This window comes from Triturus cristatus, chromosome 2_1 (genome assembly GCF_964204655.1).
Source record: "Triturus cristatus chromosome 2_1, aTriCri1.1, whole genome shotgun sequence".
Classification (NCBI taxonomy): Eukaryota; Metazoa; Chordata; class Amphibia; order Caudata; family Salamandridae; genus Triturus; species Triturus cristatus.
Genome location: NC_140581.1, coordinates 973,001,236 through 973,073,324, shown reverse-complemented (window position 1 = coordinate 973,073,324; position 72,089 = coordinate 973,001,236). Strand labels below are relative to the sequence as shown.

Genomic DNA, 72,089 nt, shown 5'->3' with positions numbered 1-72,089 from the left:
TACAACAGATTCAAAACCTGAAGATTAATTGATGAAATGTTATTAAATGTGGTTCAAAACTATTTTGATTGATAAAAATAATTGATAGAATATCATGACATGGAACTCGTGTCCAGGCCTCATAGTGCAAAGTAACGGTTTACTCAGACCCACAGGCTCTGGCCTTAGCCAGCATTATTACTTCCTAAGACATATAGAAATAAAAGGCTCAGACACTACAGAGGAGACTTATTCCTTGGGTGACAGAGAACTTACAAACTCGGACCTCATAAGCCAGAGCTATCTCTTGGATTACAATCAATCAATCAATCAAAGACACTTGTAGAGCGCGCTACATACCCGTAGGGTCTCAAGGCGCTGGGGGGGGGGGGGGGGTACCGCTACTGCTCGAACAGCCAGGTCTTCAGCTTCTTCCTGAAGGAGAGGTGGTCTTGGGTCAGGCGCAGGTCGGTCGGGAGGGAGTTCCAGGTCTTGGCGGCCAGGTAGGAGAAGGACCTTCCTCCTGTGGTCGCTCTTCGGATGCGGGGGACGGCGGCGAGGGCGTGGTTGGCTGATCGGAGGTGGCGTTTGGGAGCGTAGAAGTTGATCCGGCTGTTGAGGTAGCTCGGGCCTTGGTCGTGTAGGGCTTTGTGTGCGTGGGTGAGGAGGCGGAAGGTGATTCTTTTGTTGACGGGGAGCCAGTGAAGGTCTCTCAGATGTCCGGAGATGTGGCTGGTTCGTGGGATGTCGAGGATGAGTCTGGCTGAGGCGTTCTGGATCCGCTGGAGTCTCTTCTGGAGCTTGGCGGTGGTACCGGCGTAGAGGGCGTTGCCGTAGTCCAGTCGGCTGGTGACGAGGGCCTGGGTGACGGTCTTCCTGGTCTCGGTGGGGATCCACCAGAAGATCTTCCGTAGCATGCGTAGGATGTTGAAGCACGCCGAGGAGACGTTGTTGACTTGCCTGGTCATGGAGAGGGAGGAGTCCAGGATGAAGCCCAGGTTGCGTGCATGGTCTGTCGGTTTGGGTGCGGTGCCCAGGGCGGGAGGCCACCAGGAGTCGTCCCAGGCGGAGGGTGAAGAGCCGAGGATGAGGACCTCCGTCTTGTCAGAGTTCAGTTTCAGGCGGCTGGTCGTCATCCACTCGGCTACCTCTTTCATCCCTTCGTGCAGGTTGGCTCTGGCGGAGGCGGGGTCGTTGGTCAGGGAGAGGATCAGCTGGGTGTCGTCGGCGTAGGAGATTATGCTGAGGTTGTATTTGCGTGCGATGGCCGCGAGGGGGCTCATGTAGACGTTGAAGAGGGTGGGGCTCAGAGATGATCCTTGAGGGACGCCGCAGATGACTTCGGAGGCCTCTGACTTGTACGGTGGTAGGCGGACTCTCTGTGTTCTTCCGTCGAGGAAGGAGATGATCCATTCCAGCGCCTTGTCCTGGATTCCGATGTTGCTGAGGCGCTGTACTAGGGTGCGGTGGCAGACAGTGTTGAGTGCCGCGGAGAGGTCTAGGAGGATGAGGGCCGCTGTTTCTCCATTGTCCATCAGGGCTCGGATGTCATCGGTGGCGGCGATGAGGGCGGTCTCGGTGCTGTGATTGGCTCGGAAGCCGGACTGTGAGGGGTCGAGGGATCCATTTGTCTCGAGGAAGGCGGCCATCTGCTTGTTGACGGTCTTCTCGATGACTTTGGCTGGAAACGGGAGGAGCGAGATGGGGCGGTAGTTCTTGAGTTCGGTGGGGTCCGCTGTTGGTTTCTTGAGTAGAGCGCTGAGTTCGGCGTGCTTCCAGCTCTCAGGGAAGGTGGCGGTGTCGAAGGATGTGTTGATGATGTCTCGCAGGTGGGGTGCGATGACCGCGTCGGCCTTATTGAAGACGTGGTGAGGGCAGGGGTCGGTCGGTGATCCGGAGTGGATGGAGTTCATCGTGCGGAGGGTGTCTTCGGTGCTGATCGGGGTCCAGGCGTGGAGGGTGGTGGTGGGGGGTGGTTGTTCGGTCATGGTGTGCGTTGGTTGGTTGTTGAAGCTGTTGTGTATGTCCGCGATCTTGTTGTGGAAGTATGAAGCGAGGGAGTTGCAGAGGTCTTGCGATGGGGTGATGTCGTTGTTTCCTGCGCTGGGGTTGGAGAGCTCTTTCACGATGTTGAAGAGTTCCTTGCAGTTGTGTGCGTTGTTGTCCAACCTGTCCTTGAATGCTGTTTTCTTGGCGGCGCGGATCAGCTGGTGGTGCTTCCGGGTGGCAAGCTTGAGGGAGGTCCTGTTGTCCGGTGTAGGTTCCCTTCTCCAGACTTTCTCGAGGGCTCGGCAGTTCTTCTTGGAGCTCTTGAATTCGTCGGTGAACCACGGGGCTTTCTTGCTGCCGGGTCTGTTGGGCGGGGTCCTCAGCGGGGCGAGCTCGTCCGCGCAGATGCTGATCCACTTCGTGAGGTTGTCGGCGGCCTGGCTGGGGTTCGCTGAGCTGGCAGGAGGGTGCTGGCTCAGGGAGGTTGCGAGCTGGTCTGCTGTGATCTTGTTCCAGCTTCTGCGGGCGGCTTGTTGCTGGTGGTGGTGGGTCGTCGTTCTCTTGAAGGTGAAGTGGACGCAGCTGTGGTCCGTCCATTGAAGCTCTGTGGCGTGGCTGAAGTCGATGTCTGTGCTGGAAGAGAAGACTGCGTCGAGTGTGTGTCCGGCGAGGTGGGTGGGGGTGGACACCAGTTGCTTGAGTCCAAGATTGGCGAGGTTGTCGAGCAGGGTGCTGGTGTTGCGGTCGTTATTGTTCTCCAGATGGAAGTTGAGGTCCCCCAGGAGGATGTAGTCAGCGGAGGGGAGGGCATGCGGGCTGACGAAGTCGGCGATGTCCTCGCTGAATTGTGTGCGTGGTCCCGGAGGTCGGTAGATCAGGGTGCCTCTGAGGGTGGTGTTCGGGTTGGTGTGGATCTGGAAATGCAGGTGTTCGGCGCTGGTCAGGGTGTTGTCGGTGCTGGTCGTGAGACGGATGGTGTTCCTGTGGATGATGGCGATGCCTCCTCCCATCTGGTTGGCGTTGCGGTCCCTCCGGACGATCTTGTAGCCCTCTGGGATAGCGATGGCGATGTCGGGAGCTGAAGAGACGTTCATCCAGGTCTCCGTGAGGAAGGCAACGTCAGGGGCTGTGGCGTCTAGAAGGTTTCAGAGTTCGATGGCGTGTCTGTGGACGGAGCGGGTGTTGAGCAGGATGCACTTGAGGTGGGTGCTGCTGGTGTTCGGCTTGGCGGGTGCTGGTGCGAGGCAGGTCCGGATGCAGGTGAATTTGCAGGCGTGGCAGCTGAAGGGTCCGTGGGTGCGTCGTGGAGTGGCTTGGTGGCATTCTGGGAGTCGGCCGGTGTTGAGTGCGATGAGGGTGGCGGAGGAGTACGACAGGCGGGTCGCTCGGGGTCTTCGTGGGCCAGGGGTCCTGGCGCTGGTCGCGATCCGGTCGCGGACGGGCGCAGACGGGCTTACCTTTGGCGCGCCTTCGGCGCACAATCGGCGCGCCCGCTGCGCGTGACCGCTGCGCGTTCGCACGGTCGCCATTTAAGGCGAAGTGCGCGGGTGGGCGGAGCAGCTGGGAGGCGGGAGCGGGGAGGGTACAGAAGAGAAAAAGGGGCGGGGAAAGCGGCGCCGGCGGGAAGGGAGAGCGGAGGGCGGCGAGGTAGGCGGACAAACAGGAAGGAAACGTAAACACTGGCACAACGGACTAATAAAAATACAGGCAAAAACAGGGCAAAAACAACAGCTAAGCAGCAGAATCAGGAAGCCGGCAGTCGATCACGGACCACGCCGGGGGGGCGTGGTCAGCGGCAGCGAGGAGAAGCGGCAGGGCAGAGGGGCACACGCAGCAGCTGGTGGCCGTGCGGCGCGGGGGTGTCCCACAAGTGGGTCACACTCACCTGCGTCGCACGGTCGCCATTTAAGGCCAAGTGCGCGGGTGGGCGGAGCAGCTGGGAGGTGGGAGCGGGGAGGGTACAGAAGAGAAAAAGTGGCGGGGAAAGCGGCGGTGGCGGGAAGGGAGAGCGGAGGGCGGCGAGGTAGGCGGACAAACAGGAAGGAACGTAAACACTGGCACAACGGACTAATAAAAATACAGGCACAAATGGGGGCAAAAACAGGGCAAAAACAACAGCTAAGCAGCGGAATCAGGAAGCCGGCAGTCGATCACGGACCACGCCGGGGGGGCGTGGTCAGCGGCAGCGAGGAGAAGCGGCAGGGCAGAGGGCACACGCAGCAGCTGGTGGCCGTGCGGCGCGGGGGTGTCCCACAAGTGGGTCACACTTACCTGCGTCGCACGGTCGCCATTTAAGGCCAAGTGCGCGGGTGGGCGGAGCAGCTGGGAGGCGGGAGCGGGGAGGGTACAGAAGAGAAAAAGGGGCGGGGAAAGCGGCGGTGGCGGGAAGGGAGAGCGGAGGGCGGCGAGGTAGGCGGACAAACAGGAAGGAAACGTAAACACTGGCACAACGGACTTAATAAAACTTACACAGATCATACTGGCATTATACTTCAGTGACTTACAATCTTTTACTTTGGACAGCAGATCTTCTCCTTAGAACTGCATGTTCTGCTTTCAGGTAGAGTTCTCTTGCTGGTGGCACGCAGCCTCCAGGCTTAGGTCTCAGACAACAGACTGTCTCACAGTCTTGGACATCAGATATCAGGCCAATCTTGTTACAGAAATCTGAAAAATTCTAATGAATAATTTGCATGTGGCCAGGTTGCATCTAACTGTTTATTGATTATCAGTCTTGTACAGTCTTGTAAATATATGCCCTTTACTTTTCTACACACTTTCAGCTCTCTTGACTCCTATCCACACTTGAGCACTCCTTCTTACACGTTCCCTAGAACATTTTCCTACCTTCTTGACCCTCTAATTATTGTTTCTTTAAATGACTAAATAAATATATTGTAATATTACTTAGTGTTTTTTCTGCACATTTATTTTCACGACTTACAGACGTTTGGGAGCTGATTAATGTAAGCTCAAATAAGTTGTTAATTCTGTTAATCTAACTCTTCCTTGAATAATTGGTCCAGGACCATTGTTTCTTTATAATAAATGATACCCAGGTCCATGGATCTTTTGGGAATACCCCATTGTTTATAATGGTTCACCGCTATGTACAGCGCTCTGATACCTGTAGGGGTCACGTTCATGCTTTATAAAACTCTTCAAATAAATAAATAAAACTCACATAGAACCTTTGGTGGTTAAAACTTTCTGCCTGAAGGAAAAGTTTTTTATTCTGATTCTAAAGGGAATGAAAACATTAGACAGGCTAATCTCAGGAAGAATCATACACAAAAACACAAAGTTCAATATTGTAACTTTGGCAAGGCTTAAAAATGCAGAGAAGAAATACACTTCAAGCACGGAAGCTTTCTTTAATGACTAAATGTACAAAAAGCTTGATTTAATGTTTGCCATTGACAGAGATGCAGATGCATTTATATGCTTTTGCATCTAGGTCCAGCTTCAACCAGTAAAAGAGTCCTAAAATCTTTTCCAGAGATTCAGTTCTTTGCTCTGCCAGATCCTCAGACTACTTACATCTTGAAAACAAGCATGCCTGCCACCTATTACCCATAGCAGAATCCAGTACTAGAATGTTTGTGCATGTATGACGTTGTGCAGTACTCTAAATAGAGGAAAACTATTGAAGAAAATAAATAAGCTGGTCATTTTGGGAAGAGAGACTGCAGTGGTTGTCTAGTGAGACTTGGGAAATCAAGGCCCTGATGTACTAATCCCATTTGCAAACCAGGCATATGCAATTTGTAGACCGATACGTTTGTGAATGGAAATGTAATTTGCAATGTGACCTATGGACTAATAGGCTGCTTTGCATATTGTACATTTACAGGGGGGGGGGGGGCGTCACAAAATGGCCTGCCTAGTGATTATTAAGTAAGCTGATCATAATTTGTGATTGAGGTCATTGCCTGTAGGTGCAGTGATGGTGGCCTGCAAAGAACATCAGACTTCTGTCTCTGCATTTGCAGGAAACCTTTTTTTAGAGCAACCAATGACCATTGAAGGAACCAATGCTGCTTTAAAAAAAGAAATCCCATTTAGGATGACATCCCAAGCAGCAGTCAGTGATCCCCTGGACCACTACCTTCTCTCCCTCAGGCCACCAACATGATTCCCAAGGGGTAATATGTAGCCCAGGACAGCTTCCCCCTTGTGAATGAGATACTATCCCCAAATAGGTGTATGTGTCTGATCAATGGTTTGCAACTGCACTTGCAGTCATAAATCATTGATACATTTCTCTCAGAATCGCAAATTGGAGGGCAACACTCCATTCACTTCCCCTCCGATTTGCAATTTGGATGTGTCACAAAGGACCTTTTCCGCATCCAAAGGACTTTTCCAACTGGTAAAAGGACTATTTGTAAATAGGAAACAGGTATTTTCAGTCACATGCCAAGTGATTCGTGAATCACAAGCTTGGCAACTGAACAATATCTTTGAACATCACACTTCAAGTCTCATAAACAACTATGTATATTAGAGTCAGACTGCTGAGAAAAATGAGTTTTTCTCCATCGCTGTGCTTCACCTCTTCAAACCCTGGTGTTTTGAAGAAGATGCCTTCAATGAAGCGAAAGACAAAAGTAAATACCATGTCTTTCCCATGTCTGTGAGGATTTTGAAAATATGAGATTCAGCAGGAATAAATAGGTGCAACAAAATTGTAAAATAAACTCCTGAAGATAATTAAAGTTTAAAGTGTGAAGATTTTCTTGGAAACACTCTCATTACAAATGAGGCAGCCATAGCAATGAATGTGATGAAAAATGCTTTGGAAGAAATCACTAAAGAAAGAGTCGATTTATTAGCTCTTCTAGCTCAACTTAATGAAGACCAATTTGTGGTCATCAGAAACATTAGCAGTGGATCACGGTATTCTGCATGACACATGTGATTGCAAATATACAGCTTTCAAAGCTGCATTGTAATTTGTAAGTAGGCTGTTGCAAAAGCTTTCTATTTATGATGCTCACAGCCTACGTTCACAAGAAAACACCCTGCTATGTCTCTTGCCTTTTCACTTCACCAGTTGGGCCAGCTGAACACAACATCAAAGGCATAACTTTAGATCATCTTGTGATGTCAGTCAAACATTACTAATTAGGGTACTATAATGTCTGATGATGCTTCTCATGAAGTCCTCAGAGTACTTAGACAAATAAGACTCGTGTTCATTCATGTCATTAGCATGGCCTCAAACATGATGCTATCTTTCAATCATCTGGGAACACATGAGGCTGCCTAAACAGAATATATTGTATTGCTTGGACGCAAATGTTTTTGGTAACCTTCTATAGGTGACACCAGTAAAAAGGATGTAGCTTTTCAACAAGTTACAGCATGGAAAGCCTAGTAACTCTTTAGGCAGCATTGGCAATCTGAAAATTTAGTTAAATTTCCAATTTCAAAATTAACTAAAAACATGAGGCAAACAACAGATGCACAATCGCATTGGCCTTCTCTCAGAAGATCACAGAAGAGATTTCGAAAGCTGGACTCTTTCTAATTTGTTTAGCAGTTCAAGTTCAGGCTTAGTATAATGAAGCAGCTTTGGAAAGGCAAAAAAGAAACTTTGTTGATACTGGCTGATTGTTCAAAAATGTATTTCAGCAATACTGTAGCAAGACAAATGAGGAAAATATTGAAATTTAGATATGTGTGAGAATGGCACAACAAGGATTGAATTTGCCTCTCTGCCATGAGGTTAGTAAGAAACTGGATGAATTTGGAAAGCCAGTTTCATAGATGGTGTTGAAAATAAATGTGAGTCTGTGTAGAAATTGCTGAGAAATTTTATGACGGAATGTACATGATTGTCTGGTAAATTATGAAGTGGGGAATGAGGTGCATTTTCACTCGTTCCCAGGGATGACTTGGAAACATGTTTAGGTACATTTAAAAAATATCTTTATGTGGCTATGGTAAATAATGGTTGCAACGTATTCAAATAAGGAATGTTATTCATTCCACTGTCACTTGTTAGGTGATTGTCAGGATTGTGTGTTTCTTAATTTAACGAGAGCAAATGCAGATGGCTATGAGAGAATCTAATAGATTAGTAAGTCCATATGCTTCTCATCCTGGTCAATACCCTTAGCCAGAGAAGTGGGCAGTGTTAGAGGGTGGTTCTGACCATCTGAGCCACCCGATTTTTCGCTTTTTGAACACTGTAAAAAATGCCCCAGTGGGGTGCCAGGAGCCCCCCCTGGCCCCCTACGAAAATGGAGACCGGGTAGTGCCGTCGCCCCCCCCCGGGAATGGTGAGCGAGACCTGGGATCCCATCTCTGATCCCCGTATAATGGAAGATAAGGCGGGGAGCGCCATCGCGCTCCCCGTGAACATGCCCCGGTGGGGGAGGGGAGCCGCTGCTACGATATTCACGGGGCTAGAGGAAGCGCCCCATTATGCTTTGCAGGACCGAGCCGGCCTGCAGGAAAATGCCTGTTTTTCTGCAAGTGGTGGCCCCAGGAGGATGGGGTCACCACAAGAGGTGTGCCAAGGTGCAGGGGGAGCTGCAGGAGCAACGCAGTCTCCCATAGCATGGCGGAAGAAAGTCCCTCCCTAAGTCTCTGGGGACTTGTAAAGAATAACCCCTCAAGGGCTAAGCACAGGCGTCAACAGCATCCTGTGGCTGGAACTTTTGTTCTGCAGCTGGGGGTGCGTTAAGGATTGCGCCAAGAAGTGAAATGTGAAGGGCTGAGTTTGGGGATGTCTGGAAGTGGGCACCCCCTATAGGTGAAGAGGTGTAATTGCACCATAAATGCATTTTTTTAGAGGAAGTGAAAGACACATGTGTAATGTGAAGTACCTGGGTAAGGTGGAGTCATAAGCGAAGCATGGTTATGTTGCCAGACACTCCTGCTAGGGTGTCTGGCTGTATCTGCTTAATCCTGTGATTTTAACTGTGATGTCTTTTAGGGGCTTTAATCGCAATGCATTACAAATGTTGTCAGCTATGATAAGTACCTCATTTAAAGTGATGCCCAAACATGTATTCTTACTACTGCGTTAGGGGAAGAACAACCCATACTGTTAGCCACTAAGATGTAGAGGTGTATACTGTATGGTCAGTATAAAATGCTCAGTCAGGGTTATGTGTCCCCAGGGCAGGATTACCTATTTTTAATGCTTGTTGAGATGATGGGGTGGGTCACCACTGGGATGGTGCCAGTTGACAAGGCCCTCGCTCCAGGTTGTGTCAGCCCACTGCATTAGGGGGCAAGATGGTGTGCATATATGGGAGTGGTGGTACTAGACCCCCCCCGCGGGAGGGGTGGAGATATTATGCAATGTCACAAAGTAATTCCAACAGCTTATGTATATTTGCAAATTGGTGCATAGTATTGAGTAGTGTGTGTGTCTAATAAATGTACTTTTATAAAGCAAAGTACAGACTGGACAATCAATTATTGAGTGTTATTTCAGTGTACTTGTAATGGCGATTACTAGCCTACTAAAATCATAAACAGGTCCCCTTTGGGTGACTACATACACACTCCATTCACGCTCAAAAGAGAATTTTCTATCACCAAAGCATAAACAACGCATAGCCTACAAATTATCAAAGAAACTAAAAAAATGGGTCAGTTGGGCATTGCAAATTTATTATTCATAGATTAAAAAACACATAAATGTTATATAAAATAATTATTTCAGCCGTTACTAAAAACTGTTTATCAATATGGCTGTCCTGCCCAAAAAAAATTGATGTTTCACCAGCCTCAACAATTCTTAAAGACAATTCTTAAAAACATTTATTGCACAAAGACCTAAAAACATATACTATGGGAGAACAAGCAAGAATGTTATTTCTAATCATGAAAGCACCACACCAGTCTAGCACAGAGCACTTTTTACATATAGAAACAACAAATTCTCTTATCCTTTGTTTTAGTGTAACAGTTGTCCTCAAGGATCTAGGGTGGGCTTTATCATCAGTGCATCAGCGCGTTTCGGTGGGTGCTATAATTTGACCACCACCTTCATTAGGACAAAACAATATCTCCCCAAGTGCAAATCCTGGTCTGTACTACATTAAAAAACAGAAAACATCACAATTAAAAGAACGATAGACCCACAGTTTGTATGGCTATATACATTATTAATGCCCTGGTGATAAAATAGTTGATCATTTTTTTTCCATTTGAAAAACTGTATTCGATTCTTATGAATCATAAAACTACATAGTTACAGTAATAAAACATTGCTTAAAATCTTCCATATTACATTTTGCACATACTAAATATAACCAAAACAACATAGAACATTTCTTAGCTGGGTTTTCTATAAGCTACCATTTTCTTTATATCAATCCAAGGGTGTAAAAATAAATAAGTAAAAAAATTGCGTAAGGCCCTGTTTCCCAATTTCCCCATCACATTTCATATCTTTTTCTGATTCGCAAGACAGTTCTAATAAAATTTAACACAGCACAACATGTGACGGCATTGGACAAAGACCGTAAATAATTAAAACCATCCTGATATGAACAAGGGACAATTTCCCTCAGGATGGGTCTAATAAAACGAGCCCTTATATCTTTATACATAGTGCAAAACAGCATAAGGTGCATTGTGCTCTGTTCGGCTAGGTTATCACAAGGACAGGAAGTCAGTCTCTCACACCAACTCACCTGATTGGGAAAAGCCACAAGAAAGTGCAATGTGCAGAGACGAAACCTCGTCAAAAGGAAGCGGGAATGTGTATGAGTACTAAAAGATAAATAGAATTGATGAAGATTTGGCGACCCATGGGATGGAGTCTCATCGTCCAGGTTAGATGCAACTAGCTCATTATAATAAGCATTTTTAATCATTGTTTTAATGTTAGTTGGTATGCCATCAGGATTTTCAAAATAATTGCCTAAGCCAATCTTACTTAAGGCATTTTTGACATAACAGAGCCAGGGAATAGACGATGCATTTTCTAAACTTAGACAGTCCCTTATATTTGCTCTAGTAAATAGTAGTTCTTTCGATGACCACACTTTCCCCCACATAATCATGGGCGCAATTTTAATTCTATCTTCAACATAATCGAATCCCAGCTCAGAATGACGAAATTTGGTAGGAGAGCTAATGGGAACCATCAACAATCTTTTTATAAATTTGTTTTCCAAAATTTGCAATTGGCTGGTTTTTTGACTTCCCCATATTCCCGCCCCATAAGTTGTGACTGACCGGCATTTTAATTTATATAAAACAAGTATTTCTGCCACTGGCTTATGTCCTAATTTGCACGCAAAACGAAACAAGCCCTCTATTGTTCTACTGGTCTGTTGGGCCCTAGTCACAATTGTGTTGTCCCAATTTAATTTATTATTAAAAACATTCCCTAAATATTTAAAAGAAGGGACCTTTTCAATTGTTCTACCATTTACCACAAATGTTCTTGTTTTTGTATTTTTAGGACCACAGACCATAATAAAATACTCATTAAAATTAACCTTAAGATCCAAATCCGTCATAAAATCAGTAAAAGCCATCAAGGCTTTTTGAAGGCTATCAGCCGTTAAAGTCAGCAGTACGGTGTCATCCACGTATGATAACAAGGGTACCGCATTACCTCCTACAGTCGGATAATCCAAGTGCTGCTCTATTAGGAATTTCTCCACCCCGTTTGTATATAAAAGAAATAAAAAGGGGGCCAAAATGCATCCCTGTCGTATGCACTCTGTGGATGCAATGGATCTAGATTTTTCTCCTCCCCATCCATAACATATAGAAACGGAGGTAGATGAATGCATCCTACATAGAAGGGTAATGAGTGACTCCTCAAAGCCCATCTTTTCCATAAGTAGCCACAGCTTCCCCGTATTAACTGTGTCAAATGCACTGGATAAGTCCATGAAGGCCAGGTGGATCGATCCTTTCTTGGCCTTCATGTACTTACCCATAACTAAGGACAGATTGAGGCATTGTTCGTTCGTACCCATGCCCTTTCTAAAGCCGTATTGTGAATTGGATATCAGGCCAGACTCATTAGCCCAGAGCTCAAGACGGGCAAGAATCACCCTCCCCATAACTTTGCATGTTGCCTCAATTAGGGAGATAGGCCTATAGCAAATTGGATCATTCCTATTGCCCTTCTTGTATATTGGGACCACCACGGCTTCTTTCCATGAATCAGGTATGCGGCCCACTATTACAGATTTACAAACATTCACCAACAATGGTGCCCATATTGGGGGATTACCTTTAAACATATCTAACGGGACACCATCGGGCCCTGGGGCTTTTGCAGAAATACCCTTCAGCAATGCATCTTCAACTTCACCAATCGTAATGGACAGACTCAGTTGGTTCGCGGTTGCGAGATTAACGGCTATATCTTCTTTTTGGTCTTGCAATGATACACCCTTAGGATTAAATATTTTCGTAAAATGAACTACCCATACGTCTTCAGTTAATAATGATTCCATGTTCCTAACCTCATTTGTGAAAAGGGGGCGATTTATGACTTCCCAGAAGTCTCTAGAGTTCTTAAGGGCACTAGCTCTCTCCAGTTCATCCCATGCAAGGCTTCTTAACTCATCTTTTCTCTTCCCAATTGCTAATTTATATGATTGTCTTTCTTTCTTAATTAAATCCCCTGAACGGGGGACCATATGGAGGGCTTTTTTAAATCATACGGCAATTAACCCAATCATTCTTGCATCCACTCGCATTTGTAGTGCCCAGTAACCACTGTGGCATCATACTAGAAGTCCTTTAGAGACCTTCCCCAAAAAATTCAAAAAGGGTTTATACCTTAATTAAAGGCCGGGCATATATCTTTTCTTCCTCCCTCCAACCTAAAATATAGGGCTAAACAGCCCAATGTGCCAGTATCATCCCTGGCATGAACTTATATCAATATACACACCCACACAACGTAGAAGAGCGGATTACCTTCTACGACCTCACAAATAGACCTGTCACAATTGGAGTAGAGAAAATGGTCCAATATCTGTGTATAGAAAGAAGGAGAAAGAACAACCCTTACTATTTTTCTATGATGCGAAAGTATTGCTCAATATTCTTCCTATATACAAAACCCCATTGTGACGGCCTTTCATTACCTTAAGGCCCCCACTGGAGAATGAAGGGCAATATCACTCTCAGCTCCTTCCTCCAGTACTGATCTTCACTCACCTTCAAGTGGTGATCCTTGGTTGTTCCCCAAGTTTAGGGAAAGTTTCTAAGGGTCCAATTTCTATGTATATATTTAAAAAATGGAGAGAGCAATTCCTTAATCCCATTTTTTGTAAACCGATACTAGTCACTGTTAACTGTACACAGATTTACCTTTCCATTACCTTCAGGCCTCAACTGAATAGTACAGAGCAATGTTGATCACTATTCCTTCCTCCAGCACAGGTATAAATAATTTGTTTTTATCTAAACAGAGAAGGAAGGTTGCAAAAATGTAATACTTGTTTTTTTTGTCCCAGATTTTGCATCCCACTATCTAAAATACAGGGTTGTTCTTTCTCCTTTCTATACACAGATTTTGGACCATTTTCTATACTCCAATTGTGAGGGGTCTATTTGTGAGGTCATAGAAGGTAATCCGCTCTTCTACATTACAAGCTATCTCCTCCTGAGGCACAGCCGGGAGTGTTGTCTAAGTAACTGTTGATTGTTTTAAACCTGTATTTTTGCTAATTTTAACACTCACTCACCCCTTACCTGTCACACGACTGCTGTGTGCAGGCACTTGTTCTCACGCTGAAACGAGCGTTGGGAAGGGCGAAAATCGCTGCTGTTGACAAACGCCATTCTCCTCACACGGAGTAGGACACGCCCACTACGAGGCCACGCCCCCCCTGTACAAACTCTATTTAAAGCGCGCTGAATCGCGAGGGCGCTGATGAAGCTATCTCCTCCTGAGGCACAGCCGGGAGTGTTGTCTAAATAACTGTTGATTGTTTTAAACCTGTATTTTTGCTAATTTTAATACTCACTCACCCCTTACCTGTCACACGACTGCTGTGTGCAGGCACTTGTTCTCACGCTGAAATGAGCGTTGGGAAGGGCGAAAATCGCCGCTGTTGACAAACGCCATTCTCCTCACACGGAGTAGGACACGCCCACAACGAGGCCACGCCCCCTCTGCACTCCCTATCTATAAAGATGTGCATGTTTAGGAAGCGCAGCGGACGAGCGCAGCGGGCGCGACGATTGCGCGCCGAGGGGCGCGCATAAGGCAAGCTCGTCTGCGCTCGTCCGCGCCGAGTCCGGGCCCAGGGCCTCCCCCCCTACACTGCAAGCGTCAGAGCACAGATATTATAGTGCCGAATTCCTCTACAGCCTTAGGCCCGTTGCCAATATCTGTCCTCGGCATATCTATCACGCCGACGCCCTGCCACTTGTATGTCCTACATGCCATATCCCCCTTAACATTAAACCTAGCCGGAAACTTACCCATGACTACCGCATGTTCCTTCTGAACTGCCGCTCCCTGCCGAAACACAGCGCCGAAATGGCACTGTTAATAGAGGAACACAATCCAGATATTCTGTTTTTGACGGAAACTTGGCTAACTTCTGAGTCCGACCCTGCGGTTGTAGACGCTCTCCCGCCAGGCTTCCAACTCAGTCGGCTAGACCGACCCAAAGGGAGAGGAGGAGGTCTGGCAATTATCTACAAAGAACAATATCACTGTAGAGTTATGCCGGAAAATATCCCGGACTGTGAGAGTCTTGCTTTTAATATCGAACTCTCATCCAACAGTTGCTTCTCAGGCACCCTTGTCTACTGCCCCCCAGGCCCCTCAAAGCAGTTCCACGCTAATCTACCATTAAATATGGCCGAACGAATCAACACCACGTCCAACCTCACTCTGCTTGGAGATCTCAATTTGCATTTTGACTCTTCACTGGACCACATAGCCGCTACCTTAGCAGATGATCTAGCAGCCCTGCAACTTACTCAGCGTGTTACCACCCCCACCCACGTAAAGGGTCACCTGCTGGACCCCATCTTCAGCAACTGCTCTGATCTCCAAGCCGGCCCATCTATCCCTTTGCCATGGACTGACCACTTCCTGGTTCCATTTAGCTGGACCACGGTCAAACCTCCATTGACCATACCCACTATCAAGGTCATGCGATCTTGGTCCCGCCTTGCAGTGGATAACTGGGCTACCGAACTTGCTAGTACCCTACCCTGTGATCACGAGGATCCTGGCCTAGCCAACCAGGCTTATGTCAACTGGATCACGCAAACCCTAGAGGAAGACCACACTGAAACGTTCACAAAAAAATGGCCCCTTGGTATACGAACTCTCTTAGGGACAAGAAACGTCTATGTAGAAGACTGGAAAGACGTTGGCGCTTGGACTATGCGGCGGACAATAAATCCCACTACCGCAAATCCCTCAGTGAATACAAAATGCAAGTAAAAACAGCCCAAGCCACATATTTCTCCAATAATATAGTGATGGCCAAATCGAAACCAAAGGAGATTTTTCACATTATAAAACAACTAACGAAGCCTCCCCCCGCCGTGCAGGTCGATAAGTCCACCACCCACTGCAACAACGTTGCTGAATTTTTTTACCAAAAAGTAAATACCATCTACTCAGCCTTCCCCCCTATCAAAAACAGTACCTTTCCGACCTATCTCGATAAAGCCATAGCATCTTACCCCCCCCCACTTCCCCAATCCACTTTGACTCACTTCCCCCTACTGGACCTCACAACTCTTGAATCCTTAGCAAAGAGAGTCAAATCCGGGTCCCCGGATGACCCAGCCCCCCCTGATATAATTTTGGCCGCCTCCCAGGTGACCCTACCTATAATTAGGGAGGTACTAAATGCTTCAATCATCTCTGGCATGGTCCCGGCCGTCTGGAAGCAGGCCATGGTCAGAGCTCTACTAAAAAAAACCACTTTAGACCCTTCTGACCTGGCCAATTATCGTCCCATCTCCCTATTACCCTGGGTGAGTAAAATCTTAGAGACTCATGTAAACCATCACCTAGTAAATTTTTTGGAGAGTTTTCACCTGCTAGACCCCACACAGACGGGCTTCAGACCAAAACATGGGACTGAGACCGCTCTCCTCATGGTCACCGAGGAAGCAAGAACAATCCTGGATCAAGGAGGATCAGTGGCAGTGATCCTCCTTGACCTAAGCGCAGCGTTCGATACGGTCAGCCATGACACTCTGCTGTACCGTATGTCCTGTGCTGGGATTAAGGACAAAGCCTGGTCATGGTTTAAGTCCTTTCTAGAGGACAGATCCTTTAGAGTCTTCGAGGGTGAGTCCATGTCTTCTAGTAGACCTCTGAAGTGTGGAGTCCCACAGGGTTCCTCTCTGAGCCCCGCACTTTTCAATCTATACATGAGGCCACTGGCTGAGGTCGTCCGCCCTTTCGGGATTAAGATCATCTCGTATGCGGACGACACGCAGCTGGTGGTCTCACTGACGCAGGATGATAACCTTCCTGCATCAGGCGGGCTCAGAGAGTGCCTTGAAGAGGTGAAGACTTGGATGTCCTCCTCATCCCTCAAGTTGAACGGGGACAAGTCGGAGCTGATGCTCCTAGGTCCCACGGATCTTCGTCTCCCCGATGCCCTATGGCCCTCGTGTCTGGGTCCTCTACCATCTCCCAAAGAAAACATCAAGAGCCTCGGAGTTTGGCTGGACAGATCCCTATCATTCAATACACAGGCCACGAAGCTGTCAGCTACCTGTTTTGGCATCATGAGGATGTTAAAGAAAATCTTCCCCCTCCTCCCCATGGAAGCCAAACAGGTGGCTATACAAGGGCTTATACAATCACGTCTTGATTTTAATAATGTGCTCTATCTCGGCGCCCCAGACTACGTTTTGCGCAGGCTGCAGACAGTGCAGAATTGCGCAGCCCGTTTATTGCTGGAGATTCCTCGTAGACACTCTGTAAGGGCCGGACTGGCTAGCCTTCACTGGCTACCAGTTCGCCAAAGAGTTCTTTTTAAGGCAATGTGCATTGCCCATCAAGCCTTCTGGGACACTGGTCCAATTATTACTCGTAACCTAGTCACTCACTACACGCCCAATAGAAGTCTCCGCTCCAGCCAGACCTTTCTAGTTGTGACCCCTAGAATAAAACTATCCAGGTGTGGCGGCAGGACCTTTGCCCACAATGCCTCCAGGACATGGAATGCCCTTCCACTTCACCTCAGAGCTGATTCTAACCTTACCTCATTCCGTAAACAGCTTAAAACCTTCCTTTTTAATTCACCCCTCTAACCTCGTTCCCCCCCCCTGTGTTTTCCGGCTGGTTCTGGCTATCATCAGCGCTTGGACGCCTCAGGGCAGCAATTTGCGCTCTACAAATATAAATACAATACAATACAATACATTGTGTGGGTGTGGAACAAGAGTATATTGAGAGTATATTGATATAAGTTCACGCCAGGGATGATACCGGCACATTGGGCTGTTTAGCCATATATTTTAGGTTGGAGGGAGGAAGAAAAGATATATGCCCAGCCTTTAATTAAGGTATAACCCCTTTTTGATTTTTTTTTGGAATGTCTCTAAAGGACTTCTAGTATGATGCCACAGTGGTTACTGGGCACTACAAATGCAAGTGGATGCAAGAATTATTGGGTTCATTGCCGTATGATTAACTATTTTATCACCAGGGCATTAATAATGTTTATAGCCATACGAACTGTGGGTCTATTGTTTTTTAATTGTAATGTTTTCTGTTTTTTAATGTAGTACAGACCAGGATTTGCACTTGGGGAGATATTGTTTAGTCCTGATGAAGGTGGTGGTCAAATTATAGCACCCACCAAAACGCGTTGATGCACTGATGATAAAGCCCACCCTAGATCCTTGCGGACAACTGTTACACTAAAACAAAGGATAAGAGAATTCGTTATTTCTATATGTAAAAAGTGATTTGTGCTAGACTGGTGTGGTGCTTTCATGATTAGAAATAACGTTCTTGATTGTTCTCCCATAGTATATGTTTTTAGGTCTTTGTGCAATAAATGTTTTTAAGAATTGTCTTCATGAATTGTTGAGTCTGGTGAAACAGCAAAATATTTTGGGGGGACAGCCATATTGATAACTGTGTTTAGTAACTGTTGAATTAATTATTTTATATAACATTTATGTGTTTTTTAATCTATGAATAATACATGTGTTATGTCCAATTCTCCCATTCTTTTAGTTTCTTTGGTAATTTGTAGGCTATACATTGTTTATGCTTTGGTGATAGAAAATTCTCTTTTGAGCATGTATGGAGTGTGTATGTAGTTAGCCAAAGCGCTACAATAGGGTGTTTGGTTCCCAGTGAAGGACAAATGTGACATGTTATTTGTGCAGGCCTGACAGATACTGGCTCGTTTTTCTACAAAAGAATTGACAGTGAACAAAGCTACACGAAAGAAGCCTTTAGTAATAATAAACGGTAAAAGCTTTCACTAAGAAAAAAAAAATCTTATACTGAAGAAGGCAGTGTAGCATCTCAATTTACAAAGTTAGCTAGATCGAGCTGCTACTCTGATGTAAAAGTGAATCTTCTTTTCTAGTTAATTCATGTGATTCAGCTGAACACTGACAAGTTGTTAGGTAACTCTCTCTTTACCTAACATGCAAATGTCCAGAAAAACAGAAATGTGGAACAATCTGCAACATCCATTAGGGATGCTGTAAATGTTTGCACTGGGAGAGTTTAATTTATCACAAATTCTTCAGAATTTCTAGTGGGACAATTGGAGCTTTTAGAAAATGAATCTATTGTTATTGAAAACGTCTTTGGAATAAGTTACATCTGGGAAAATGTATCTGTCAACTGTAATCGTTATTCAGTACAGTGATTCCTTCTGCACAATTTATGTATTGGAAAATACCGGATTGTAATACTGTTCTATTGGAGAGATTAACCAACAAAGATGGAAATGAACACATGTCCAGACTCGACAGTGTACATGCTTTCCACTTTAGTAGTTAAAAAAAGAAAAAGGAATATTGCATCATACTGCTACAGAGATGTACATCATCAAAAGCAGTGCAGATATCACATATTTCAAATATGGCCAGGTTTGTCTTCTGTTCTTCTTCTTCTTCAGAAGCCATCCTGAGTGAAGGAAAAGTTTTGTTTACTCCAAAAATAAGAAAACCACAGTTGCAAGGTATGATTTATGGAGAACTGCTGAATGGCATTGTTCCAGGAGCCCAAGAACTCCTTGAACGTGGGTGAATACATACTTAGAAACCAATCAAAGTTCTGCAGTGATCCATGAAAGTTAATGAAACTTATTCAAATCTGCGAAAAGGAGGGATTGGTGGGACCAGCACTTCTTGATTTGGCAATGTCAATCAATATTCAGGGCTTCAAAAATTTTGATATGAAAATCTACCTCGACATGTATGGCTCTTTAGTTGCGCTCACATTATGCTTCAAACTACAAACTGCAATAAGATTCATATAAAACACAGCTTTTTGAAAAAATTCAGAGGTTTCACAGTACTCATTCTTTGTATCACGGTACTTGGCAGCGATGTATCACCAATGAGATTGCGCAAGAGCCACTGTAACAACGAGTATGGCAACCATTAAACTGGAAGTGCTATCTCTATGTATTAAAGTAATCTTTGATTTAAAAAAATCAGGTGCCTGCAGAGCACATCCAGTACGGTTACTGAGTACTTCAAACCTTCTGCCAATCCATAAATAAGAAAATACATAATTGATTAAAGCTATACAATCCTTCCACATATCAGAAAAAATGCCGCAATATTCCAAAAATTGGGTGTCCTCTTATTTTCTCAGGCAACATTTCGTTGCATGCATTGCACAAAAAAGACCTTTACAGAAACCCCATCTGGTGCACAACATGTCACAGAGCAAAGCATCCCCAAACTAAAAATCTACACCATCTCCCGAACAACCGAGCCCAGAAACTGGCACCCAAGTGGTAAGAAAAAAATGAAATACTTGAACAATTACACACTCTATGAGCAAGCACTCTAACATTGTCACAGTGACATATATTATTTTCAAATAACACTTATGTGCTTTGCAGACAAACAAATTCTAGTGTACCGAAATAATGAGAGAAAGAAGTGAAGAGCATGAGGACGCAATTATGCCACTCAGGGTACTTGAAGCTTCTGAATCAGATGATGACCCACAACTACAACTGCTCAGGACATTCTGCATTCAGTGCAAAAAGTTATCTGCAGTAATAAGAAAAGGAATGAAATGTAATAAGAAAATAATTTCTAGCACAATGAATCAACATCCACAAAAGTACCCCTGCACCTTCTACTCGAGTCTGCACAAAAAATGTATATAATGTTTAAAAAGTTACCCAAATACAAAAGTTGATTATAATACAAAAAAGGTCTCAACTAGGACAAAAGAAAACATTATTTTTAAAAAAGCTCACTATCAAAAAATTCATAACTTGTAAAAGGTACGTTAGAACACCTACAAAAATGTTTCAGTATAAGATCCCCAAAAAGTATATGAACACATTACTGTTGCCAGCTTGCCCACAAGACCGTGCGCAGCAGGGTCGGACTGGCCATGGCAGGCACCGGGCAATAAAAAACAAAAAACATCACAATTAAAAGAACGATAGACCCACAGTTTGTATGGCTATATACATTATTAATGCCCTGGTGATAAAATAGTTGATCAATTTTTTTCCATTTGAAAAACTGTATTCGATTCTTATGAATCATAAAACTACATAGTTACAGTAATAAAACATTGCTTAAAATCTTCCATATTACATTTTGCACATACTAAATATAACCAAAACAACATAGAACATTTCTTAGCAGGGTTTTCTATAAGCTACCATTTTCTTTATATCAATCCAAGGGTGTAAAAATAAATAAGTAAAAAAATTGCGTAAGGCCCTGTTTCCCAATTTCCCCATCACATTTCATATCTTTTTCTGATTCGCAAGACAGTTCTAATAAAATTTAACACAGCACAACATGTGACGGCATTGGACAAAGACCGTAAATAATTAAAACCATCCTGATATGAACAAGGGACAATTTCCCTCAGGATGGGTCTAATAAAACGAGCCCTTATATCTTTATACATAGTGCAAAACAGCATAAGGTGCATTGTGCTCTGTTCGGCTAGGTTATCACAAGGACAGGAAGTCAGTCTCTCACACCAACTCACCTGATTGGGAAAAGCCACAAGAAAGTGCAATGTGCAGAGACGAAACCTCGTCAAAAGGAAGCGGGAATGTGTATGAGTACTAAAAGATAAATAGAATTGATGAAGATTTGGCGACCCATGGGATGGAGTCTCATCGTCCAGGTTAGATGCAACTAGCTCATTATATAACATTGATGTGTTTTTTAATCTATGAATAATACATGTGTTATGTCCAACTCTCCCATTCTTTTAGTTTCTTTGGTAATTTGTAGGCTATACATTGTTTATGCTTTGGTGATAGAAAATTCTCTTTTGAGCATGTATGGAGTGTGTATGTAGTTAGCCAAAGGGGATCTGTTTATGACATTAGTCTACTTGGTGCCCTACTCCTTTGGTTTTAAAGGACCCTTCTCTCTTTCTTGAGATTACTAGCCTGCATCACCTCCCTTGAGTAAGCCTTAGACTGCTCTGCAACGCTACCCTCTGAGAGTCAAGCGCTACAATAGGGTGTTTGGTTCCCAGTGAAGGACAAATGTGACATGTTATTTGTGCAGGCCTGACAGATACTGGCTCGTTTTTCTACAAAAGAATTGACAGTGAACAAAGCTACACGAAAGAAGCCTTTAGTAATAATAAACGGTAAAAGCTTTCACTAAGAAAAAAAGAATCTTATACTGAAGAAGGCAGTGTAGCATCTCAATTTACAAAGTTAGCTAGATCGAGCTGCTACTCTGATGTAAAAGTGAATCTTCTTTTCTAGTTAATTCATGTGATTCAGCTGAACACTGACAAGTTGTTAGGTAACTCTCTCTTTACCTAACATGCAAATGTCCAGAAAAACAGAAATGTGGAACAATCTGCAACATCCATTAGGGATGCTGTAAATGTTTGCACTGGGAGAGTTTAATTTATCACAAATTCTTCAGAATTTCTAGTGGGACAATTGGAGCTTTTAGAAAATGAATCTATTGTTATTGAAAACGTCTTTGGAATAAGTTACATCTGGGAAAATGTATCTGTCAACTGTAATCGTTATTCAGTACAGTGATTCCTTCTGCACAATTTATGTATTGGAAAATACCGGATTGTAATACTGTTCTATTGGAGAGATTAACCAACAAAGATGCAAATGAACACATGTCCAGACTCGACAGTGTACATGCTTTCCACTTTAGTAGTTAAAAAAAGAAAAAGGAATATTGCATCATACTGCTACAGAGATGTACATCATCAAAAGCAGTGCAGATATCACATATTTCAAATATGGCCAGGTTTGTCTTCTGTTCTTCTTCTTCTTCAGAAGCCATCCTGAGTGAAGGAAAAGTTTTGTTTACTCCAAAAATAAGAAAACCACAGTTGAAAGGTATGATTTATGGAGAACTGCTGAATGGCATTGTTCCAGGAGCCCAAGAACTCCTTGAACGTGGGTGAATACATACTTAGAAACCAATCAAAGTTCTGCAGTGATCCATGAAAGTTAATGAAACTTATTCAAATCTGCGAAAAGGAGGGATTGGTGGGACCAGCACTTCTTGATTTGGCAATGTCAATCAATATTCAGGGCTTCAAAAATTTTGATATGAAAATCTACCTCGACATGTATGGCTCTTTAGTTGCGCTCACATTATGCTTCAAACTACAAACTGCAATAAGATTCATATAAAACACAGCTTTTTGAAAAAATTCAGAGGTTTCACAGTACTCATTCTTTGTATCACAGTACTTGGCAGCGATGTATCACCACTGAGATTGCGCAAGAGCCACTGTAACAACGAGTATGGCAACCATTAAACTGGAAGTGCTATCTCTATGTATTAAAGTAATCTTTGATTTAAAAAAATCAGGTGCCTGCAGAGCACATCCAGTACGGTTACTGAGTACTTCAAACCTTCTGCCAATCCATAAATAAGAAAATACATAATTGATTAAAGCTATACAATCCTTCCACATATCAGAAAAAATGCCGCAATATTCCAAAAATTGGGTGTCCTCTTATTTTCTCAGGCAACATTTCGTTGCATGCATTGCACAAAAAAGACCTTTACAGAAACCCCATCTGGTGCACAACATGTCACAGAGCAAAGCATCCCCAAACTAAAAATCTACACCATCTCCCGAACAACCGAGCCAAGAAACTGGTACCCACGTGGTAAGAAAAAAATGAAATACTAGAACAATTACACACTCTATGAGCAAGCACTCTAACATTGTCACAGTGGCATATATTATTTTCAAATAACACTTATGTGCTTTGCAGACAAACAAATTCTAGTGTACCGAAATAATGAGAGAAAGAAGTGAAGAGCAGGAGGACGCAATTATGCCACTCAGGGTACTTGAAGCTTCTGAATCAGATGATGACCCACAACTACAACTGCTCAGGACATTCTGCATTCAGTGCAAAAAGTTATCTGCAGTAATAAGAAAAGGAATGAAATGTAATAAGAAAATAATTTCTAGCACAATGAATCAACACTGCACCTTCTACTCGAGTCTGCACAAAAAATGTATATAATGTTTAAAAAGTTACCCAAATAAAAAAGTTGATTATAATACAAAAAAGGTCTCAACTAGGACAAAAGAAAACATTATTTTTAAAAAAGCTCACTATCAAAAAATTCATAACTTATAAAAGGTACGTTAGAACACCTACAAAAAAGTTTCAGTATAAGATCCCCAAAAAGTATATGAACACATTACTGTTGCCAGCTTGCCCACAAGACCGTGCGCAGCAGCGTCGGACTGGCCATGGCAGGCACCGGGCATTTCCCGGTAGGCCGCCAGGGTGAGGGTCGGATATTAGGACCTGGGGGCCGTTTTTGTAACCGGGGGCCGGCACTATCGGCCCTCTGTAACAAAATCGGCCGAAATCGGCCGTTTCTAACAGCTCGGTCGCACCCTCCTCCTCACCCCAGGGGGGCGGCAGAGCAGTTTGCCAGGGCTGCTTTCGGTTCCCAGTCCGGCCCTGATGCGCAGGGGAGGTTTCCCACCACAAGCAGGTCGGATACTCAGAGCGGCCACAGGCCAAGATCTGCAGCCACCCCCCACTTCACACGTCTCAAAGTCTCAAAGTCTGTGCAGAGCAGGAGCTGGCCGTCTAGGGAAGATGGAATTGACACCCACAATGGAATGGATACACAGACTAGCCTACCACCACTGCGCAAAACCAAAGGCCATCCGCAGCACTACTGGCTATACACAACACCCTTCCTATGTACAGACAAAAGCTGCGCACAGCAGGGCTGGGCACCTATGGTCAGATCACTGAAAAAACACAGTTACAGGAAGTTATGGTTACAAAATAAAACCATAAAAAACAATGAAGTTCAACAGTAATGATTAGCAAAACTAACCATAATCTAAAGGCAATGCGTGTGGTCTCAATAATTTGGCATTATGGTGTTTCCTCTAACCTTAGCAGTGAAAATGATACAACCTATAAATATCTCTATTCGCCCAACTCTCTGTGTTCTTATGTGAAGGTAATATTTCTGAAAATGAAGCATAACAAGATTTAAGTGAGTACATAAATGCTAAATAACCTTCCTCCTTTAATGACAAGATAAGTTCCTTCTTCGTGAATATGCATTCTTTTCTATGATAGGCTTAGTTTTCAGCTGAAAGTAAGCTAACGTTCATCAGTATTCTGTGGTCCCTGCCATTACCAATAACTACAGCTCATTTGCAAAACACCAAAAGAAACTACAGTTACCATGAGGCTTGATAAAGCTGACTAATGGGATACAAATTGTGGTGTAGCAATAGTAGCTATCCAAACCCACAATTCCTCTTCTCTTGCATGAGATGTCAACTAAACAGTGTGAAAGAGTAGCACAATAAAAGTAGCAATACAAACACAGTAAGCAATTCTGAAGAAGTTTTCATGAAGTAAATTGCTAGTTGTGGGGATGTTATCGGATCTTTAGAGTCTTGAGAAGGAAAATCAGTTTATAGCTGTCAAGATGGACACTGTAGAAGAACACTTTAAAAGCATAAGTCATCCTCTTAACAGGTATAAGTGACTTGACTCGGCAGTGGCGGCTGGCGCAGGTAAAAGCAGTGGGGCGATGAGGCGGGTAGGGGCGAGGCGGGGAGTTGAGCAAGTCGACATACGACAGAATAAGTTAAATGAAATTAAAAAAAAAATAACCCACTTACCTTCAGCTCACCCCATCGCCGAGTCGGCGATGCGGGGAGCGCAAGGTATTTGGTTTTATGTTTAATTTAACTTATCCCAAAGTATGTCGACTTCCCTGCCCCGCCTCACCGGTCATACCTGTGCCAGCCGTGACTACTGGTAGGTGCTAAAACATATGAGGGAAGGCAAATAAAAACATTGAAGAGGGATACTACTTGCCTCCATGTCTTTATTAAAATCTAGACTTTCCTTTACTACTAACTGGAAAAATCAGTAATATGTAAGAAGTTCAGGGTGCCTACATTATGTTTAATCAAAGAGTATCAACAATTCCTCAGGCAAGAATAAGTACTGGTTTACAATACAAAGAACGAAAAATTGAATCGTTACACCAGTTTGCCGACCTAAGAAAGTCCTCTAGACTAGAACCTTCTCAAAAGGCTTTAAGTGCAATGGCCTCTCTGGTGGAATGAGCCCACAAATAAAAAATAGCAATACCGTCTAAAGACATGAACCATTTTACACAACAAGATAACGCTGAGGAATAAACTACCTTAAAGGGTTTTGTGAAATACATTAACTGAGAAGAGGGCGTTCAGTTTTCTGTTGATAAATCTTAAGACAAGAGCCTACACATAACTGCTTGATTTGGAAAATATGTGCAGAAAGCAGTCGATAAGTTTGTTTCAGTTCTTCAGGTTGATATTAAATCAAACACCCATGGGTGTATTTTGCTTGGAACAACTACCTAAGGCTCTAATATTACATCTTAATAGACTCCAAGCAGTGCTTTAAATTGAAATAACGAATTGTAGGTACTGACTATTTAGAGCAACTATTTGTGCTGAAAGTGCCGGTACTCTTCCATTAAATGTATCGCAAGAGAGCCGAGAAGTGCAGGCACTCTCCCTTTCAAATTAAAGAAGTGTAGTACTGTACAGTACTTACCCATTTAAAGCACTGCCTCTAAGTATAACTGCAGGGAGGACCTGGCTTGGCAGTTCGGGCTGGACTGTTCCCATGGGGCACAGGGTCAAGACTCATTTGCATATGGCTGGGTTCAAACTGGAATGGCATGGTGAGCAAAAAAACGATGGATTTAGGCCCTGATCTCTGTACTGGGGTGAATGTATGACATTGTTCTGCATTCTGTCCATCTATTGTTGTTTTTGCATTTGTCACCCCGAGTGGAAAGGGTATGCTCAGACGTGAGTCCCTTGCTCTCCATGCCACTGGAATCAAGCTATCCTGGCTGACGAGGGCTGAAAGCCCGAAACCGGTCCTAGGATGCTTGTTTCCAGTCCAGGGAGGACCTGGCTTGGCAGTTCGGGCTGGACTGTTCCCATGGGGCACAGGGTCAAGACTGATTTGCATATGGCTGGGTTCAAACTGGAATGGCATGGTGAGCAAAAATACGATGGATTTAGGCCCAGATCTCTGTACTGGGGTGAATGTATGACATTGTTCTGCATTCTGTCCATCTATTGTTGTTTTTGCATTTGTCACCCCGAGTGGAAAGGGTATGCTCAGACGTGAGTCCCTTGCTCTCCATGCCACTGGAATCAAGCTATCCTGGCTGACGAGGTCTGAAAGCCCGAAACCGGTCCTAGGATGCTTGTTTCCAGTCCAGGGAGGACCTGGTTTGGCAGTTCGGGCTGGACTGTTCCCATGGGGCACAGGGTCAAGACTGATTTGCATATGGCTGGGTTCAAACTGGAATGGCATGGTGAGCAAAAAAACGATGGATTTAGGCCCAGATCTCTGTACTGGGGTGAATGTATGACATTGTTCTGCATTCTGTCCATCTATTGTTGTTTTTGCATTTGTCACCCCGAGTGGAAAGGGTATGCTCAGACGTGAGTCCCTTGATCTCCATGCCACTGGAATCAAGCTATCCTGGCTGACGAGGGCTGAAAGCCCGAAACCGGTCCTAGGATGCTTGTTTCCAGTCCAGGGAGGACCTGGCTTGGCAGTTCGGGCTGGACTGTTCCCATGGGGCACAGGGTCAAGACTGATTTGCATATGGCTGGGTTCAAACTGGAATGGCATGGTGAGCAAAAAAACGATGGATTTAGGCCCAGATCTCTGTACTGGGGTAAATGTATGACATTGTTCTGCATTCTGTCCATCTATTGTTGTTTTTGCATTTGTCACCCCGAGTGGAAAGGGTATGCTCAGACGTGAGTCCCTTGCTCTCCATGCCACTGGAATCAAGCTATCCTGGCTGACGAGGGCTGAAAGCCCGAAACCGGTCCTAGGATGCTTGTTTCCAGTCCAGGGAGGACCTGGCTTGGCAGTTCGGGCTGGACTGTTCCCATGGGGCACAGGGTCAAGACTGATTTGCATATGGCTGGGTTCAAATTGCAATGGCATGGTGAGCAAAAAAACGATGGATTTAGGCCCAGATCTCTGTACTGGGGTGAATGTATGACATTGTTCTGCATTCTGTCCATCTATTGTTGTTTTTGCATTTGTCACCCCGAGTGGAAAGGGTATGCTCAGACGTGAGTCCCTTGCTCTCCATGCCACTGGAATCAAGCTATCCTGGCTGACGAGGGCTGAAAGCCCGAAACCGTTCCTAGGATGCTTGTTTCTAGTCCAGGGAGGACCTGGCTTGGCAGTTCGGGCTGGACTGTTCCCATGGGGCACAGGGTCAAGACTGATTTGCATATGGCTGGGTTCAAACTGGAATGGCATGGTGAGCAAAAAAATGATGGATTTAGGCCCAGATCTCTGTACTGGGGTGAATGTATGACATTGTTCTGCATTCTGTCCATCTATTGTTGTTTTTGCATTTGTCACCCCGAGTGGAAAGGGTATGCTCAGACGTGAGTCCCTTGCTCTCCATGCCACTGGAATCAAGCTATCCTGGCTGACGAGGGCTGAAAGCCCGAAACCGGTCCTAGGATGCTTGTTTCCAGTCCAGGGAGGACCTGGCTTGGCAGTTCGGGCTGGACTGTTCCCATGGGGCACAGGGTCAAGACTGATTTGCATATGGCTGGGTTCAAACTGGAATGGCATGGTGAGCAAAAAAACGATGGATTTAGCCCCAGATCTCTGTACTGGGGTGAATGTATGACATTGTTCTGCATTCTGTCCATCTATTGTTGTTTTTGCATTTGTCACCCCGAGTGGAAAGGGTATGCTCAGACGTGAGTCCCGTGCTCTCCATGCCACTGGAATCAAGCTATCCTGGCTGACGAGGGCTGAAAGCCCGAAACCGGTCCTAGGATGCTTGTTTCCAGTCCAGGGAGGACCTGGCTTGGCAGTTCGGGCTGGACTGTTCCCATGGGGCACAGGGTCAAGACTGATTTGCATATGGCTGGGTTCAAACTGGAATGGCATGGTGAGCAAAAAACCGATGGATTTAGGCCCAGATCTCTGTACTGGGGTGAATGTATGACATTGTTCTGCATTCTGTCCATCTATTGTTGTTTTTGCATTTGGCACTCTAAGTATAACAGCATAGACAATTTTGCAGGTACCATTTTTAACGATAATGAAGAATTGTCAGACCAATTGAGAAACAAATGGAAACAGCATTGACATCCCACAGACAAGTACATCTGGAAGCAGTTGCCGCATTAGGTAGGGGGCCACTGTCCCTTTAACTGGGTGCAGAGGGCACATAGAGGGACAGTGCATTCTGTTGGTGATAATGCACTGCTCCTGAGGGCAGCTAAAAACTCGTGGCTGCCATGTGGGCAGTGCACAAGTGGAGGCTAAGAGGCTCTTTGAGGCAGCCTTTCACAGTGCAGGCGGAACCCATCTTGCTTTACAAAGGATGAGAGCAATCCACCTGCAGACAGGTGCAGTGAGTCACTACTCATACCTGTGGCGTCAAGGAGCCCCATTTGTCCCCTTCGAGACGGCACTCTCTGTGAGCATACTGCGGGAGGCATCTGTTAGTGACACACAGTCATTGCCTCCCTGACTGCCTCTTTGCCTCCACGCTCCTGTCCGTGGGTGTGGAGGCAAAAAATTTCCCTCATTTTGTATGGGGCCATAACCCCTAGCAATTGAGGGAACACCCATTCGGATCATGCAGCACTACAAGCGAGCAGAAGGAGTCATATAAGCATCTGTGGCCCCTTGTGTAATACCAAGTGCCTCAGGGGTGCAGAAAGCAGGCATGCATAAACAGTGCAACCCTGGGATTGGGCTACATTAGGTATTACAGATGGAGGAGGATTAGAAAAACATACTTTCTTGATCAGACAGCACTTCTCTAGATAGTGAAGCTAAAAAACTCACAATAAGTGTAACACCCGCTGAAAGGAGATGAGAAGATTTTCCGAAACACCAGCCATTCCACAGTGACCATGCAGATTAGTGAGCCTTTAAAGTGCGTGTGGGGCCCAAGATTTTCACATGTAGTTTGCAACCTCTGACAAACTGCCTGGAGTTTTCCAGGACATCCTGAACAAATCCAAGCTGCTAAAGTTAAGGAGTGATTTATAATAAAATTATGAAAGAGGCCCTTAGGGTTCGGTAGCAGATTGGGAAATGATGGAAAATGAACTATCAGACGCTGGCACCACAATAGAGTTGCAGACCTGACGAGCTTGCCAGGGAGTCATTATCAGAACCAAAATTCTCTTTTTATGTCGTGTTTGAGCCATTCACAAATATATTCCCTTGGAGACCTAAACTCACACACCTCAATTGGTAAAAAGCTTCTTCGATTAACACACATCCATACACCCAGTTTTGAAAGAGCCAAAGAAACTAATATCTATTACCAAATTTAATACCACATATATTCAATCAATTCGTCCAAAGAGTACAAATGAATCTAAAAACAAATACTGGACAGTTCACATAGCTACATAGGTTAAAAGGAGTGTAAAAGTTTGAACAAAAGTTAGAAACCATGTTGAAAGTTTTTAGTGCACATATGTGTGACTACATTTGTGTTGAACAGTAGATGTATGTGTAACACTGTGTTTATGTGATTGCAAACGTGTGAATTCTTTCTAAGAGAAATTGGGAGCTAGATCTTGCAAGAGGAAATGCAAGACCTGTTACCATGTGCAAACTGGTAATATTGTCTACTTTGCATGTGATAGCCAGCAACATTTGCTTTACAGAACAATGTGAAAAACTGCCCTCCCCCATCACCACCGTGAACCTTCTTGACTTTACTGGTGTGTAATAAAATACTTTAATTTGCACAAGTTCTAGAAAATATCCTTGCAGGAAACATCCCACACTTCCTGTGAAGGTAATATTTAAGACCCATCATGCTTTGGTCAGTAATGCTGTCCAACTGTACTTTGAAATATGCGTGTCAACTTTTTCCCAAGATCTGCTTTAGAGAGAATACTTCAGCCTGGTTTTAAATATAGTCTAAATCCTGCCAAGTTTCGAATAATGCTACTTTAAGAAATGACTTACCACTGCAAATGAAAAACATAGTTTGTATGTGGCAAACCTCACCATCATCTGAGATTTGTTGAGGATTTTTGCATGCGGGAGGTCAGAGAAACAACTAATGCTGGAAATTTGAAATGTAGAAATGTGAAAGGCCCCTCACTATATTCTTCAGGAGTGCCCATCGCAGCCTCTTACCTCCACTGATAGCAACACACTAGAGCAGCAGTGCTCAACCTGTGGTTCAGTAACAGCTGACAAATCTTCACAAAACTTCCCAGAAAGGTGCTACAGCAGGGTGAGTTTATAAGTGCTTGTGTTTCGGCACAGAGATTAGATAAGGGCATGGTTCTATCAGGATGATTGCAAGAGTGGAGAGAGAGTGACAGAGTGATTGGGGCACTGCATGAGTACTACTTAGATTATTACAGGAGTGAATCAGTAGTCTACATGGGGTTAGAGGCCTGCATACATTGTGCACATTTACCTGTAGCACAGTGTCTCTTCATGCCTGAATCATTGTACAAGTGCATACACAGTGACTGAGTAGATAGAGTGCTGGTAGTTCACAGCAAGGTGAGTTTATAAGTGCTTGTGTTTTGGCACAGAGATTAGATATGGGCATGGTTCTATCAGGATGATTGCAAGAGTGGAGAGAGAGTGACAGAGTGATTGGGGCACTGCATGAGTACTACTTAGATTATTACAGGAGTGAATCAGTAGTCTACATGGGGTTAGAGGCCTGCATACATTGTGCACATTTAACTGTAGCACAGTGTCTCTTTATGCATGAATCATTGTCCAAGTGCATACACAGTGACTGAGTAGATAGAGTGCTGGTAGTACACAGCAATGTGAGTTTATAAGTGCTTGTGTTTCGGCACAGAGATTAGATAAGGGCATGGTTCTGTCAGGATGATTACAAGAGTGAAGAGAGAGTGACAGAGTGATTGGGGCACTGCATGAGTACAACTGAGATTATTACAGGAGTGAATCAGTAGTCTACATGGGGTTAGAGGCCTGCATACATTGTGCACATTTAACTGTAGCACAGTGTCTCCTCATGCCTGAATCATTGTACAAGTGCATACACAGTGACTGAGTAGATAGAGTGCTGGTAGTTGACAGCAGGGTGAGTTTTTAAGTGCTTGTGTTTCGGCACAGAGATTAGATAAGGGCATGGTTCTGTCAGGATGATTGCAAGAGTGGAGAGAGAGTGCCAGAGTGATTGGGGCACTTCATGAGTACCAGTTAGATTATTACAGGAGTGAATCAGTAGTCTACATGGGGTTAGAGGCCTGCATACATTGTGCACATTTAACAGTAGCACACTGTCTCTTCATGCCTGAATCATTGTACAAGTGCATGGACAGTGACTGGGTAGATTGAGTGCTGGTATTTGACAGCAGGGTGAGTTTATAAGTGCTTGTGTTTTGGCACAGACATTAGATAAGGACATAGTTCTTTCAGGATGATTTCAAGAGTGGAAAAAAACTGGTAGTGTGATTGGGGTACAGCATGAGTACTATCTAGATTATTGCAGGAGTGAATCAGTAGTCTTTATGGGGTTAGGGGCCTGCACAGATTGTGCACATTTGACTGTAGTGCTGTGTGTGTTAATGCCTGAATCATTGTACAAGTGCATGGACAGTGACTAGGCAGATAGAGTGCTAGTAGTTGACAGTAGGGTGAGTTTATAAGTGCTTCTGACAGAGATTAGATAAGGACATAGTTATGTCAGGATGATTGCAAGAGTGGACAAAGATTGATAGTGCGATTGGGGCACTGCATGAGTACTACCTAGATTAATGTAAGAGTGGATCAGTAGTCTACAGGGGGTTAGGGTCCTGCATAGATTGTGCACATGTAACTGTAGCACAGTGTCTCTTCATGCCTGAATCATTGTACAAGTGCATACACAGTGACTGAGTAGATAGAGTGCTGGTAGTTGAAAACAGGGTGAGTTTACAAGTGATTGTGTTTCGGCACAGAGATTAGATAAGGGCATGGTTCTGTGAGGATGATTGCAAGAGTGGAGAGAGAGTGACAGAGTGATTGGGGTACTGCATGAGTACTACTTAGATTATTACAGGAGTGAATCAGTAGTCTACAGGGGGTTAGGGACCTGCATAGATTGTGCACATTTGACTGTAGCACGGTGTCTCTTCATGCCTAAGTAATTGTCCAAGTGCATAGATAGTGAATGAGTAGGTAGAGTGCTGATAGTTGACAGCAAGGTGAGTTTATAAGTGCTTATGTTTTGGCACAGACATTAGATAAGGACATACTTCTGTCAGGATGATTGCAAGAGTGGACAAAGACTGGTAGTGTGATTGGGGCACTGCATGAGTACTATCTGGATTATTGCAGGAGTGAATCAGTAGTCTACATGAGGTTAGAGGCCTGCATACATTGTACACATTTAACTGTAGCACAGTGTCTCTTCATGCCTGAATCATTGTACAAGTGCATACACAGCGACTGAGTAGATAGAGTGCTGGTAGTTGACACCAGGGTGAGTTTATAAGTGCTTGTGTTTCGGCACATAGATTACATAAGGGCAGGGTTCTGTCAGGATGATTGCAAGAGTGGAAAGAGAGTGACAGAGTGATTGAGGCACTGCATGAGTACTCCTTAGATTATTACAGGAGTAAATCAATAGTCTACAGGGGGTAGGGGCCTGCATAGATTGTGCACATTTGACTGGAGCACGGAATATCTTTATGCCTGAGTCATTGTACAAGTGCATGGACAGTGACTGGATAAATAAAGTGCTAGAAGTTGACAGCAGAGTGAGTTTATAAGTGCTTGTGTTTCAGTACAGAGATTAGAAAAGCACATGATTCTCTCAGGATAATTGCAAGAGTGGACAGAGACTGATAGTGTGATTACTGAACTGCATGGCTAGTACTTGGATTTTTGAAGGAGTGAATCAGTACACTGCAGGGAGGTATGGGAACGTATAGATTGTGCACATTTACCTACATACTAACTACGAAATTAGACATTATAGAACCACAAAAACACTTCTCATGCACTTATAAAATCACATATTCACTACCTTTGCACTCTTCTAATCTCTCAGGTACCTCTCATTAATTCAGAATATGTAGATACAACTATATAAATACAATCTAAACAAATACATGACTCATGACATACTATCTACTTAAGAAGACAACTACTACATACCAGAAAGAGGAAAATCTAGTGGTTTTGTTTTGAACTACATGTTGCCAATTAAATGTAGAAATATACAACATCATCAAACTGCACCTCTCAACAGACGTAATTATGAAGAGTAATCAACAACACCATTTTTATGAGGATTTATAAAACCACACAAACTGTACAAACTAATTACAGAATTATAATCATTAACACCTTATATGATCAATTTGCAAACAGCACAGTTGTACCTCATTTTCCCAAACTATCTATAATAATGCCATTTTATTAAACTATACTTTTTTACTCAAACAAATATGCATGCCTAATAAACTGCACCATATATGAACATTTTTGAAAATACACATTCTTCATGCATATTTAACCAATTAATAATTAATAAGAAGCATCATTCAACGATACCTTTCAAGACACTTAATATTATATATATTAGTACACATACTATTTTTTAAACAAAGTTCAAATACAATAGAAATGATTCAAATATATATTTGTACATTTCATAAATTCATTTAACCAGCAGAGTTTCATATAAATGTCAAAACTATATTACATAAATCTCTTAAAAATATAACTCACCTTTTAAATAAATCTGTTGAATGAAAAATCTCACATACTCAGTCAGGATTTTCTTTTTCACACAGAGAATGTAGATGAGCACACTCTCCAATGTAAAACCACTGATGGCAAACGTTCCCTCTAATTTTCCATACATATACACATAACCCACAAATGACATTGCTTCCCAGTGTTTTTCAAATTGAAAAATGATTTTCCATTGGTCACAGAGAATAATACTTTTCAACTGACATCTTTACCCCTTGTCCTTAATAGCAGTTTCAATAGCAACAGGCCATGCAACATTCAACTTAGCTGCCAGGTCACAAGTTCACCACACAATGTTGCAAATGACAACAGCAGGTGTGGTTGGCTTTGCAAAGCATACCCTTTCTGCTGTACCTTTCAAACATTTCAAAATAACCAATAAGAAACATGCTTTCTAAACAAAGTAAAATGCCCCCAATATTTGAATGTAGAGTGTTCTTAAACAGCCAATCAAATCTCTACTTCCTTAAAAACAGCATGTTGTCCATCATTATTCTACCACCTGCCTACCTCAGGTACAGACATCTTCTGATAACCTACAGAGATCCCTTCAAGATGCTTTCAGTGAGGATTGTTGCGCACAGCTATGTTTTCTGGTAATTATAACTTGCGCCCCCGTAATGCACTGCTGATGACATCACATATAATATCACTCATGATATGGTCAGTGGCATCACTCATGATATCACTGATGACAACTCAAATGACATCACTGGTGACATCATCCTCGTGATAATGCGATGCACCTACTCACACCCTAATATTACCTTGGATACACCCACTCTAAAATACAGACTAACTAAAACGTCCCTGAAACTTATGGGTTTTTCAGTGAATTTCAATGGTTTTTTACATGCTAATTTCTAACTATAATGTCACGGAAACCTATGTTTTTTTCAGTGAATTTCAAAGGTTTTTTAAATGCTCATTTCTAACTATAACGTCCCTGAAACCTATGCTTTTTTTCAGAGAATATATACATATATATAGAGGGCCATGCAAGTGGACACGCCCACTGGGGCAGGAAGCTGGTAATATATTGGTGCAAGCATTGCCGTTTTGTTAACAGGCTGCCACAGAAGAAGAGAACCATTTCTCGAAACGCGTCTGGCGAAGCTATGAACTGATGAGGCTGGTGTTCACGCTCATGTCTGTTGGCGTTTTGGCTGTCATTAAAAGATTGAAGTATATTTCTGCCGGCTGGCTTCTCTCATTGGGGCTACCTTTACGATGGATATGTAGCGGCTAAGCCCAGCCGCGAGAGAAGCCCACCACGTCAACGTGGGCCGGAGATGGCGCCAAGCGGTGTCATTCAAGGGGCGGCAGAATTCACGACGGCCATCGCAAAGCAGAACAGACAGTGTGCGGAGACACTTTGCCCCAGCCCACATGGGTTACAATGATTCAATTTTGTTAATTTTGAAACGGACTCACATGAGTAGAAGTGCGAAGCACTACAGCATCCAGAGGGCCATGCAAGTGGACACGCCCACTGGGGCAGGAAGCTGGTAATATATTGGTGCAAGCATTGCCGTTTTGTTAACAGGCTGCCACAGAAGAAGAGATCCATTTCTCGAAACGCGTCTGGCGAAGCTATGAACTGATGAGGCTGGTGTTCACGCTCATGTCTGTTGGCGTTTTGGCTGTCATTAAAAGATTGAAGTATATTTCTGCCGGCTGGCTTCTCTCATTGGGGCTACCTTTACGATGGATATGTAGCGGCTGAGCCCAGCCGCGAGAGAAGCCCACCACGTCAACGTGGGCCGGAGATGGCGCCAAGCGGTGTCATTCAAGGGGCGGCAGAATTCACGACGGCCATCGCAAAGCAGAACAGACAGTGTACGGAGACACTTTGCCCCAGCCCACATGGGTTACAACGATTCAATTATGTTAATTTTGAAACGGACTCACATGAGTAGAAGTGCGAAGCACTACAGCATCCAGAGGGCCATGCAAGTGGACACGCCCACTGGGGCAGGAAGCTGGTAATATATTGGTGCAAGCATTGCCGTTTTGTTAACAGGCTGCCACAGAAGAAGAGAACCATTTCTCGAAACGCGTCTGGCGAAGCTATGAACTGATGAGGCTGGTGTTCACGCTCATGTCTGTTGGCGTTTTGGCTGTCATTAAAAGATTGAAGTATATTTCTGCCGGCTGGCTTCTCTCATTGGGGCTACCTTTACGATGGATATGTAGCGGCTAAGCCCAGCCGCGAGAGAAGCCCACCACGTCAACGTGGGCCGGAGATGGCGCCAAGCGGTGTCATTCAAGGGGCGGCAGAATTCACGACGGCCATCGCAAAGCAGAACAGACAGTGTGCGGAGACACTTTGCCCCAGCCCACATGGGTTACAACGATTCAATTTTGTTAATTTTGAAACGGACTCACATGAGTAGAAGTGCGAAGCACTACAGCATCCAGAGGGCCATGCAAGTGGACACGCCCACTGGGGCAGGAAGCTGGTAATATATTGGTGCAAGCATTGCCGTTTTGTTAACAGGCTGCACACAGAAGAAGAGATCCATTTCTCGAAACGCGTCTGGCGAAGCTATGAACTGATGAAGCTGGTGTTCACGCTCATGTCTGTTGGCGTTTTGGCTGTCATTAAAAGATTGAAGTATATTTCTGCCGGCTGGCTTCTCTCATTGGGGCTACCTTTACGATGGATATATATAGATATATATATTTTATTTTGTATATATATATTCAGTCCAGTTCCAACTTCTCGATGAGAATCGGATCCCGTCATATATATATATGGATTTAAATTAATTCAATTCAGTATGCAATTCAAGATGCATTTTAAATAAAAAGCCCCGGGGAGGTGGCGGTCCCCGGGGCTGCGGGGGGCTGCGTGCTGCCTGCGCTTAATAACAAAACCCTGGGGAGGTGGGGCTCCTGCTTATTATTTGCTCATTGCCCCCGGGACCTGGCCCACCCGAGGGCTTATAGATAACGAAGCACGGGAGCCCGCGCTTCATTTTTTTTTTCGGCACCCAGCACAAATTTGGCCGATTTAAAAATAAAATGCTTTTTTTGACACTGGGGGTCCTTGTGGGACTGCCTGAACAGGCCTAGGGGGTCAGGGTGTTTCTACTCTGCCCCCCTTCTTGTTTATTATCTTTGTTTAACTTGTTTCTTGTGACTCGGTTACCGAGTCACAAGATGGCTGCCAACACATTCTGGTTTGGAGGGGTGGCAGCCAATCAGAATGAAGCTCGTGCTCGGGGGGGGTTCGCGAACCCTCCTCGGTGCTCAGATATCGATATTTTTATTTTTTGAATTTCTCAGGAACTACTGAACGGATTTACACCATTTGGAAAAAAGGTTGCTTTCTGAACCAAGAGATACCTTTCTGCCAAATTTGGTGTAATTCTGTTCAGCAGAGCAGGCTGTAGCCTGTTCCAAAATTTCCTATTGAAATTAACATGGGGAAAATGCAAACCGGAGACCCCAGGGAGGCGGCACGAAAACCGGCGGAGTAGCCGGTAGTCAATCCAATAACAATGCACAGTTGTACGCACTCATAGACACCACACCAAGTTGTCAAATTGATCGATTTATTACTCCATAAATCGAGACTTGATGCGTTTCAGACGTCAAGCGCCCTTGATCACACAAAGTGGAAGTGAAATGCAACCTCATTACATATACAATGATAGGAACTAAAGTAGGACTGGACATACTTTTGAAACCAAGGAGAAAACCCAGTAGAAATGCCACCATCTTGTAATGGTTACATTGCCAGTGTTACAGGTCATGCATAGAAATTGCTAGTTCATAACTAGAACGTCACGTACTACATCATCAAATTGCAGTATCAATTATTTACATAAGCATGAAAATAGCAAAATTGCATTGCATAGTTGTATTGCGGTAACATATGCTTAATCTCCATCATGTAACTGTGCAGGAATGTAATGACAGTGCCAACTAGAAAACTTGGTGTGGTGTCCGAGAGTCTGAGAGCGCATACAACTGTGCATTGTTAGTGGATATATATATATATATATTCACTGAAAAAACCATAGGTTTCAGGGGCGTTATAGTTAGCTGGACATTTCCCTCGTACAAAACCCTAGAAATTCCCCTGTTATAGTTAGTTCAGCTAACAATAACTCGCGCCCCCGCAATGTACTGCTGATGACGTCACATATTTCAGCACTCATGACATGGTCAGTGACATCACGGATGACATCACTGATGACATCTCAAATTACATCACTGATGACATCACTGATGACGTCATCTATTGAGTATGTGTTTCTGAACAGTTTTATTATGTTTAATATATATAGGGAGAGGCCTGTTGAAAAATAAGTGGGTGTACAAGTGTGTGAATGGATGATTTTCTAGGTGCGTAACTGAGTCTATAAGTGAGTCATTGAATGTATCTTACTGCAGACTAGTTACTAAACTGTGTGAATGTCTGTATGTGTCTGTGTGTTGGTGTATAAGTGGCTGCATGGTTTTGTGAATAGCTATATGAGTGTCTATATGAGTTATTGATTGGTTGTCTGAGTATCTGTATGTCTAACTATAACGCCCCTGAAGCCTATGGTTGTTTTCAGTGAATTTCTAAGGTTTTTTAAATGCCAATTCCTAACTATAACGCCCCTGAAACCTTTTGGTTTTTTCAGTGAATTTCAAAGGTTTTTTAAATGCCAATTCCTAACTATAACGTGCATGAAACCTATGGTTTTTTCAGTGAATTTCAAAGGTTTTTTAAATGCTAATTCCTAGCTATATCAGGCCTGAAACCTATGTTTTTTTCAGTGAATTTCAAAGGTTTTTTAAATGCTAATTTCTATCTATAACTTATCTCTGAAGATATCATGTTTAATGATTTTGATTGGATTTCTATATTTTTCAAATTCAGTGTGTCATTTCATTAATTACATTTTTGTTAAAATACTTTTTTATCACCATTTTTAAATGTATTTTTTCAATTAATTCTTTTAAAAATTAAAAGATATTATTTGAACTTAATGGGTTTTTCAAACATATTTTATTATATTTTTCAAAATATTTTTTTAACTATATGTGCAAAACTTTATTTTATATATTTTTTACAATGTTTTTGGATCCGCGCACCCTAAGCGCACCGTTCTCGATCCCTACGCGATAGCATCCGCGCCTGGTATGGGGCGGGTACGTGGTTAGTGCGCGATTTCAATGCGACCGGTACGCGACTCCTAGTCTATACGCGACACGTTCGATGCACGTAACGCGACGTCTACGCGCTTCTGCGATGCGTCATCTGCGTCTATGACGCGGTAGGTCCGCGGATCCCGTGAAAGATTTAACATTTAAAAAAACATATTTCTGTATTGCACTTGAATATTAATTGAAGACAAACTCTAAACTAGTCTTAAAACGAATATATTTTGACATCTAATCCTATATTTCTTTTTAATTAAATTTCGCGGATGCGCGCTGGGTGCGTGCTGCGTAAGCGCATGGTGCGCGGATCCCATGTGACCTGCAAAAAAAGAGATTTGATTGGTTCATTACACTTCCTGTTCTAACTAATGAAAGACCCCACCCATTTCAATCATTCTTCTTTGAGCTTCTTTGGAGAACCACCTCTTTGGAGAGAAGAACATTTTTTAGACTAAGTTTACACTTAGCTCTAATTTTTTTCAACCATAAATGGCTTCAGGGCAGCAGGCATCACCTGCATCACCTCAAACCTCTGAGGATGAATTTTTGCCGGAGTTACCACGCTAAGAACGTTTCTCTTCAGTGGTATGGAAATTTTTTACTTTTCCCGAGGGGCAGAATAAAACCAATGCCACCTTGGTCACATGCAAGATTTGCAAAAGAGTCCTATCGAGAGGGGATCCTAACAAGAAATACTCTTGCGGCACGGCAAGTATGATGAAGCACATGAGGACCCTTCATCCAAACAATCTTGCAAAAGAAGAGTGCCGACGGATGAGAAACACTCCTGCTCCTGCGCCATCCACCTCATCGCAGACGAGCACATCAAGAGTGCATCCATCAGACCAAACCTTGGACATCCGTCCTCAATTTCAATTTTTAAAAGCGCTCTGCACTAAGTGCAATAAGACTTTGTGCTATGGTGAGCAGTCGATCGATCTGATCTGCCGCCGCCAAGAAAGTCATATTTGCTAGTTTTTTTTTATTTTTCCCTGAAGTTGATTCTTTGGTTTCTCCTGTTTTGCTTCTTTTGTTTTTTTTCAGAAAAATCAAAAAAATCACAAAATTGTTCAGAAAACCCAAAAAATATAAAAGAAGAAAGAAGAAGAAAAAAAGTTCTTGTAAGAACTAACTTTCCTGGTTTAAAAAAAGAGCTAAATTTCTTTGTTAGTGTGTGAAAGTTTACCTGGATGTATGTGTAGTACGTAATTGACTGAATGAATGCATTAGTAGCGTATGGTGAATGTATAAGTGCAGAACTATAAGGAAGTGCTGCAGCATCACACAGTAACCTCTTTAGCTGCAGTGTGCTGTAGTACTTCCGAAGCACAGGGATGGAACATATGTACATAAATATGTTGCAAATCTATGCTTCTGTCTGCACGGCTGCTTAAACTGCAGCCATGTGGTGACACAGGCACCCTTGCACAATAGTGCAAGGATATCTGTGTCTTGTGCTGTTTGTTTTTCTACAGTAAGACACACCTTCCTGTACAAAAACAATGAGAAAATGCATTTTTCTCCTTCAATGTATGCTGAACATTTCAGCATGCATTGAAGATATAAAAATGTGGAGCAATACAAATAATTTTCCTTATTGTACTGAAAATGTCAGTCTTCATTCTCACATGACTAAGAAAGATAATGTGAATTTACAGAAAATATGCTCTCAGTTTAGCTTATAGATCACCTTTCAAACCTCTGTGGGAAATGCACTCTCAATGAACACAACGGCTCTTTTTAGAGCCACTCAAGAACAAAACACTTAAGCTCAATCTTTATCTCCCAACAATTTCATTTTTTTTCCCTTGCATCCGCGAACCCACCGCGAGAGGATCCGTGCATCCAACACGATAGGATGAGCGCACCATGCGCGCATTTCGCCGTTTTTTTTTTTTAAAAAGGGGGGGCCCCAGGGGGTCCTTCTTGGACCCCCTAAGCACCTCTAGAGGGTCAGAGTATTTCCACTCTGCCCCCTTTATATGTTTTACACACTTATTCCCCTTGCTTCTTCAGCCTCGCTTCTACCGAGGCAGAAAATGGTCGCCAACAGTTCCTGGTTTCGAATGTAGAGAGACACTCGACAGCCAATTAGCATTCAGCGCGTGATTGGAAGGGTGCGTGCTCGGTTCGAGGAGGATGTGTGCTCGTTTCGAGGAGGGTGCGCTTACGGTGCGGGTACGGTCCGCGGATCCTCCGCGGCCATAGATATCACTAACTTTTTTACCCTAATTTTCTCAGGAACTACTGAACAGATTCACACCATATATGCAAAAGGCACGAGTCCGAACTGAGGACTACCTCTTTGCCAAATTTGGTGTCATTCCGTTCAGCGGTTCGGGCTGTAGCTGCGACAACAGATCCTATGGGAAATTGCATGGGGAAAATGCGTTTTGGGACCCCTTTTTTCTCGGCCCCCGCTTGACGGATCACTGCAAAACTTTCAGGGTAGGAGCGAAGCGGAACTGGCCAAAAGTTTGAAAAATTTCGCGAGGATTTGTCAACCGGCGCCAACGTTATTCCAAATAGAATGTTGCGGATTTCCTATGGAAAATAGGTCCTAACTATAAATATCTACTGGCGACCGCCAGTAGATAGTATATATATGGCGGCAAACGCAACAAAATAAATACGCACTTTAATGAAGGTCCGTGTCCGCTCGTGATTCTGGAACAAGTGATGTCCACTGTTTCCTCTGTGCACCAGCGGTAATTGGATATATATATATATATATATATATATATGTATATATATATATATATATATATATATATATATATATATATATATATATATATATACATATGAATGCTCCACAATCCCCCCGTTCAGTAGAAGGAAGAACAGCACTCGCGGGGCTTAGCTGCAGCGATGGTTTATTGATTCGTTAAAACCAAAAACAGGCGCGTTTCGGATAAAATCCTTCGTCGGTGTTTACAGTACGCGCTGTGAGGCACCATTTTAAAGCGTCATGTGAATTACCATGAAAACAGACACAGGCTGACAACACGCCATATTGCGTGCGCCATTTTGGAATGGTTCTTGTCACATTATCTAATATACCACAAACAGCCAATGTTCATTATAGGTCAAAGATTATGATAAAAATTCACCAATAATTCATTCTATTTATGTATTATTGCTGTCGTAGAGATAATCTTGTCATTTAACAATCTCGCAGTGTATCGGCCCCTTGCTACCTGTTATCTCAGGTTGCAAACATCCCATGTCTTTTCTTTATGTTGCCGTGTATCGGCCCCCCCTTTAAATATAATATATTCAAATGATAGATCCATGATTTAAATCAATAGGTCAGTTTACAGTTGTCAGATTAATAAATAAAAAAATGAATTAACAATGACTACCTAACATTAATTCCCCAAATGAACCGTCAACTCTTCTCCACCATTTAATCCATTAGGGGATTTCGTTTGGAGATCTATAATATAACGAGATTCCAATCTTCTCAATTTCAGCACTCTGTCCCCTCCCCTGATGTTAAATGGTACACAGTCAATACTAACATATTGCAGCAGATCCCTGTCACTTTTATGTTTGATAGCAAAATGGCGTGCTACTGGATAGTTGAAGTCCTTCTTGGCAACCGCACGCATGTGTTCCAACACTCTTAATTTCACACAGTGTATAGTGCTCCCTATATATCTAAGTCCACAAGGGCACTTCAGACAATAGACAGCATGTGTTGTTTGGCATGTCATGAATTTGTTTATCTTTTTTCCTGCTTTCAAGCCTTTCCCTTCATAGGTTAATACCCTTTTGCTGAAAGCACATGCCTTGCACTAACCACAGGGCTAGAATCCTCTCATTTCATTTGAAGTTCCATGTCTTGATGGTATGACATCTAAATGACTGTGGACTAAACTATCTTTAAGTGAGCATGTTTTTCTAAAAGTGATCAGAGGTGCCGCTGGAATATCTGCACCAATGATAACATCAGTTTTTAATACATGCCAATTTTTTCTCATTATGTTTCTCAGGATATCGGCATCTTCGGAAAAAGTCGTTATCATCCGAAATTTGCCATTCACTTCTTTGTGTTCTTTCTGTTTAAACAGATCTTTTCTAGGTAACTGTTCTACCCTTCTGAGAGTACTCTGAGAGTACTCTCTAAGAGACCTGAACTGTAACCTCTCGCTAAGAATCGATTCAAACTTGCTTTGGCTGCCAAGTCGAAATCACATTTTCTTGAACAATTACGTTTCAGTCTAAGAAACTCCCCATAAGGGATGCTGTTTTTCAATTTTTGGGGATGACTGCTTGCCGCATGCAGGGTACTGTTACCGGCAGTAGGTCTCCGAAATAGGGCTGTTGTAATCTTCCCTTCCTGTATCTCAACTTTCAGGTCCAGATAGTTTACTGCCACTAAACTTATCTCCCCCGAAAATTGTAGGTTGACCCCATTTTTGTTCAGCAGATTGCTTTTCCACATGGGGAGCTGCATGTTAGCAGCTCCCCATGTGGAAAAGCAATGCCGGCTCCTGTAGGACGCGGGGAGCCAGCAGGGACCGTGGGGGCATTGGGGCTCCCCCCACGGTCCCCAAAGGAGAGGGCCAGCCCCGGGGGATGGGGTCCCCAGGGCTAGGAGTGGCCCGGGATGGGGGCCACGTGGCATCCCTCACCTGTGTATTTTTTATATTTGAAAAAAATAAGGAGAGTCCAGGTCCCCAGGCCATATTTGACCTGATGAGGGGGGCCACGCGGCCCCCTAAAAAAAAAAAAAAGGATGGCCAGGCCCTGGGGGATGGGGTCACCGGGGCCAGAAATGGCACGGGAGGGGGGCCACGTGGCCCCACTCCCCCCAAAAAAATTTAAACAAAAGTGGGCCCGAGGGATGGGGTCCCTCGGGCCAATCAAGGCCTTAGGAGGGGGGCCATGCAGCCCCCTTCTATAAAAAAAAAACAATGTGTGTGGCCATGCCGGAATTGGCCACAAGAGGGGAGCCCACGCGGGCCAGGGGGCCAGGCCCTGGGGGATGGGGTCCCCAGGGCACAAAAAAAAGCCAAGAGAAGGGGGGTCACACAGCACCCCTTCTTAAAAACAATTAAATTAAAAAAGCCGGCATCACAGCCCCCTCCCTGCAACACTCAGCAAACGTGCCCCCGGCGCGTTTAAAGTTGGGGAATTAATTCCCCTTGAATACTGAGGGTCCCTGGGGGGGCAACTAGCCCACCAGGTACCTGCAGTATGCGCCAGGGCATTGCGTTGCAGAGAGGTGTTCAGAGGCCATGCCCCTTTTTTCACCTCTCTGCAACGCAGCTCTATGGCGCTTACTGGAGGTACCTGGTGGGCTAGTTGGACCCCAGGGAGCCTCAGGGGACTTAATCCCCCAACTTAAAATGCACCACAGGGCGCGTTTGCACAGTGGTGAAGGGAGGGGGCGGGCCTGAGGTGACATGTGTGCAAACACGCCCTGTGGCGCGTTTTGAGTTGGGGAATTAATTCCTCTTCAATCCTGAGGGTCCCTGGGGGCCAACTAGCCCACCACTTACCTCCAGTAAGTGCCACTGCGCTGCGTTGCAGAGAGGTGGCCCAGGCCATGCCCCTTTTCACACCACTCTGCAACGCAGCTCTGTGGCACTTACTGGAGGTAAGTGGTGGGCTAGTTGGCCCCCAGGGACCCTCAGGACTCAAGGGGACTTAATCCTCCAATTTACAACGCACCAGGGGGTGCGTTTGCGCAGTGGTGCAGGGAGGGGGTTTGGCCTGATGTCACAAGTGTGGAAACGCGCCCTGTGGCGCGTTCTAAGTTGGGGAATTAAGTCCCCTTCAATCCTGAGGGTCCCTGGGGCCAGCTAACCCACCAGTTATGTCCAGTAAGTGCCACAGAATTGCATTGCAGAGAGGTGTAAAATGGGACATGGCCTCGGACCACCTCTCTGCAACGCAGCTCTGTGGTGCTTACTGGAGGTACATGGTGGGCTAGTTGGACCCAGGGACTCTCAGGATTCAAGGGGACTTAATCCCCCAACTTAAAATGTGCCACAGGGCGCCTTTGCACAGTGGTAAAGGGAGGGGGCGGGGCCGAAGGTGACGTGTGCAAACGCACCCTGTGGCATGTTTTAAGTGTGGCAATGAAGTCCCCTTTAAGCCTGAGGGCCCCTGGGGCCAACTAGGCCACCAGGTACCTCCAGTAAGCGCCACAGGCCTGCGCTACAGAGAAGTGGTCCAGGCCATATCCCTTTTTACACCTCTGTGCAACGCAGCTCTGTGGCGCTTACTGGAGGTACCTAGTGGGCTAGTTGGACCCCATGGACCCTCAGGATTCAAGGGGACTTAATCTTCCAAATTAAAATGGCCACAGGGCGTGTTTACACAGTGGTGAAGGGAAGGGACGGGCCTGAGGTGACGTGTGCAAACACGCCCTGTGGCGCATTTTATGTTGGGGAATTAATTCCCCTTCAATCCTGAGGGCCCCTGGGGGCCAATTAGACCACCAGGTGCTTCCAGTAAGCGCCACTGCGCTGCGTTGCAGAGAGGTGGTCCAGGCCATACCCCTTTTTACACCTCTCTGCAACGCAGCTCTGTGGCGCTAACTGGAGGTACCTAGTGGGCTAGTTGGACCCAAGGGAACTTTATCCCCCAACTTAAAACGGCCACAGGGTGTGATTGCACATGTCACCTCAGGCCCCCCTCCCTTCACCAGTGTGCAAACGCTCCCCGTGGTGCGCGTTAAGAGGTTGTTTTAATACCCCTGCCCTATTATGTAGTAGGGTCTTACAGAGGAGGTCATGCTAATCACAGGGGTACTCCAACACATAGTGTTCCCTAGTGTATGTAGGTGTTTTCACTGTATTCTAAGTGTCTTTTAGCATAGCACTGGCTCTAGCCCTGGTTAGTCAGAGTCAGTTACCACCAGTACCCGTCTGAAAAAGTTGTGGGCACAGGATGATTTTGCAACAAGGCCTCTTTCTGCTACTCTGTTGGTTCTTTCTGTACATGGCTTGCTTCTTCCTGCAATTTTCTACGTCTTTGTGGACTTCTGTTGTCTCTTTCTGCATTTCTTTTGCTTCTTTCTGTGTGTTTTTTCTTCTTTTTTCACAAGTCCTACCTCTGTAGGCATAGTTAGAAACTAGCATTTAAAAAACCTTTGAAATTCACTGATAAAACCATAGGTTTCAGGCACGTTATAGTTAAAATTAGCATTTAAAAAACCTTTGAAATTAACTGAAAAAAGCATAGGTTTCAGGCATGTTATAGTTAGAAATTAGCATTTAAAAAACCTTAGAAATTCACTCAAAAAACCATAGGTTTTAGGGAAAGTTATAGTTAGTTGGACATTTCACTCGTACAAAACCATAGAAATTCCCCCATTATAGTTAGTTCAGCTAACTATAACTTGCGCCCCCTCAATATACTGCTGATGATGTCACATATTAGATCACTCATGACATGGTCAGTGACATCACTGATGACATCACTGATGACATCTCAAATGACATCATTCGTGTGATAAATTGATGCATCTTCTCACACCCTAATATAACCTTTGAAACACGCACTCTAAATTACAGACTGCCCTTCTCAAAACCATAGACACTCCAACACCAATAACTACATACCCATTCTTAGCTTTACACACACATCCACTCACTCACCCGTACAGTCACTCATACTTATGGTCACTCAGTACAGGACTATCATATGAGCTCATACACCTATATACAAACTCACACACCGCCACTCATCCATAGAGGTACTCACAAACCTAGTGAGTCATGCAGATAATTAATCACACTGCCATTTACTCACTTATACAGTTATACACACACCAGCTCACTTACTCATACAAATACTAGCACATACTTACGCTCTTATACAATCACTGACACAAGCACAGACTCATCCATACAGCCACTCTCACAATCACACCCTCTCACTTATAGCCATTTATATACTCCAACACACATACATACTGCCTTTCACATATGTAGTTACTAACACATATACAACTGAGATATACATTCACTCAGTAACACACCTATACACACACTCACCCACCCATACAGTCCATCACAGATACACTCTTGAAACCATGCACACAGTGAATCGCCCACTCACACATCTATGTACAGAGCCACATATACCCCACCCACACAAACACTCAGGCACCCATACAGATACTCAGACAACCAATCAATAACCCATATAGACACTCATGTAGCTATTCGCAAACCCATGCAACCGCTTACACACCAACAGACAGATGGATACAGACATTTACACAGTTTACTCACTAACCCATGCATTCAGTAAGATAAGTTAATTCACTCACTTATAGAGTCAGTCACACACCTACTAAATCATCCATTCAGACACTTATACACCCACTCATTCTTCAATACGCCTTTCCCTATATATACTAAACATATTTAAACTTTACAGAAACACACAGTCACTGGATGATGTCATCAGTGATGTCATCAGTGATGTCATCAGTGATGTCATTTGAGATGTCATCAGTGATGTCATCAGTGATGTTACTGACCATGTAATGAGTTATGTAATATGTGACGTCATCAGCAGTGCATTGCGGGGTCGCGAGTTATAGTTAGCTGAACTAACTATAACGGGGGAATTTCTATGGTTTTGTACGAGTGAAATGTCCAACTAGCTATAACTTTCCCTAAAACCTATGGTTTTTTCAGTGAATTTCTAAGGTTTTTTAAATGCTAATTTCTAACTATAACGTGCCTGAAACCTATGGTTTTTTCAGTGAATTTATATATATATATATTCACTGAAAAAACCATGGGTTTCACACACGTTATAGTTAGGAATTAGCATTTAAAAAACCTTAGAAATTCAATGAAAAAACCAAAGATTTCACACATGTTATAGTTAGCTGGACATTTCACTCGTAAAAAACCAATGAAATTCCCCCGTTATAGTTAGTTCAGCTAACTATAACTCGCGCGCCCGCAATGCACTACTGATGACGTCACATATTACATCACTCATGACATGGTCACTGACATCACTCATGACATCACTGATGACATCTCAAATGACATCACTGATGACATCATCCAGTGAATGTGTGTTTTTCTGAAAATTAAATATGTTTTATATATGTATATCTCAAGGTCAATGGAAGAATAAATGGGTATATAAGTGTCTAAATGGATGCTTTGTTTTTGAAAAATTTATTGTGTAACTGACTGATTAAGTGTATCATAGTGAATACATGGCTTACTGAGTAATGTTTAAATATGAAAATATCTGTATCAGTCTCTCACTTTGTGTATAAGTGGCTGCATGGGTTGGTGAGTAGCTTCATGGGTGTCTATATAGGTTATTAGTTGTTTTTTTGAGTATCAGTCTGAGTGTCTGTATGGTTCGGTGGGGGGTATTATGTAGTGCATAGGTGCATGAATGAGTGATTCACTCTTTGTATGTGTTGAAGACAGCATGTGTGCAGGACTGTATGGGTGGATGAGTGTGTGTATGGGTGTGTTAGTGAGTGAATGACTGTCTCAATAGTGTCGTTATGAGTAACTACATATCTATTAAACTAGTATATGTGACTATTGGTGTATATAAGTGAGTATATGTGAGAGTGAGAGATTGAAAGAGTTCCTGTATGAATAAGTATGTGTTTCTATAAGTGATTGTTTATAAGACTAAGTATGTGTAAGTTTCCGTAGAAGTAAGTGTGGTGGTGTGTGTATAACTGTATAAGCTAATAAATGTATGTTTGTTTCTTTATTAGCATGAGTGAGTATGTGTGAGTAACTCTATGGATGAGTGGCATTGTGTAACAGGATGTATAGGTGTATGAGTACATATGATGAGTGAGTGCATGTATGAGTGACTGTATAGAACTGTTGGTGAATGAGTGGATGTGTATGTGGTTCTTAGAATTACTTAAGAGGTTCTTGTAACTGGTATTGGTATGTCCATTGTTTTGAAAATTTTAGTCTCTATTTTTGAATGTGTGTATCAAAGGTTATATTAGGGGAAGAGGAGGTCTGCCACTCTATCAAAAGGATGATGTCATCAGTGATGTCATCAGTGATGTCATTTGAGATGTCATCAGTGATGTCATGAGTTATGTCAGTGACCATGTCATGAGTGATGTAATATGTGACGTCATCAGTAGTGCATTGCGGGCGCGCGAGTTATAGTTAGCTGAACTAACTATAACGGGGGAATTTCATTGGTTTTTTACGAGTGAAATGTCCAGCTAACTATAACATGTGTGAAACCTTTGGTTTTTTCATTGAATTTCTAAGGTTTTTTAAATGCTAATTCCTAACTATAACGTGTGTGAAACCCATGGTTTTTTCAGTGAATTTGCAAGGTTTTTTAAATGCTAATTCCTAACTATAACGTGTGTGAAACCCATGGTTTTTTCTGTGAATTTGCAAGGTTTTTTAAATGCTAATTCTTATTTATTTATTTTTTTCAATTTTTTTAACATATTTTTATTTTAATTTTCTAGCCTTTTTTAAAGACTATGGTTAAATTTTAAAAATTCTACAATATATTTTTTTTTTACCATTTTTTTAAACTAAACAGGTAAGATTTATTAGTATAACATAGTGGTTTTTTTTTCCCCTTTTTTTTTTTTTTTTTAATTATTTTTTTAACGTGCGCGTACGGTAAGCGCACGTCTTGCTTTCATAATGTTAGATTTCTACGCTGTTTGCGTTCATTTACGCAATTTGCGTAGACGTACGTCACGCGCGTGCAGCGCGTAACGCGTACGCTGCACGCGCATGTTACGCGGAAGTGAAGGGGCGTGCCTGTTTTGCGCATGCGCGCGTGCCTTTTTTACGCGCATGCGTACTTTTACCGTAAGCGCTCCGTAAGCGTAACGTACGCGCACGGTGGGTCATGTGATCATGAAACACAACTTTTGATTGGTTGAAACTACTTTCAGTTCTAGAACTCTCCTACACCACACCCATTCCCCTCATTTCTGCTTGTGATCCCTTAGGAGAAGGAGCTGAGTTGTCTTTGTGATACGATGGCAGAACAGCAGAACTCTTCTGAGAGTGAGGCTAGCAGCACTACCTTGAGGCAGAGAAGGAGGAAACAAAAGAGCTCTTTCATATGGGAGTATTTTTCTTTTCCAGAGGGCAAGAAAAAGGTAAATGCACCCTTAGTGACTTGTAAGCTTTGTGGCCGTGTACTTTCAAGAGGGAATCCCAACAAGAAGTATTCCTTCGGGAATCACACCATGTTGAGACACCTTCAAGATGTACACGGTAGGACATTTGCTCGACATACTGAAGGTAACCCTTCAGTAAGTCAACCAAGCACATCCACAGCAGCTCAGCCTGGTCCATCATCTGCAGGGCCGAGTCCATCTTCGGCAGGTCAGCTGAGCCCTTCATCTGTGGGGGGAGCATCTCCTTTTTCTCGTCCTCTGGAAATCAACCATCGGTTTGCGAGGGTTTTAGTTCGGTGCGCCACTTGTCATGATCTAATTTGTCATAGGGAGACCAGTGTTGCCCTAGTGAACAATTTAATAGATCAGCACATTTGTCGTAACGACTAATATTCCCATTCTTTCTTTCCTCTGTCTCTGCATGAACACAACGGCTCTTTTAAGAGCCAACCTTACCTTTCAACTTTTTTTTATATATTTTTTTAAACTTTTTTTTATTTTTTTTACCGTACGCGTACGGTACGCGTAATTTTTTTTTTTTTTTTAAAAACAAACTAAAAATCAATTATCACATTACAAGGTCCTTGAGAGACTACAATGAAAAACTGAAAATGTGATTGTGTAGAAGTGGAAAAAAGGGACCATGAAATTTTTGACTTACCATACCCACTCAAAAAATTATTTATTAATTTAAAAGTATTAATATTTAATAAAACATTTTATAATACAGTACACATATTTACATATTTTCCCAAAAAATTGTTTGCCTTTTTTTTGCTGTTTTCAGAATATATTGCATTTCACTATAAATTGTGAAAGCAATTGCATTCATCATTTAACAGCGGGCAAAAAAAAAATAACAATCTCAAAGATTGTTTTAAAAAAGCCCAGAATCTCTTTTTACTTAAACATAACATTATAGAAATGCATAATATTCTTAAGAAATATCATCTAATATCAATACTTATTTCTTTAAAATACCGTCTGACATTTTTGTTTCAGAAGTATAATCACAAAAATATATCTCAAATAACTCCACAATACATCTGGTTCCATTTCCTTTAGGCCAAATAGTAATTTTAAAATTCTTTTTTGATTAAATTTCCAATGTTAATCCAATAAAATTCTAAAGTTTAAATTGTACAGATCTCACCAATTCTCTGTAACATTTTGGCTTCCGAAAGATTAATTAATAATTAAATAAGTCCACAATACAATTGTTTACCTTTCCTCATGGCCAAATAGTAATTTTAAAAATCTTTTTTGAATAAATTTCCAATGGCAATCCAATAACATTCCAAAATTTAAATTGTGCAGATGTTACCGATTTTGTCTAAATTTTTGGTTTTCCAAAGTTTCATTAAAAATTTAAAAAGTCCACATTACAATTGGTTACCTTTCCATTAGGCCAAATGATAATTTGTAAAATCATTTTTTTTTAAATTCCAATGGTAATCCAATAAAATGGTAAAATTGTTTTGTACAGATCTTGCCAAGTCTCTCTAAAATTTAGGTTTCAGGAAGATTAGATAGGAATTTGCTAAATCAAAAGGCAAACGTTGCTTCAAAATCAATTGGGAATCATTCCACAGTGTCCAGCCTTTTTCACATTTAAGATAAACTGTGTAATGTCCAGAAGTAACAGTAGGTCCTTCATGGAAAATTATTGCAACTGTTACAAAAGTTTTTCCTGAAATTGATAATTGCTGTCCTGTAAACTTCTTTATTAAAGTATCCAATTTTGAACCATCAGCTTTACATCGTTGCATCATTAAAATTACATACTGTCCGTATTCCTTTAAAATTAACGTTGAAAACATTTCAGATTGACACTCACCGCATTCCATGCTATGATTAGCATCTTTAACTAATTTAGCAAAAGTGACTGTTTTACTTTCTGGCAATGTTAAATAAATAAATCTTTCAGAATCAACATTAGAGCCACATGTATTGTAACAGTTTTCACAACTATGTTCCCATTTATAAGAGACACCAAACATATTTTCAATGGGAACCCCTTCTTCTTCCAGTACCTGAAGAAAAAACATCAAGAATTCCTGTGCGTCTTGCTGTACATTTTGAGAAAACTGTGTTCGTCCTGAACATACATCTAAAAGTTTTCTAATTTCAGTAGCACTTTCTATTTGAGTTTTATCATTACTCAGCTTTTGAAAAAGGAGACTCAACTCAGAACAGAATCTTTTTCTCTGATTTACTATTATCTGCTCTTGCACACTTTCCAGATAAAATGCAACATTCAGCACTACATTAGCGTAGCAGTTGACACCAGAGCTATTTTCAAAATGACATCCTACAACCTCTTCTTCATTTTCCTTTTTCTTTTTGCTTGCAATTACATCACTCCTCTTTTTTTTCCTCCTCTCTACATCTTCATTACAGATATTCTCATTTCTCCTTTTACGAGAAACTACACGTTTCTCCAACACAGGATACTGACCTAAATGAGGAGCATAGGTTCTTCTTAATCTATTATACTCCTTTACACAATTTGTATCAGCACTAACTTTTGAGTCATCAAAGTCTATCATGAATAAACCAGATAATGTTTTCACTCGTGACAAAGCTACATAAGCCATACCTTCTTTGAACACAGTTGAACCAATGTTCACAAAAGCACAATCTACAGTCAATCCTTGAGACTTGTGAATAGTTACAGCATATGCTAGAGAAAACGGAAACTGCTTCCTACGTACATATAAGTCTTTCACAAGCATAAAACGAACTGAACAACGACAAATATCTTTAACTTCTTCTATCTGATCAAATTTTATTTTTAAACATTCAATTCCATCTTTTTTCTGATAATTAATAAAACCCACAACTCTTCCCATAGCTCCATTAACTAAACCTTTTTCAACATCCAAATTTCTCCTTAAAAATACTCTACAGTTCATGCAACTAATCCAGCTGTTTTGGAAATGTTCTTCTCTAGTGAATCCAATTTATTTTTCAGTGTGCCTGTTAATGTGATAGTAATTCTTCCATCCTCAATTTTGTCCACTGCTTCCAATTTCCTGATATCTTCCTTTTCCAATTTTAAAAGCTCCTCATTGAATATTGAGCATTCACGTAGAGTTGGCATTAAGCAGATGACACTTTTCTTTTCTGCAATGTTCTTGTATATCTTCTCTGCAACTATTTCTTCCTTTGGAAATAAATTATGTAGCAGCCGACTCTGTAATGCTTTTTTGCCAACTTCTGTGAGTAGTCCAATCCTGATATCTTTCAGAATACTTCCATATTCTTCATCGTTTGCTTGCCTCATATTAGTAGTAAGTTCCTTGTACTCAAAGAAGGACCAAATATTTGCATTACCGATGCTTCCCAATGACTTCTTTGTGTCTTCATGTGTCACAGTATTAAACACTGGTTGTCCTTTAACTGGAGTAAGTTGTAGAAGATCCCCAAAAACCATGACATGTTTTCCACCAAATAACACGTCATAGTCTGTCCTTAGAATTTGCTGCATTCTTAAATGCACAAAGGCAAGCATTAAGTTTGATACCATGCTCACCTCATCAATAATGAGAACTTGCATCTTCTTCAATACTCTTGAAACTTCCAAGCATGCTTCTCCAGTTAGCTTGTTGTATTGTATTTTGTTCTCATGCTCCACTGGTAACATTAGCAAACGATGTAAGGTGATTCCTTTTATGTTATATGCTGCTAACCCAGTTGGAGCAGTAACCACACAAGACAAAGTAGAATCCGTTTTTTGCTGTAGGTAGCTTCTGATGACTTTTATTAGGAAACTTTTTCCAGTTCCAGCTTGTCCGCTTACATACATCCTGATTGGATGAAATGATGTGCATGAGCACTCTTTTTTTTCATGTAGAAATCCGTGATCAATTTTGTTTCTGATCTCTTCATAAATGTGTTGCTGCTCTTCATTCAGTTGTCTTTCCAAATTTTGTAAGTCTATAAATTCTTCTTGAGCTTGATTCATAGCCGTTTCCACTTCATTCATGGCTATTGATGCTTCATTTTCAACGATTGGTTGTCCTAGGGGATCTTGACTGAGTGTTCCTGAACTTTGGCTGTCTTGAGAACTGTCTCTAGCTACTTCTGCTGCAATTGTAGTTTCCTGTTCAATTTCTTCATTTAACATTTGCAGATAAATTGTGAATGTACTGCATTGTATGCTGTCTTTGCAAGCATTAAATGAATCTTCATAGCTTTGAAATTCTCCCAGTAGTTCATCCTCTGTACGCCATGGTTTAAACAGCTGTAAAAGAGCCAAGTAGTAAAATTCCTTTTTGTCAGTAGTGTCGCAACTCAGCTTCCTGTGATTTATCAAACTTCCTTTTGTTTGCTTCACCAAACACCCTTCCTCACCAATGACTTTATATTTTCCATTGTTGATGTCTTCTGCGGCTTTCCGTGAATAAATGTAGTTCTGCAGCACTTCATAGAGACACATGTTCTCCAGATGATGACTTCTCTTGGGATAATATGTGTCCAACATGTTTGATTTCAAAATATCTGTACTTTCTGGGTCATTCTCGGCCAAATATTCAATTTCTCCAACAGATTTCAGTACCCGATTTCTCATTGCTGCAAGGCCTAAACTTGCCCAAATTATTCTTCTTGATTTCGAGTAGAGACTTGCAGAAGATAACCTATCTGAACATTCGTAGGATCCAATTTCTCGATGCGATAACATCTTTAAACTGAAACTGTACAGCTTCTTACTGACAGTCTTCTCATGAGAAATCTCTTCCCACATTTCTTTCAATTCAGTTTTTTCAGATTTAGTAATGTAAGACGTTACATATCGAGCAACAGCAATGGAATTGTCAGCTACATACTGTATATCCATGTTAGCATTCCACATGGATAAAATGACTGGGTTGTAGTCATTTATATTTTTTGATTCTTCTTTTCTTTTTAGGTTGTAGGTATTCTTAGGTGATTTTCTTGTGATAGTATGTCTCACAGATGACATAAAACTGTTTACTCTTCCATTTGAAAGAACAGGTCTAGGAAATCCAAATCGACATTTAGTGTAGTATTTATCTTTGCTCTTGTATTTCCGTCGACAGTATTTTCCACACCGATGACTTTGGAAACGTAAAACTTGCTCCTTTAACTTTTTCTCTTCTGTGCTTTTTGGTATAGCACATGTTGCATATTCTTCAATGTAAGATAACACTGCTTCATCAGTATCTGTTCCAAACTTTGGGGCATCCTTGATCCACAACAGCATATGAATATGAGGAGCACCTCTTGCCTGGTACTCTTTTCTCCAAAAGAAATCCACTACTTCTCCTAGAGGTGGATTTTTTTTATTGCAGATGAAGGACATCATAGCCTCAAATCTATGATTGAAATATCTGCAAACATTAACCGGATCCAATGAGCACAGTTCTCCTGCTGTCTTGTATTCGATGTTTTTAATGTTTGAATTTGCCTCTCGTAGAAAATCCAGTAAATCATCCCAAGCGTACTCAGCACAGCTTAGGGTAAGGAACCATGTTGGTGTTCCTAAATTTCGTAACATGCATTTTAATTCACCATGGCGTCGGTACCAATATTCATTTGTCCCACGCTGACAAGCCATCAGATTGATCAGTTGTGTTTCCAAATGATCATCTCGGTGCTGCACTTTCTCCATAAAATCCTTAGCAGACACATTTTGTAAATGTACTCCACTTTTTAAAATGTGATTTACTGCATAAGATAGTGCAGACAAGTCGCTTTCAAATAAAAGATGGAACAAATAAGGAATACTTTGTCGAAATCTGGGATCTTCTGCATATAGTCTTGTAGTCCGATACTCAGAAGCTGGAATCTGTTCTGGACGTTCATCGTATCGTCCTCCTTTTCCTTTAGGAAACAGCTGGGGAAAACATCGAGCTTCCAAGCTCTCCTCCCATACACTCACGGGAGTTCCTTTTGCTTTCTTCATCTGAAACAGATCAATATTGTCTCCCATAACTTCTTTTGAATGAAGAGGATGTATGCTAAAATGTTCATAAATTTCTTCTTCCTTTGACTTGTCCACTTTTTCAATTTGTCCAGTTGGTGTTTCTGTGTCTTCTTGTAAATCTTCTTCTTCTTCTTCTATATAAATTGATTCATACCATTTGTTATTCCTTTTCAAATACAAATTTGCTCTTTGTACTTTCCGTACATCTACCAGCTCCTGCCAAATCTTCTTATTCTTTGTAGGTACACCATTAACCAGAATAACTAATGGTTCAGTTTCCAAAGTATCTGCATCAATAGTTTCCATATTTTTTTTCAAATCCAAGGGCAAATACACCACTCTACCTTTTAAACCTCTCAGTAAATCTGAAGGAGGTAATTTACCAGTTTTGGGCTCCATACGTACTATGGTCTGGAACGGATGAACACATTGAATAAGTATAGACTCATATGTATTTAATTCAGAAAGTTCGGCAGGAATAACATCCAATTCTAAATTATTATGTACAGCTCTGGTTGGCATTCTATTTTCCTCTAACTTGTTGTAACAGTATTTACAAATACGCTGATCTTCACCCAATTCAAAACAATTTTCAAGAAATATATATGTGGCAAAATCCTTCCACTTATAATTATCTTCATTTTCACTCTTTCTGTAGAGATCAACATTCCTAGTTTGTTTTCTATAATGAGTTCTGCGGCAACAAATACAAGTTATATTTGGTCTTTCATTAGAGATTATTGCAAATTTTGTTATGTGATCATTAAATGTTTTACTTACAGAGGGTTCTACATTCTCTTCCACTTCTTCCTCATTTACTGTGTCCTTTTCTGCACTGTCTTGTTCAGGACCAAAGTAACAAAACTGAATTTCATCAACAACCTTCTCTACATCTGATACCGATCCACGGAACAGAGCCCTTTTCAATTCATCTAACTTTATTGCTGGACTTTTAGCAAAATACAACCGTCTCACAAACTTTCTCATTTCAGTATGATGAACAGCCAGCATCCTAAAATGATGGAAAACACTATTACACACTTTTCTAGATAGACAAGCCAGAGAATGACCCTGCAAACCAGTATTCTCTCTCACTCTACATGGATCTAGACTTTGAAGCACCTTAATCGTCTGTTTTACACTTTTTTTACTATATTCTCTTAGAAACTCACGAAATTTATCAATAGATTCCTGACGCACAGTGCAAATACTACTACAATTCCAAGTGTACACTGGGGCTTTAGGACGTCTCCCCATAGCCTCATCCGCCATCACTTGTACCTCATCTCTTGGAACCATTATCTCCTTCTCCATTATGCAACCATTTTTCACTTCATAAGCACGACCTCTGGTGTCAACTGCATGCAGCAAACTATTACTTTGAAAATAACTCTCTTCATTAAAAAAAGGTTCACTACTTGAACTATGCATCCATTCTCCTAAAAACACTTTACAAAAGTTTGTTCTGTTCACTACTCTTTTCCTTTTGCTTTGTGATTTCAGTACATTAACCATTTTATCTAATGTACGCATCCTATTCAAAATTAAAATGAATAGTTTCCTTTTTAATTCTAATGCCTTTGCTGCAATGGCTTCAATTTCTTTTTTTCTCTTGTAATATTTTGCCTTTTTCTTATATTTCTTCACATCCTTTATCAAATTGGACATAACTCTTCTCTGAAACATTTTTCTACGTATCTCTTTAAACGCTGTTTTTCTGTTTAAGTTAATCTTTATTGTTGCAGAAGGTATATTTGCATTAACTAAATTCTCAATTTTTTCCTGTTCTTTTCTATTGAAAACATTCTTTCCAGTACAGACATTTTGTACATTTTTCCTTTTTTTGAAGATGTTCTTTAAAAAATCTTTTGTCTGCTTACCAGAAGATTTTCTCTTTTTCCCAACATGAGCATCTCCAACTAACTTAGGTCCTCCAGTTGTCTTCAAATATAGGTTTTTTTTGTGGTCTTTCTTTAGTCTGGATTTTGTAGGCATCTTAAATTGTGTTCACTGCTCTTCAGCAATACCTGAAAAAAACTAAAAAAAAATTCCTTTATTTTATTTAAATATATTACTACATTTTTTATGATCTTTTCAAATCTTAAAATACTATAAACCCCTTTCCTATAAATGAAAATCACAATAACACCTTCACAAATTAAATATCTAAAAACAATTCCTGTGTGCACACAGAGTCATGCTTTGAAATTAGGCAGAAAACGAAATTTCTTTGCCAATTGCAAAGCATACTTTCTACTACTTTGTTGGCAAGTGATAAGTACTTTTACAGTCTGACACATTTTGAATCCACTTTTCAGATTCTGAAAACAGCACATGTCCAAACAGCTTTTTCAGACCAGCAACATGTGTAACCTGGGTGACTGACTACACTCCAGCAAGGGCAACCAGCCTTAGTGATGCTGAATGTATTTGCATTACTGATTGAAACCTCAAACCCCACTCGGTTGTGAATACTGTGCATGTTTCCACAGGATAAACAGCTGGTGTGTGCTAAGAGTTTGCTTCTGCACAAAAAAAATAGGTCCCCCTTTCCATCTAATGCAAATGTAAAATCACCAGAGCAATACGCAATAAATCTCTGCCTGTAATTCCTCTTTGCACACAGAGTCATGTTTACATATTAGTCAGAATTCGCAATTTCTTTGCCAATTTGAAAGCACACTTACTACTCTTTTTTTTGGCAAGTGATAAGTACTTTTACAGTCTGACACATTATGAATCCACTTTTTAGATTCTTAAAAAAGCACATGTCCAAACAACATTTTCAGACCAGCAACATGTGTAACCTGGGTGACTGACTACACTCCAGCAAGGGCAACCAGCCTTAGTGATGCAGAATGTATTTGCATTACTGACTGCAACCTCAAACCCCACTCGGTTGTGAATACTGTGCATGATTCCACAGGATAAGCAGCTGGTTGTGTGCTAAGAGTCTGCTTCTGCATAAAAAAATAACACCCCCTTTCCATCTAATGCAAATGTAAAATCACCAGAGCAATACCAAACAGCTTTCTCTGACCAGCAACATGTGTAACCTGGGTGACTGACTACACTCCAGCAAGGGCAACCAGCGTTAGTGATGCTGAATATATTTGCATTACTAAGTGCAACCTCCAACCCCACTCGGTTGTGAATACTGTGCATGATTCCACAGGATAAGCAGCTGGGTGTGTGCTAAGAGTCTGCTTCTGCATAAAAAAATAGCTCCCCCTTTCCATCTAATGCAAATGTAAAATCACCAGAGCAATACCAAACACCTTTCTGAGACCAGCAACATGTGTAACCTGGGTGACTGACTACACTCCAGCAAGGGCAACCAGCCTTACTGATGCTGAATGTATTTGCATTACTGACTGAAACCTCAAACCCCACTCGGTTGTCATTACTATGCATGATTCCACAGGATAAGCAGCTGGCTGTGTGCTAAGAGTCTGCTTCTGCACAAAAAATGGCTCCCCCTTTACATCTAATGCAAATGTAAAATCACCAGAGCAATACGCAATAAATCTCTGCCTGTAATTCCTATTTGCACACAGAGTCATGTTTTCATATTAGTCACAAAACGAAATTTCTTTGCCAATTTGAAAGCACACTTACTACTCTTTTTTTTGGCAAGTGATAAGTACTTTTACAGACTGACACATTATGAATCCACTTTTCAGATTCTGATAAAAGCACATGTCCAAACTGCTTTTTCAGACCAGCACCATCTGTAACCTGGGTGACTGACTACACTCCAGCAAGGGCAACCAGCCTTAGTGATGCTGAATGTATTTGCATTACTGACTGAAACCTCAAACCCCACTCGGTTGTGAATACTATGCATGATTCCACAGGATAAGCAGCTGGCTGTGTACTAAGAGTCTGCTTCTGCATAAAAAAATACCTCCCCCTTTCCATCTAATACAAATGTAAAATCACCAGAGCAATACGCAATAAATCTCTGCCTGTAATTCCTATTTACACACAGAGTCATGTTTTCACATTAGTCACAAAACGAAATTTCTTTGCCAATTTGAAAGCACACTTACTACTCTTATTTTTGGCAAGTGATAAACACTTTTACAGACTGACACATTATGAATCCACTTTTCAGATTCTGATAAAAGCACATGTCCAAACTGCTTTTTGAGACCAGCACCATGTGTAACCTGGGTGACTGACTACACTCCAGCAAGGGCAACCAGCCTTAGTGATGCTGAATGTATTTGCATTACTGACTGAAACCTCAAACCCCACTCGGTTGTGAATACTATGCATGATTCCACAGGATAAGCAGCTGGCTGTGTGCTAAGAGTCTGCTTCTGCATACAAAAAAATGGCTCCCCCTTTACATCTAATGCAAATGTAAAATCACCAGAGCAATACGCAATAAATCTCTGCCTGTAATTCCTATTTGCACACAGAGTCATGTTTTCATATTAGTCACAAAACGAAATTTCTTTGCCAATTTGAAAGCACACTTACTACTCTTTTTTTTGGAAAGTGATAAACACTTTTACAGACTGACACAAGCAGCTGGCTGTGTGCTAAGAGTCTGCTTCTGCATAAAAAAATACCTCCCCCTTTCCATCTAATGCAAATGTAAAATCACCAGAGCAATACCAAACAGCTTTCTGAGACCAGCAACATGTGTAACCTGGGTGACTCACTACACTCCAGCAAGGGCAACCAGCCTTACTGATGCTGAATGTATTTGCATTACTGAGTGCAACCTCAAACCCTTAAAGTATTCCTTATTTTTACCAGTACACCTTAATTTATCGTGAAAACATAGTCCATATTATTTTACATGTTCCTCACATTTAAATTTCTCCCAAAACAGAAAATAATAAACACAACTTCAACAAAAGGAATTCCAATTCTATTATTCATTTCTTAATTTACCATATACATCCCCTCTCAAACTCTAAACTCACCTTTAAAATTAGTTAGTTGTGAAAGAAATGTGGCACTCAAACAGCAGATTATCAGAGCCAGGATCTCTGTTCTGTACACCTCTCTCCTCTCAGCAGAACCAGATAATGGCAAACTTTCCCTCTCTTTTTCCACACATATACATGTAAGTTTCAAATCTCAGTGCTTCCCCCTTTTTTTCAAATGTAATCACACATTTCTATTGGTTGAAAACCAACCCTTTTCCAAAAGTACCCTTCCCCCAACTTGACTTCTGCCTGCTACCATAGCAACAGCTCATAGAACACTGCTGTGTGGAGTTAGGTCAGAAGTTCGCCACACAATGTTTAATTTCCAAAGAGCAGGAGTGCTTGACTTTTCAAACCTAACAGCAAATCCATAGTACTGTTCTTTGGTAACACATTTTTCTGTACCAATACAAAACATGCTTCTATAAATTTACACATACAGCCTAGTTTTTATTCTAGAATGGTATGAAACAGCCAATCAGTTCTTTTTTTTATAAAAAAAATATGTATGCCTCCATTTCCAAACTGTCTTTCATTTCTTTTTACCATTCTACTGAATTACACCTCCTGAGTGCATCCAGTTCTCCTTTGAAGATGTTCACAGTGTGGATTGTAGGGCACAGCTATGTCTTCTGGAGTGAAAAGTATGCAGAGAAAACAGATATGGTGAGAGACCTTGCTTTGCCAAATGTAGACATTAAATGGATTGGTCAGAGAGGGTTAAAGTGGCACCAATTGATGCCATTGGTGAAATCCTTCATGCAAATCCAACACCCTGACCTCATAATAGTGCACTGTGGTGGCAATGACCTAGGCACTTTGACTGGGGTAGGTCTGGAAATGCTTATGAAGGAGACCTTTGCACAACTGTTTTCACTTTTCCCTAAAACTGCCTTTGTGTTTTCTAACATATGCCAAAGGCAAAAATGGAACTGGTCCAATCATTTTTGTCCACAGATTGACAAAGCAAGAAAGCACGTCAACAAATCTGTTTCTGCTTTCCTCCGTGACTATGGTATGGGTTCCATTTACCACAACAACTTGCGTTACGACATGCAAGACATTTATAGAGGAGATGGTGTACACTTCACTGATGAAGGGAACAGAGTCTTCCTCTTGAACCTTAGACTCTGCATCGGTACTTACTTGTAGGTACCACTAAAAAAACACTTAATAAACACAACGGCTCTTTTTAGAGCCCCCTAATATCTAAACACTTAAATCTGCATTTCATTTCTTTTTTTACCGTACGCGTACGGTGAGCTTACCGTACGCGTACCCCGCGATTTTTTTTTAAAATCAATAAATGTTTTTTTTGTACTTTTCTGTCCTTCTTTGACCCCCTTACAAATGTTAGGGGGTCTGTAACTCTCTTCCTTGCCCCCTTTTCAAGTTATCACCCTTTTTTTTCTGAGTGAAATACACAAAATGGCGGCCGCCGCTTCCTGGTTTCGACCGATTCGAATGTTTACTAAGATCTAACAGCCAATCAGAATCGCGCTCGCGCACGCCACCGTACGCGTACGGTAAGCGCACGGTAAGCGCACCGTAAGCTGGCTCAGATATATATATTGATTTAAAGGCTATTTTCTCAGAATCTACTGAACAGATTTACACCAAACCTACAAAAGGCACTTCCTTGACCTGAGGACTACCTCTCTGCCAAATTTCAAGTAATTCTGTTCAGCCGTTCGGGCTGTAGCTGTGTCTAAAGGTCCTATGGAAAAATGCATGGGAAAAACGAGTTTTGGGACCCCCCTTTTATCTCAGCCCCCACTTGACGAATCCCCCCGAGACTTTCAGGGTAGGAGCGGAGCGTAGCGCCCCACCTATTTTGAAAAATTCGCGAGGATTCGTCGACCGGCGCCAAAGTTATTCAAAATAGAATGTTGCGGATTTCCTATGGTAAGAGGGTCCTAACTATAACTACCTACTGGCGACCGCCAGTAGGTAATATATATATATATATATATATATATATTACCTACTGGCGGTCGCCAGTAGGTAGTTATAGTTAGGACCACGTTTCCATAGGAAAACCTCAACATTCTATTTTGAATAACTTTGGCGCCGGTCGACGAATCCTCGCGAATTTCTCAAAATAGGTGGGGCGCTACGCTCCGCTCCTACCCTGAAAGTCTCGGGGGGATCCGTCAAGCGGGGGCTGAGATAAAAGGGGGGTCCCAAAACGCGTTTTTCCCATGCATTTTTCCATAGGACCTTTAGAACGAGCTACAGCCCGAACGGCTGAACAGAATTACTCAAAATTTGGCAGAGAGGTAGTCCCTAGGTCAAGGAAGTGCCTTTTGTAGGTTTGGTGTAAATCTGTTCAGTAGATTCTGAGAAAATAGCCTTTAAATCAATATATATATCTGAGCCCGCTTACGGTACGCTTACCGTACGCTTACGGTAAGCGTACGGTGGCGTGCGCGAGCACGATTCTGATTGGCTCTTAGATCTTAGTAAACATTCGAATCGGTCGAAACCAGGAAGCGGCGGCCGCCATTTTGTGTATTTCACTCTGAAAAAAAAGAGTGAAAACAAGGAAAGGGGGCAATGAGGAGAGTTACAGACCCCCTAACATTTGTAAGGGGGTCAAAGAAGGACAGAAAAGTACAAAGAAAACATTTATTGATTTTTAAAAAAATCACGGGGTACGCGTACGGTAAGCTTACGGTAAGCGTACGGTAGAAAAAAAAAAAAAAAAAAATGAAAATCAGATTTAAGTGTTTAGATATTAGGGGGCTCTAAAAAGAGCCGTTGTGTTTATGAAATGATTTTTTAGTGGTACCTACAAGTAAGTACCGATGCAGAGTCTAAGGTTCAAGAGGAAGACTCTGTTCCCTTCATCATTGAAGTGCACACCATCCCCTCTATAAATGTCTTGCATGCGTAAAGTGGGCGCGCGGTGCGCGAAGCGCACCGCGTGCTCACTGTGCGCGCACGGTGCGCGAAGCGCACCGTGCGCGCACGGAACGAACTGCGTTAAGTGGGCGCGCACGCCACGAATGGCGTAAAGTAACTTAGCATTTTAAAAACCGTACAAATTCACTGAAAAAACCATAGGTTTCACACACGTTATAGTTAGGAATTAGCATTTAAAAAACCTTGCAAATTCACTGAAAAAACCATAGGTTTCACACATGTTATAGTTAGCGGAAATTTTAATGATAAAAAACCAATGAAATTCCCCCGTTATAGTTAGTGCAGGCAACTATAACTCACGCGACCGCAATCTTCTGCTGATGACATATGTGTCTTTATGAAAAAAAAATATTTGTAATATATGTATAGCTAAAAATGTATGGAAGAAGACATGGGCAAATAAGTGTCTAAATACAGTATTAGCATCAGCAGAGGATTGCGGTCGCGTGAGTTATAGTTGCCTGCACTAACTATAACGGGGGAATTTCATTGGTTTTTTATCATTAAAATTTCCGCTAACTATAACATGTGTGAAACCTATGGTTTTTTCAGTGAATATATATATATATATATATATATATATATATATATATATATATCTGGCAGCAGAAATTTCACTGCGGTTTCATGATGCATCGCGAATGCGGGCAAACAGGAATGCTCTGATTGGCTGTACGCAACCTGAATAGAAAGTTGCAGCTGCCACTTTATCAGCCGGGAAAGGTCCTGGGGCTGAGAATTTGTGGAAAAGGTAACATATGGAGTCAGGGTGGCGATACTCTGCCCCCTGTTTAAGAAATGGGTTGATGTGTCCAAAATAGTTTTTACGTATTGTGCATCATTTTGGCGACAACACTGTGACCTCCAGAGTGGCCACCCATGTACAGTTGCGAGGTCATCAAGAATATCGCGACGTGCTCCTAAATATTTTTGGGTATATAAAAAATATATCATTGCATCATTAATACACATTGTAACAGATTTTGAGATTGTGATAAACATTTTTATAGAGTTATTTAGATAATGAGTTATCTAGTGTGATGGTTACAATGAGTTACATAACTATAATTTTGGAATATGGTGGTGGCTATTGAATTCCTGTTTCTGCTTTACAGTTTCACAATGTAACCGCAGGGATTGTGATGACCAATGTTATCGCGATCTCTGGCCTCACCGTGAAAACAGAAAATAGGTTTTAGAGATGGTTGTTCTAGAAATACAGTAGAAAAATATAAGTTTGAAATGCACAGTAATAAACCCCTAGTGTGTAAAATCCTGTAATATGTGCGCATATCTATGTTTTTCACTTTATGAAAAAGGCACGATTGTAGTGGTTCACAGCGACATTGCGACATCTCAGATGACTGTGAAAATGGAAAATAGGTCTTAAAGATGGATTTTAAAGAAACTTACTACCAAAACATGAGTTTAAACGTGTTTAAAGATGCTTGTATATAGTAATATGTGTAATGCAATGTTACAATGTTTTTTTTACATATCATTTTTGGATGTGCTGGTGGCTGTTGAATATCTGCTTTTTTCCGTTCTTTCCACATATCTGTGACCATCACTACGTCATCGCGAAGATCCCCAAAAACTAAAAAAAGGATCTTTTGAAAGAGAATCTGCAATATTTTAGGTACTGGGGTGGCTCTGACAAGAGCCTTTGTGTTGATTGAGTGTATGTATATGACAGCTACACATTTCAGGATGGGGAGTTTCAGGTTACTTAGAAACACACTGTTGCCTTCATCTGTAAAGTGCACTCCATCATTTCTATAAATTCCCTACATGTCAAAACTCAAATAATTGTTATAGATACCACCCATGTGATGGTCTCTGAGGAATGCAGAAACAATTTTATTAACATGTTTCCTGGCTTTGTCAATCTGTGGACACAAATTGATTTAACCAATTCCATTTCTGTCTTTGGCATATATTAGAGTACACCAAGACAGTATGAGGGAAAAGCAACCTCAGTTCTGCAAAGGTTTCTTTCATTAGGATTTCCAGCCCTACCCCAGTCAATGTACCTAGGTCATTGCCACCACCGTGCACAATCATGAAGTGAGGAGCTTGGGAATCCACAATGGATTTAGCCAAAGCCAGCAACTGATGAAACTTTAACCATCTCTGGCCAAACCAAGTAATCTGCACATTTGGCAAACCTGAGTCCCAGTCAATACCATTTTTTAAGCCTCTTTAGTCCAATAGATATAGCCGCGGACCACAATCCATACTCTAAGCATTTTGAAGTGAAGGAGCAATAGCAGTCAGGAAAAGGCTGAAGGTGATGAGGTAGTTTTCCAAATGAAAAGCAGTTGAAATGGAGATGTTTTTTTAAAAAAAGATATATTTCATTGGATGGTGTCAGCATGAAAGTGAAGAAAATGAGGAAGTGTGTTGGATGCTGTTAGAAATGGTTTGCACTTTCGTTCAATAGGGACCCTTCTTCCTAGTCAAGGTAAGGGGGATACACCTCTAAAATAACCCCTGCACACCCCCTTGGTAGCTTGGCACAAGCAGACAGGCTTATCTCAGAGGCAGTGTGTAAAGCATTTGTGCACACATACAGTAATTCAGTGAAAACACTACAAATGGACGCTACACCAGTTTAGAAAAATAAGTCATCTTTGTCTAAAGGAAACAAGACTAAAATGACAAAACTCCACAACACAGTAATCAAAATGTACTTTTTAGAAGGTGAAAACAGTTCTGTTGATAGCAAACGATGGATGTGACACTTTCAACACAAAGAACCTTGGATGCGTTGCAATTATAAACAAAATTAGAGGTAGAGAAGGTGATGCGTCGGTTCCTTACTCCGGGGGAGGTGATGCATTGGCTCAGTATTGCCACGCAGGGGAGGTGATGCGTTGGTTCCTTACTGAAGGGGAGGTGATGCGTCAGTTTCCTACTGTGTGGGGAGGTGAAGTGTCGGTTTCTTACTGTGGCCCTGGTGTCCTTGTAGATTTGGCGCCCAGGTGCAATGCGTGGGTATTGGGGATGCATTGGTTCTCGATGCTGGGGCGGTGGCAATGGTGCTGCAGGTCTCTCCAGCCATGGTCCACAATGCGTTGGCTCTTGCCGACGCACAGCATGTCCTGCATTGGAATTTGTGTGGTGATCTCGGACTTCGGAGATTCATGCATGGGATTCAGTGTATTGCATTTTCTCCATCCACGGGCAGGTACTTGGAAACAGGTGCGAATGCGTCACACTTCTCGTAGTTGCATCTCTTTTCCAGCTCCCAAAAGAAGGAACAGCCTCCAGAGGCCTAACTCAGCAACAGGCACCTCTTGGCAGGTCAGAACTCCCAGAAAGGAAGTTCAGGGGGAGCTGGTGGTGAAGACTTTGTGTCCCAGAGGCACGTTCTACTTCAAGCACTTGGAGATCTTCTTCAAGCAGGATACACAGCGCACAGCAAAGTATTTGTCCTCTCTTTGGTAGAAACCACCACTGCAGGCCAACCCCAAACAGCACACAGCAAAGGGGCAGTACTTCTCCTTCAGCTTTCCCAGCTCTTCTCCTTGGCAAAGGTTCCTCTTGTATCCATAAGTATTCCAAAGTTCTGGGGTCTGGGTCCCACAATTTATACAGCATTTTCTTTGTTCTCTGGAGCAGAGAGGCTCTGTGCTCAGTCAAAACCAGTTCCGTCTTCTCTGGTCCAGATTTCCAGTAGAAGGTGGAGACAGCATTTTGTAAGGCGGACCAGGCCCATTCAGGTGCAATGAAATCTCCTCCCCCAACTCTAAATGCAGTCCTGGTCTATTCAGCCCAGCCCTGACTCATTGAGGAAAGGCAGGACACACATTACCCCCCCAGTAGCTGTCTGAGAGAATGCACTCCAAAGCCAGACAGTCAATCCACAAACCAGCAGAGGCACACAGGGCTAAGCAATAAAATACCCACTTTCTAAAAGTGGTATTTTCAACATTTTCAAACACACAATATAAAAATTATCTTTACTAAAAGATGCATTTTTATTTTCTGAATTAAGGCATCCTAAACTCCATTTTTGGATCTTGTCCCAATGGGAAGTTAAATTGTTAAGATGTTATACATAAACTCCCATTATATCCTATGGGACAGATAGCCTTTAGTGAAAAACAAATTACACTGTAGTTCACTATCAGGACATGTCACACACACAAGGTCAAGTCCTACCTTTCACATGCACTGCACCCTGCCCACTGGGGTACCTTAGGCCTACGTTAAGGGTGACTCACATGTAATAAAAGGGAATTTTAGGGCCTGGCAAGTGTGTGCACTTGCCAAGTCAACATGGCAGTAGAGACTGCACGCAGTACCGCAGTGGCAGGTCAGAGACCCCGTTGACAGGCTGCTTGTGTGGGTGGCTCAATCAGTGCTGCAGGACCACTAGCAGCATTTGACTTACAGGCCCTGGGCACACACAGTGCACTGTACCAGGGACTTAGTAGTAAGTCAACCAAGCCAATCATGGAAACACCAATCCATAAGCACACTTTACAGGGAGAGCATATGCACTTTAGCACTGATCATCAGGGGTATAGTGTCCAGAGTCCTAAAACCAACCAAAACAGGAAAAATACAGAAGACCAAAAAGCAAAAAGTCTGGGGATAAACCCGCTGAAAAAGCCATGTCTAACATATGCCTTAGCAAGAAATCCTATTATTGGCTGTTGTTTAATACAGACATGGATATGCTTTTGAATCTGTGGAGCAAACCACATCTGCTGTATCTCATTTGGAAGCAGAATTTCCTTCTAAAATGTGCTGTGAAACTGTGACCTACCGGTTCCACTGGGTTGCTACGTACACTGAGCTAAGAGTGTATTGGGGGAAGGGTGTTAAAGAGACAGAACATTTTTGAGTTATGACACAATTTAATTAACAGCAAACTTTAATTTCCAACTCAGGACTATGTACTAAACTGTTGTACAGTATTTACATTTTAGAAAACTGAAGCTAAATATCGGTTTCGGTTCCCATTTTTTGTCTTGATAATTTCATGATCATCGCAAAAACATCACAAACGCACGGAGACAGGAACCTCATTTCAAAAGAGCAGGAAAGGGTTAACAGATGCTAACCATTCACAAGTGCAGATAGAATAGTCTAGAATGAAAGACATGATTTATTTGCTGCCTTTCTCATGATCATAGACTGGAAAGTTACAGAGGTTGCTATTTTATGGTTGCTTTGTATGAGAGTGGTGTACCATTTTAGTGCTGAGTTTTTACAAATCCCAACTGTTTCAAATCTATTTAAAAACAAGCTAAAAGAAAAATATAATGTACAAACTCAATTCACTGGTATGTATATAACGTTTTAATTATTTAAAAAATGTACATTAGAAATGAAGATGTATATGGGAGTTTGATTAAAAGGAGTATCACAGTGATGTGAAAAAAAGTATATCAGATGAAGTTTATCTGGCAGAGGGTGCATGTTTAAGATGTCAGTATTGTTGAAAGTTACCATGAGTAATGCCTTTAAAATGACAATTTTTAAATGTCTAAGCATCCTGTGCAGAACAGACAGATCTGTGTTATTTGCATTCTTTGAACTGTAGTACTTTTAGTCACATTATTAAATAGGAGTAGTGAAGTCATGAAGAAAACATAAGAAACTGTGCTGTGCCTGTATATAAATTATAAAGTAGTGTTAGACCTGGTACCATTGGCGTGAGTCTCCCTTCCATTCTTTTTGCTGTTGTCTCCTCTGTTTTTGATATGTTTTGTTGGTTTTAGATGCTTTGGGCACTGTGCCACTGCTATCCATTGCCACAGTGCAAGTGCTCCCTGTGTTAAATTGATGTAATGGATTAGTGACTCCATGATTGGCTTATTTGATTTACTTGTCAGACCCTAGTACAGTGTACCATGTATGCCCAGGGCCTGTAAATCAAATGCTGCTGGTGGGCATGCAGCACTGGTTGTACCACCCACAAAAGCAGCTTGTAAAGTGTGGCTCAGGCCTGCCATTTTAGAGCCTGTGTCCAGTCCCTAAACCTTCCCTTTTCTTCATATCAAACACCCCTAAGGTAGGCCCACGGGCAGGGTGCATTGTAAGTAAAAAGTAGGACATGCCCTGATCTGTGTGGCATGTCCTGATAGTGAATTACAGGCGATTTCGTTTTTCACTATTGCAAGGCTGCCTGCTCCCATAGGCCAGAATGGGCAGTTTGATTATAACATCTTATAATCCTAACTATCACAAGGAGAATGGTAGAAAAACGAATTTAGTGTGCCTGAACTCAGAATGATAAAATACATCTTTTAGTGAAGTTGGGTTTAACAGTCTGTGTTTGAAAATGCCACTTTTAGAAAGTAGGTATTTTCTTATCAATCAATCAATCAATACATTTGTAGTGCGCGCTACTCACCCGTGAGGGTCTCAAGGTGCTAAACGGAGGGGTGCTGTCACTGCTCGAAGAGCCAGGTCTTGAGGTGCTTCCTGAAGGTGAGATGGTCCTGGGTCAGTCGGAGGTGTGCAGGGAGCAGGGAGTGAGTTCTTATCTAACCATTCAGCATGCCTCTGCTAGGTTGTGTATTGCTTGTCTGGTTTGTGAGTGACAGAGGCTGGGGTGGCTCCAGGAGACAGGGTGAGTCAGCACTAGGCTGAATAGACCTATCTGCATTGGGAGTGGTGGGAGGAGTAGCACCTGGGCCTGAATAGGGCTGTGTCTGCCTTCCACAATGCTGGCTCCACCTCCTGTGGTGCGTCTGATGACCCTGGCCCACACTGACAAAGGAAGAAGTTGTGCACTGGCAGAATATACCCAGAACTGGTTTGGGCTAGGTACAGAGGCTCTCTGCCTTCAGAGACAAAGGATTTGTGTGTATAAAGGGGGACCCAGACCCAAGAACTTTAGATCACTTCTGGGAATCAAGACGGACCTTTTGCCAAGGAGAAGAACCAGAGAATCTGCAGGAGTTTTTGACTACCCCTATGCCAGTGTGTTATTTGTTGGGGTTGGCCTGTAGTGGTTTCTTTATTGCCAAGGAAAAGAGAAAATACTTTTATTGAAACTTTCATCATCTTGAAGAAGAATCTCCAAGGGCTTGAATTGTGCTTGCCTCTTGCTGAAGTCTCAGGGATACAAGACTTCACCACCAGCTCCCCTCTAATTTCCCTTGCTGGGATTCTGTCTGCAGAAGCATGCATGTTGTTGGGAGCTGGAAGCCGGACTCAACGAGAAGAAGCATGTCGCATCCACAGCTGTTGCCATCACATCATCGGAGAAGCTCGTCTCCGTCGCAGCTGTTGGTCATCACTGGAGAAGCGTGTCACCACTGCAAGGATCGTTGTCGCATCACCAGAGAAGCGTGTCGCAGGGCCTATCCTGCCTCCATAGTTACAGAGTACACCGCACAGCCGTCGGGCGTGCACGCATCGTCTTCACATCATCGCATCGCGTCAAGGGTGCCATCTTATCCCATCGCACCGGATCGTCTCATCGCATCGAGGCGCCATCTTGTCGCATCGCAACTGGAATGCACCCGAGATCGTCGCATCGCCTCCTCTCCGGTAAGGAACCGATTCATCGCCAACTTTGCGTAAGCACTGAGGAA

The 72,089-nt window shown here is 42.4% G+C and overlaps 1 protein-coding gene across 1 annotated transcript; it reads right to left on the bottom strand.

Annotated features, from left to right (window-relative positions):
• Positions 1–22,693: 22,693 nt before the first annotated feature.
• Positions 22,694–57,238, bottom strand: LOC146866143 (uncharacterized). The gene is made up of 3 exons (XM_085640388.1): positions 56,814–57,238; positions 55,219–56,766; positions 22,694–22,749 (listed from the first exon to the last, which is right to left on the bottom strand). The coding sequence occupies exons 2-3, from the start codon at positions 56,663–56,665 to the stop codon at positions 22,694–22,696; spliced, it is 1,503 nt and encodes a 500-aa protein (XP_085496514.1). The 5' UTR covers positions 56,666–56,766; positions 56,814–57,238.
• Between the last annotated feature and the right edge of the window lie 14,851 nt (positions 57,239–72,089).

Bases quoted from the DNA above. Each gene is read 5' to 3' on its own strand.
- LOC146866143 (XM_085640388.1), bottom strand. From the start codon at position 56,665: ATGGGAGACAATATTGATCTGTTTCAGATGAAGAAAGCAAAAGGAACT. The intron at 22,750-55,218 runs GTACAGATATTT...ATCTTATTGCAG, and splicing joins GGCCGAGAATGACCCAGAAA to TTTGTAGTTTGAAGCATAAT.